The sequence below is a fragment of the Protopterus annectens genome, chromosome 7.part1 (assembly GCF_019279795.1).
Source record: "Protopterus annectens isolate FY-2018-M chromosome 7.part1, PAN1.0, whole genome shotgun sequence".
Lineage (NCBI taxonomy): Eukaryota > Metazoa > Chordata > Ceratodontiformes > Protopteridae > Protopterus > Protopterus annectens.
This window is the reverse complement of record NC_056740.1, coordinates 523,019,217-523,091,305: the sequence shown is the minus strand read 5'-3', so window position 1 is coordinate 523,091,305 and position 72,089 is coordinate 523,019,217.

Here is a 72,089-nt window from a genome sequence, read left to right as displayed (position 1 = left end):
GGTTGTTCGTTTTGGTCACGTTCAAGTTGAGGGATAACAGCCTGGTTTCCTTTACAAGTTTTGGTTTCGGATGTTTGTCAGTTTATTGGCGTGGATTAAAAAGGACTTTGTTGTGGCAGCTAAGTATATGTGGGTGGAGACTAAACAGAAAATCATACAAAATATGAAAAAGTGGAAGTTTTGTTGTATGGATATGGATAATAAAATACAGGCAGTTAGAATGTTTTTAGTCTCTTTAGTTTTATACACAGGCCAGGCATATTTTTATCAACCAGGGGAGAAGTTGTGGATAGAAATTAAAAATCAGCTGAAGGATTTTATCTGGAGGGGGATGGAAAGGGTCAAGTGGGATAAGCTGATTCTTCCAATAGAACAATGTGGACTAGGATTATCTGCTTTGAGGGGGTATTTTAGAGCAACACACTTAAGGCTCTTATACATGGCACAAGTAGAAAAAATATAATTCAAAGTGGAAAGGGATGATGATGATACAGGGGAAAAGCTCAAGAAACAAGGAGAAACTGGGATTTTGGATTCAAAACCTTAAAGAAAAATGACAGTGATTATACAGAATATTATATTCATAAACAGGCAGAACGTATTTTAAGTATTTTAAGAACTAAGCCAGTATGGGAATGGAAAAAAGAGATTCTATCAATGGGGATGTCTGCAATTAGGGATACAGACAATAGGCAAGAGGGGACTGGAATTTATTGGAGAAAACTTGCAAAGGATCCAAGGTATTGGAAGCAAATAACTAGAAATGGAAAGGTAATAGAATGGGAAGATGCCAAGAATTTATGTGGACTGCAGGTTAGAGATTGCCTTCACTATTAAGGATTGATATCTGAGTATAGGCAAAGAGAAAGAAATGGGGGGCCCTAAACAAAAGACCAGCACTGGTAGAGTTTTTAATAGAATCTGTAACAGAAGCTGCTGTTAAAAAGGAATTAGTATAGCAAATAAAATATTGCATGACAACTATAAGAATCAATCAGAAGAATAGAAAGGATTGGGAAGAGAGATTGGATAAGCAATTCTCAAAGAGACAATGGATATATATATATATATATATATATATATATATATATATATATATATATATACATACATACATACATATATATGTGTGTGTGTGTGTGTGTGTGTGTGTGTGTGTGTGTGTGTGTATATATATATATATATATATATATATGGTTCTAGGTTATAACACCGACAGCACACAACATCGACAACGACATCACCGACACCACATCATCGACAGCTCACAAACACGACACCACACACACTCAACACATCATCACAACAACCAATAAACAAAACAAATTCCCTGACCAAAAACCACACACACAACACAAGCACACCTAAATCCTAACAAACAAACACTAAACCTTACATAAACAACTATCCACTACCCTAACCGAAACCCTAACCCTAAGGTCCGTCACTATCGCACACTAACCTAACCCGCTCCCTGACCCTAACTCACTTAACACGCCCCTAACCCAAACAAAGTCACTACTGCACCATTACTTAACTTGCGCCCTAACCCTAACTCACTTAACCCGCCCCTAACCCAAAACATTCACTACTGCACCCTTACCTAACTCGCGCCCTAACCCTAACTCACTTAACCTGCCCCTAACCCAAAACATTCACTACTGCACCCTTACCTAACTCGCGCCCTACCCTAACTCACTTAACCCACCCCTACCCCTACAGACCGCCAACATCGCACACTTACCTTACTCGCACCCTAACGTCTGTCACTACCGCATACTTACACATCCTTTCCCCATCTCGGTGTTCTCCGCGTCGGTGTTTTCATCCGTCGATCTTCTCGCGTCATGATTTTGCTGTCGGTCTTCCCATCTGTCGACGTTATAACCTAGACCCATATATATATATATATATATATATATATATATATATATATATATCTACACACACACACACACACACACACACACACACACACACACACACACACACACACACACACACACACACATCCCAAATATGCAACAAAGTCTAGAAGATTTAGGATATTTGCTTGGAAATGTTTACATAGGTATTTTTATACCCCAAGTAGATGTCAAAGAATTTTTCCTCAGGTAACTAGCAAATGTTGGAGATGTGATGGGGAAGAAATAGATAACTGGGAACATATTTTCTGGGAGTGCAATGAGTTGGCAGACTTTAAGGATTCCCTGCAGACTGCTCTGTCAGGAATACTGGGTGACTGGATTGGTGTAAGTAAAGAAATGATATTTTTGAGCTATGATGCAGAATCAGAATTGGCTAGACGTGGTAAGGCCTTGCTAAGTCTAATTATGATGGCTGCCAAAAAGCAATTACTAGAAAATGGAAATCAAAGTCTAAACTAACTTTACTAGAAGTAGTGAATATAGTAACAGAGATAAAACAACCGGAAGTAGGATCTTTAGAAAAGGGAAGGAGCAAACTACATAGGAAAAAAATGGGAATTGTAAGAATAATACATGTAGAAGACGAACGAGGTTTAAAAGAAAGCAGACAATGACTAGATATTATAAATGATAATGTTTCCAATTACAGTTGTTTTAACGGGGTCTGTGATGGATAATGTTTGCAACTGAAGTTGTATTAATATGGTTTGATTTTCATTTATACAAATGTAAGATTGCCTATATGTCATATGTGATCATTTAACAAAGATGTTTTTTGCTTATAAAAAAGGACTACTCTGAACTATAGTTGTTGTGTCTTTCGGCTTTTCCTGGTTAGGGGTCGCCACAGTGGAACTCCGGTCTACTAATGATTGGTAGTTGATTTTTACATGCCGAGTTACCAGCCCTGATGCACAACCTTCAACGAAGGTATGCCCATTCATGCATGTCTCCACTCAGAAGACGCTCTAGCTGAGAATCGAACCGGACAGCGTCTTACTGTGAGGTGACAACGCTACCGCAGCACCACCACCGCGGATTGGCTCTACACAATAAACAGCTGCTAGAAGAAAAAAAAATCACTTCTACTACTTCACCAGCAGCTAAATAGCCTGGGGATACTGAGCTGAGCTACGTCGCCAGGAGAAAGAGAGGTTACCTCGATTAACTTGTGCATGTAACCATGCAAATGGGGGTAGATCACTAACAGATATTCAGGGCTGCAAGAAAGCTCCTTAAAACCTCAGGGACTAACAATATTCAGGATAAGTAATTTTAAAGAAGAAAGTATCAGTGAGTACAAAAAGTAGATTTCTGAGTATTCAGAGATAACAAAAGGAAGATTGCTTCATTATATTAATTTCTAGTAAAAGTCAGACTGATATCCCTTTATAATTTACTTCAGCATAATCTCAGATTCTAAGATAGTTATAATTATGTACCCTGCCAGCAAAGCAATTAATTTAATTTGGGTTATTGCTAGCTGGCAAGTTAAAAGTTTATACCTTACCACACTGAGCTGTTGCTCTGATACAGAAATCTCTCCAAGGAGTTCAGCATTTTACTCTTTGCCATCCTCTTACAAAAGCCTCCTAATTACTAAAACATTCCTCATCAGGGATCCAAGACATAAGCCTTCATCTTTTACATCTCAGGGGTATTGCTGATTTCCATAGACTGTGTGGTACTAACGAGACATAATGATCTCAACAGCAAATGAATATGCCAAAATACACTGTTTGAAAACCGTGGCCCCAATGGTTACTGTAGCTTGAAGGTAATTGAAAATTCAAGCATGGTTTTATATATTTTTTATGCCAAACAGTGGTGTAATGCTACAGTTGAATACAGCTAAATTTCAGGGAATCATTCATCATTTACAGGCAAAGGCTGCCAGAGTAACTACTCTGCTGGGAAGAACAGCAAAATAGCTACATGCAGGATTTTAAGAGCTCAGCAAAATGTCTGCAGATGTGCCTAAAGCTTTTTGGTCAGTTTCCCCTACTATGACAAGTCTAGTAACAATGACTGTGCTTAGTGTGATAGAAGGCATTTCCGTGCCCAGTACTGGACCTCACGGCACAGTTACTCACAGAATGGAATGCTTGATGTCGATCAGCTCACCATACAGGAGAATCAAGAAAAAAGTTTCATTGTAATGTCAATTTTCTTAGGAAACCCTACAGTACACTTGATGTATGCATTTCCTTGTGCTAGACAAAACAGCCCTGAGGGCAGAATACACAAAAATAAAACATTATACTCTGTGATCAAGAGCAAAATTATATTTCTTGAAGAAGTATTGGTGGGTGTAATTTATGCAGTAAAAAGGTAATAACAAGTGACCTGATGAAAGCCCAACTGCATAAAACAATCTCTTTGGACATATACTAAACATAACCTGGAAAAGAAAAACAAAACATGCAAAGTGGGATGAACAAACACCATGGAGCATTTTCCTGCTTGTTAATGAGAGGAAGTGGTTGAAAGGGTCACAGGCATGATGTGAAATCCCCTAGAAATAGCATCATTACTGTCCTAAGCAGGTTCTTCCTTTTTACTCCTCAGAAATCTCCTCAATTTGTTTGACATGTGCTGAGCTACAAGACCATTCTTGTAAAAATGAGAAGAGAAAGTGTTTTCTAATATTATGTGCATAAAAGGACTTTTGTAGTTCATTTAGTGACTTCATTGTGCATCTGATATTATTAACAAATGCATCTCAATTTAATTTAAGATTAGAAAACAGTAACTTGTAGAGCAGTTATGAATAAAAGTGCTACTGCATTAATTTTAAAGTATAACATTACAATAAGACTTAAAAATTAAAAAAAAAAAACAATCTTCTTCTTTTGGCTTTTCCCGGTTAGGGGTCGCCACAGCAGATCACCTGTCCGCTTATGATTGGCAGTGGAGTTTTACAGTGTTGAGTTACCAGCCCGGCACCCAAGCTTCGACAGGAGGCACACACATCCACGCAATCATGCCTAGGGCCAATTTAGAGTGTCCAGTCCACCTACAGCATATCTTTGGGATGTGGGCGGAAACCAAAGCACCCGGAGGAAACCCACGTGACCTCAGAGAGGACATGCATACTCAGCACAGAAGGCACCCCAGCCAAGGATTGAATCAGAGAACCCCTTGCTGTGAGGCGGCAACACTAACCGCTGCATCACCGCGGCATAAACTGAATTTTAATATGCTTTAACATTCTACACTGTGAGCGACCCGTATAATGACAGAAAACATTAGCACCTGCATTACATTTAAACGGTATTGTGAATTTCTTTCTTGCAGATGAATAGCTCGTCCCTCCCATAGTACACAACCATCATCATCTTTCTTATAACTTATCTGCCCCTGTTACAAAAATCTTAACTTTCCTTTATGCAAGTATTATTATTTAGAGTTTAATTTCTCTTTTTAAGGGGACTTGTAGCTAATGTGTTTGAAACATGTTGCCCATAGCTCTCAATTATCGAGATTTTTGCAGAATGTCCAGATTATTGACTCATATTTTTAGTCCATTTCTCACAAGCTGTAGTTTTCTGGCACATCACTGACAAATCATTGAGGACTGAAGTCAGAAAATAATGACAAGACATTTGATATTCAGACTTCATATCCTTTAGAAAATTCATGCTAATGCAAAACCTTTTATTCTTTCAACCTTCTAATTTTGCAAGAGCAATATTTAAAAAGTGTCCAGATTTCTTGATCTAAGAGGTTGAGGGGTTACCTCATTTTGCTTTGGTGTGTTTATGAAGGACAGAAGGATGGAAGAGAAGGCATAATGGTTAAAGTCTTCAACTCAAAGATACAACATAGGCTTTGATTCTGAATTCAGACTAAAGGTTAGGCTTGTAATAGCCTGCAGACTGATTGTCTAGTATTCACCTATGACAATGCCATGCTGATCCTGTTCTCCCAATTGCTCCAATTTTATATGCTTTAATTGACTGCTACAGTTTAAAAAATCTATGGGTTGCATTTTTCAAGCAAAAAGTCATAGACAATTCAGAACACATTACAGACATGAGCTGTTAATAAGCATCACCCTGAAGACCTGAATTTGATTTCCCCCGCCTTCCACTTGCATATTGTATGACTGCTCTGTGTTGGTTACTTAACCAGACAATGCTCCCAGATTGTCCTTGTGAAAATGTACTTATGCCTGCTAAATATATTTGGTTAAATTATTAATAAAAGTAAAAAAAAGAAATAAAGTATTATTACTATAAATTAACTGTTGTTTTTGAATAACTGCAGTCATTGTCCGGTACAGCAAAAAAAAAAAAAAAACACTACATTTGGGGGACAGGCTGGTTTTCAAAACACAGCAATTGACAACTTATTTATGTGATCACTAGTGTGTGACCCTCTAGCTTTTCCTTGGAAATTTGAATTGTTGACATACCATGGAGTTTCCCTGTCTCCAAGACGGTGTGATCACAAAGTTGGTGTATGCGTCACAGGGCTGTAGGAGAACAGAGGGACTTGCCCCCTTGCGAAAACACTTTTCTTCTGTGAATTTTGCTTTTTGCTCATTTGTGATCGCACATGTGTAAGGCAATCACAAATCAGCTGAACACTTGTCAGGATGTGTAGGCATTCTAGACTTGAACTGTTTTTCTGTCTGATGGCTGTCTGTCTTTTTTGCCTGTTTGAATTTGGGGGAGTCTTTGCTCCTGTGCTACCTGGTCATTTTTTTCCAACAAGGAGTGAGATGATGTAAAGCTACTCCCTTTCTGTAGCTCCTAGCCTGAATACAGCCAGTTGATTGGGTAATGTATTATGTACATTATTTAAACACATCCTTACATGAGCAAATGCATCTATCCCAGTTGCATGACTGCATATTTGCTTGCAAGATATACACATTAAACACAACTGAGAATTTTCAGGGATGACCAGGAAGTACTGAACGGTTAAGTAACTTCCTTAGAGTCATACAGCAGACACAGGCCAACAGTGACTGAAGGAATGACACCCTGGACCACCAGATGAAGCTAGTCATCATAAGTTAGTCTTTTGTGCCTTTAATGCTAGTTGCTAATACTCCCAGTTACTAGTACTGTATCTTGGACAGTGCAAGGAGTTCAGGTTTACCAATGCTGCTTTGCAATGCTTGGTTCCCCGGTTCAGTTCTCATCCACAGTGCTTTCAGTGCTGTTTAAGTATGCTATCTCTTTGTCTGCACTGATTTTTGCTGCATCCTTTGGTTTCTTCCCACAACCTGAAGACATTACATAGGTGACTTCAAAATGTCCACAGATGTCATGTGTGTGTGCGTGTGTGCGTATGTGTGCGTGTGTGTGCGTGTGTGTGCGTGTGTGTGTGTGTGTGTGTGTGTGTGTGTGTGTGTGTGTGTGTGTGTGTGTGTGTGTGTGTGCGTGCGTGTGTGCGTGTGTGAGTGTGTGTGTGTGTGTGTGTGTGTGTGTGTGTGTGTGTGTGTGTGTGTGTGTGTGTGTGTGTGTATGTCAGTGTAGGCATCCTGTGATGGACTGCATCTCTGTCCTAGATTACGTTTTTGCTTTTTACCCACTGAGTGATGGGTTACTTTCTGGTTTCCCAATAACCCTAGATTGGCTTACATAGACAACAGGTGAAAGAATGAATTAATACATCAATGAATGAGTAAAGTAAAATGCTTCCTATACTCAATCCACTTTATTCAATTACTTATTTTTGTTTTGTTTATTTAATTTGATTTTTAGCCTGGCAGTTAATGCAGAGGATTAAGGTTATGAGCTACCAAGAAGCTCCTACCCATAGTCCAGTGTTCGATTCCCTCAGCCTCCATTTGTCTAACTATCCGTCTGTGACCAAGTCACTAACCAGGCAGTGCTCTCTGGTGCTTTACTCTGGTTAACAAACTTAGATAATACAATCTGAGCCAAACTGACACAAATTCATCATGTATCCCACAATTCCTCACTATGCAGGGTCATGTTAGTATACAGTCGTAGCTTTCATTGTTTTAGATTGTGCTTATGATCTTCTAATAGTTACATTAGGTAACTTAATTGCAAATTAAGAAGTCATCAAGTAATACCTTCATGGATGATAATAATTACTGCTTGCCAAGGCTCCATGAATAAAATGAAACAGCAGTGACTGAAACAAAAAGTATGTGATTGCCCAGTTAAACACTGAACCTCAGAACTGAATATAACACTCCACAGTCACTTTTACTTGGTGCTTCTGCTTCATATGTGGGAACTGTACCCATATAACCCTGCTACTTAAATATGTTAATGATGAGATTGTAGCATCTTGGAGAAAGAGAAATTCTCTGAGGTGCTACAATCTCACTATAATAATGTAAATCATGACGATCACTCTTTTGTGGTTGTATTTTAGAGTGTTGCTGACTTGTGCTTTGCATTGAATTTCTACCTGGCACCGTTGTGAAACTGCTGTTTTTTGGAAAAACTTGTAAATCTCATTGAATGTGGTCCTCTCTCAAATTAGTAGCCTTTTTTATTTTTTATTTATTTTATTTTACATTTTTAAACTGGGAAAGTCCGACTGGACACATATCCATTTTAAGAGGAGGCCCGGGGAGAAAAGCTTCAGTAGCATGTCATAAAGACATTTCACAAGAATATCATACAGAGATATAGGTTACACAGAAACATAAGTTATGTATAGATTAACAATTTCTGTTCATTTAAAGTGTTTTTTTGATTGTATCTGCTTTATTTTCTGAAAAAAACAAAAAAACAAAAAAATATAGTTTTTTTCCCGCCTTTCTAACCTAGTTTAGCCCAGTTTTCAGGTTAGTGCTGAATTCAGGGCTGTGTTACAAGTTTCTGTGTTTGCCCATACCTTACTTAGATAGAAGGAAGTTTCTCTGTTCACTGGGAGAGAGGGAGCTTTGAGCAGCCTATCTGTTCCTGGAGGAGTGGTTTCAGCCCAGAAAGTAGTAGTTTATTGGCCATTTTGGGCTAATTTCTATCTCTTTCATTTCCCTGCTATAAAACCCGCATTTGCAAGGTTTTGGAGCTAGGGTATAACTGTTCCCGGCTCCACAAAGTCTACTCTTCAATTTTTCCATTGGAACTAGACAAGCTTTCAACTTAAGCACTCAAATCATTCATTTCTCATCCCGGCACTTGCTCAAAACTCATAGCAAGCAGTAATAAACCTTAGCACTAGACACCCCTATACTGTAGAGTAGGACAAAGCTCTCTATTCGACCTTACCAGCCAGTCAGTAAAACAGTTCACTGTACCTATCCAGGCATGTCCAAAAGGCAGTTTCAGGTGTACTCTCCAGTCCAACTGGTGAATCTGGGCATTTTGAGGCAATGTTACAATTGTCTCATGTACACAGACAACCCTCTCCTCCTTCCACCAAACACTAATACATGCAAGAGATGCAATTTTACAGCCAAACTGGAGGCTAAGCTCTCTCAACCCAAGACTGGACCAGGCAGTCAAGAAGAGAAGGGAATTACTTGCATCACACCACCAGTCTCACATAAACCTATGAAACCAGCACTGGCAAGAAACACACATAAATACACAAAAACACACTCGGAGGCTCTAAATAAAAATCTGCAAAAGCAACAGAGACCTTCAAAGCAGACATCCAAGCAACCTCCACCCCCCCCAACACAAACCATGAAACACATACTTCACAAAACCAGTGTGCCACACAATCACAGCCCTTAAGGCAAAATAACATACCCAACACACTAGTAATAGGTGACTCTATAGTCAGGCACACCGACGTCCCACTCACTAGGCTGAACAAGGAGAAGGTTACTGTTAGGTGCTTGTCGGGTACCAGGATCCATCACATAACACAAGCACTCAGGTCACTCCAGAACAAGTACAAATATGACTCTGTCATTGTCCATGTTGGTGTGAATGACCTGAGCCGTACCTCCCTGGACTACATGAAGAGAGACATGGAGGAGCTCTCTGATCACGTAGCCCAGGCCAGTATGACCCTGACCCTGAGTAGCATCCTGCCCTTACCAAGAATAATACCATGGTATAGAGAAAAAATTATCAATTTCAACAATTGGCTAAGCTTCTTGTGTCATTCAAAGGGGATCCAGTGTCTGTCAGCCTGGGATGACATGCTCGACAAGCCATGCTGCTTCGCTAGAGACGGCTCGCACCTGTCACCCTTAGGCTTTCGAATACTAAGGCTTTTGCCACCCCCATAGTGCCTTTTTTAGGCAAGGCTCAAAAGACAAACCCACCGCCGTAAATAGCAGAAGTAACAAAAAACTGAGGGAATGCTGCTCAATGCCAGAAGTCTAAACCTCAAAATGCATGCACTCATGGCACTCCTCAGTATGGAGAAAATCGATATATGTGCAGTAACAGAAACCTGGTTTATGGCTCCAGGGAGCACCCCAGCACTACCAGGCTACAACTCATACCATACATTTTGGCCACAAAACCCAGACTGAAATACAAAAGGTGGGGGAGTATCCATATTCATCAAGGATACACACACCTCCAGGTTAGTGGCACAGCACAATGCTTCAGAGATCATCCATGTGCAACTAACAATGGGCAAAACTGCTAATCAAATTACAGCTTGCTACAGATCACCCACCATGTCCCAGGACCCCCACTCCACATTCTTGGAAACACTGGGAAACATAAAGGTCCTACCAAACACCCTGATATTGGGTGATTTCAATTACTCAAACATTAACTGGGAGAACTACTCAAGTACGAACTCCCTTGCCCAACATTTCCTAGAATTTATAAACTCAAATGCCCTGGATCTACTGGTCAACACCCCCACCAGAGGTGACAACGTATTGGACCTGGTCATCACCAACATGGGCAACCAGTCTTCTACACTGGAGGTCAAACCCTCGCTGGTTAGATCTGACCATAAACTAATCACTCTGGATATCCACATTCCACCACCACCCCCGGTCAAAGAATCCACCGTGAAAAACTTTTCAAAAGAAAACTTCACGTTACTTAAGACCGAGGTGGTAAGTTTCAAAGCCCCCATGATAAAGGATAACACTGTCCAAGCTGCAAAATACTTTACTAATATGCTCTACGGGCACCTACAAGAATGCATGGATCATGCTATCCCAAACAAAACCAAGACTCACTCCTCCAAGAAAAGGAAACTAGTCTGGTGGACCCCTGCCATAAACAAGCTATACAATAGAAGGAGGAAACTAGTACAGAAAAGAGTAAAATCCCAAGAAGGGAAGACATCTCTGATCAGTATCAGCAAAAAACTACATTCCCTCATAAAATCATCCAAGGCTAGCTTTGAAAGAAAAATTGCCATGGACACCAAAGATAACCGCAAGGCATTCTTTAGCTATGTCAAGAATCTAAGTGGCAATTCTCAGATCTGCTCAGAGTTAGTGCAGAATGGCACAAAATACACTGAACAGACCAATATAGCCAACATCCTGGCAGCCAGGTTCAGTGCAAACGTCACCCCCCCTCACCCCCAAAAGGGCCCATAACTATACCAGAAGAATGTAGTGCCCCTGAAATCACAGACACTCAGGTTAAAACAGCCCTCTCCAAAGCCAAAAGCACAGCATCAATGGGACCAGACAGTGTCCCAGGCTGCATTCTACATGAGCTCAAAGATGAGCTAACCCCTCAACTAAACACACTGTTTAAACTCAGCCTCTCCACAGGCTACGTGCCCACAGAGTGGTGCACAACAACGGTTATTCCGCTTCACAAAGGTGGAGCCACAACTGACCCCAGGAACTATCGCCCTATAAGCCTGACTAGCTTGGTCTGCAAAGCTATGGAGCACATCATCATGGATCTCATTAACAGAGACATTGGAAACCTCCAAACACTGGACCTTACCCAGTTCGGCTTTGCTAAGGGCAGATCATGCCTCCTAAACCTGGTGGACTTCTTTGAGACAGTTACCAAGGCTATAGACAAGGGAAAGGTGGTCCACACAGCCTACTTCGACCTCGCAAAGGCCTTTGACACCATTCCCCACTCAGGTATTATAGAAAAGCTCACCAGCCTGAACATAAACCCCAACGTCACGAGATGGGTTGCCAACTGGCTCATGGACAGAACCCACATGGTAAGAGTTGCGGGAGCTAGGTCCGACTCTAAACCGGTTACAAGTGGCATTTCCAGGTCTCAGTCCTAGGACCCCTCCTGTTCGGCATATACTTCTCAAAGGTACAGGCAAGCACAGTAGGACTATGGCTGACCAAGTTCGCAGACGACTGCAAACTAGGGGCTATAATTGACTCTCTGGCTGACACAGACATCCTCCAAAAGGGTCTCACTGAGACAGATACCTGGTGTCAAAACCATGGCCTCAAGCTAAATGCCAAAAAGTGCATAGTCATCCCCTTTGGAAAAAACAAAGTACCCACAAACTACCACATAGATGGTAGCCCTCTAAATATGGAAGACGTAATAAGGAATCTAGGGACCCAAGTAGATAGTAACCTCTCCTTTGATAATCACATTGCCAAAGTGGTTAGAAAATCCTTCTATGTGGCCCACCTAATCACAAAAGGGTTTGCATCCAGATTGAAAGAGGTCATTGGGCCCCTCTACGCATCACTCATCAGACCCATCATAGAGTACAATGCCCCATTTGGGATGTACTTTACAAGACCCCTGCAACAACTGGAAAGACCACAAAAGGTCCTCACCAAGAGGATCACTGGCTTCAAGCAGATGCCCTATGCAGCTCGACTGAAGAAACTCCAGCTGTACTCGGTTGCATACCACCTACTCAGAGGTGATCTCTGCCTGACATACAAGGCCATGCCTGCCATGTCTAACCCAGAATTGATGGACATGCTCCACCTAAAGAAAACCATATCCCCTCAAGCCACACGCTCCAGGGATCTAAACCTCACCACAACAATAAATAGGATGTGCTAGAGGGATAGATTCCTGTCCCAGAGACTTCCCATGCTCTGGAACAAGATTCCAATCTACATTAGGCAGAGCTCCTCGCTAAACCTCTTCAAGAGAAACCTTGACGAGTGGATGGGAAACAGAAAGTTTACCCCAGGGATCACTTCAATGGCTCTGCTGGACAGAGGCACAGGGAACTAATCTAAGGGGGTGGTGAAAGCCAACACATTCCGGCTAGGCTTATAAATGCCTTCGGGCAGATAGCCTAGTACCTACCTATGAACCTATGAACCTATGAACCTATTTAGTAAAGTCAGCATACAGCATTCTAGTAGTAAGGTTTATATAGAATATAAAATATAAATACAAGAAAAACATTTTTTTGTCTTTCTAAATTATGAGTACTCTCAATATTTTGTTACAGAAATAACCAGTGATTATTAAGCTTTACAGTGAAAGGAATTAGGGGACCTTTAGTAGAATCCTTGAACATGGTATTGGTGCAAATTAACCTGGGGAGTAGCATGAATGAAGCCAATTGTTTGAAAAGTGGGTTCTCAGGAGTTTCTTAAATTGAATAGTGGAGGTAGTGGAGGTTATTTGGCTAAGTAGTGAGTTCCAGAGTTTGGAAATAGTGCAGGCAAAGAGAGATTTGCCAGCATCATTTTTTGTGTCTGCTAACACTTATTAGGTTCTGAGAACCAGATCGTAAGGCTCTGGTAGGGATGTAGGGGTTAATTATATTTTGAAGTGCAGGGTTTTTTTCTGGAAGGTAGAAGAGATTATGCGCTATTGTGAATTGATTAAACAGAAGTAGTTGATGTAGCTTGAGTGGGCGGCCACAGTAGTGCAGGGTTAGTGTTGCTGCCACACAGCAAGAGGTTCTCCGGTTTGATTCTCGGCTGGAGTGCCTTCTGTGCAGAGTCTGCATGTCCTCCCTGTGGTCATATGGGTTTCCTCCCACATCCCAAAGACATGCAGTAGGTGGATTGGACACTCTAAATTGGCCCTAGGTGTGGGTGTGTGCCTTCTGTGGAAGGCTGGGCACTGGGCTGACAACTTGACACTGTAAAACTAAACTGCCAATCATGAGCAGACAGATCATCCACTGTGGCGACCCCTAACCGGGAAAAGCCAGAAGAAGAAGTTGAGGTATCTTGAGCCAGTTGAGTTGGTTAAGGGCGAGACAGTGGTGGGACTTGTATAAGGTTTCAGTAGCAAACTTGGCTATTTTGTTATAACAAGATTCCATTTTGTTCAGATCACGCTGGCGGAGATTAGTAAGGAGGCATAGAGAAGGATGGATAAGATATGAGTTCTTGCAATAGTAGCTTTGGTTTGTTTAGTTATAAAGTGTTTGTTCCTATAGAGAAGTCCTAGTTTTTTATTAACTTTCTTAATGGTTTGTGCTATATGGATGTCAAATTTGAGGTTATTGTCTATTTCTACACCTAAGAGTTTAGTGTGTGCAGTTGGAGTGATTTGAATGTTATCTTTGGAGTGAATAGTGAAAGTGTTGTTGAGAGGGGGAGCATGACCTGGGCCGAAAAGAATTAATTTTGTTTTTTTGGCGTTAAGAATAAGTTTGATGTTTGTGAAACATGTTTCGGCTAGAGTAAAAGTGTTTTGGGTGAGGATTTGCAGTTCCTTTAATGTGGGGGCGGTGCTTATAAGGGTGGTGTCATCTGCGTATTGTACTACTGATGCTGTGAGTGAGGAGGAATTGATTTGGTTGGTGAATAGTGAGAACAATAGTGAGAACAATAGTGGGCCAAGGATGGATCCTTGAGGGACACCTATGGATAGTGGTAGCAGGGGGGGGACAGCTGGTCATGCCATAGGACTGCCTGCTGTCAACCAGATAAGTAGCTAGTAAACCATGATATAGTGGAGGGGCTGAGGCTTAAGGTAGATAAAGTTTGGAGAAGAATGTTATGGTCTACCATGTCAAAGGCTTTAGATAAGTCTAAGAAAATGGAAGATACAAAAAGTCCATTGTTTCTATTGTGGTTAACTATATCTATAAATGATAGTAATGCTTTGGTGGTGCTGTGGGATGGTCTAAAGCCATGCTGAGTTTTGGAGATTAAGTTGTTTTGTAAGAGGTACCGAAGTAGTTGGGAATGTACAACTCTCTCTAATATCTTGGATAGAGATGAGAGTATTGCGATTGGGTGGTAGTTGGTGAGTTCTAAGGAGTTGCCCCCTTTGTGCAGTGGAATAATGTGTGATGTTTTCCACAGGGTGGGGACTTTGAATTCTGCAAGTGACCCGTTTATGAGGATGGACACGGGATAGGCTATGGTGTCTTCTGCTATCTGAAGGAATTCGGCAGGTAGAGTGTCAGCAGCTAGTGTGGTTGGTTTGAGTTTTTTAAGGAGCTTTGAAATAATTTTAGTGGGTACAGGGTGTAGGGAAAAGTTGGTGGTATTGTTTTGAGTAGTAGGGTGGGTTATGCTAGCACCTGGTATAGGGCTGCTAGTGGTATTGAGGGCATTGGTAAGGGTGTGGACTGTTTTGGTAAAGAACTTGTTAAATTGTGTGGGAATGTTGCTGTGGTTGTTTGGTAGTACTGGGGTTGGGGTGGTGGCTTTACCTGGGTGGATTATGCCATTTATTGTAGCCCAAAATTTCTTAGGGTTGTTGGCATATTTTTCCTGCATGTTTTTGTAGTAGTTACTTTTGTCTAGTTTGATTTGTTTTTTGGCTTTGTTTAGAAGTTCTTGGTAGGTTTGTCTCAGATTACTGGTTTTGTTCTTTTGATATTGACTCCAGGCCAGATCCCTCTCTTTCATTGTAGTGTTAGTATCTTTAGTTAGCCATGGAGCATAGTTAGCTTTTAGTCTTATAGTTCTGGAAGGGGCATGACAGTTTAGGATTTGCAGGAATGTGGAGTTAAAGTACTGTACGGCATCATCTAGAGATAGTAGTTTTAGGGGGTGTCCAATTACAGCTTTGTAGTGAATTGATGAAGTCAGTTGTTTTAAAGGTGTTTTTGTTGCGTATTACTCTGAGGTTGGGTTGGCTTGTGTAATGGGGTCTGTTCCGAATTAGGTGGGTTGGTTGATGGTCACTTAGACTGTCAGGTAGCCAGAGTGCCATGCTAGAGAGGGGTCAGATAACAGAATCCAGTCTAAGATGGAGCCACGTTTTGAGGTTTGGTCTCTTCTGGTTGGGGTGGATATAATTTGGGTAAATCTATGGAGGTTAATGTGGGTAGTTGGAGTGTGGCTAGAGCAGTTCAGCCAGTCAATATTAAAGTCACCTAATAGTACAGTTTCTTATGGCATGGAGTTTGAGATCCAGTTTAGCAGGTTTTCCATTATAGTAGTGTTATTGCCTGGTGGAATGCAGCCACCTACAATAATGATGTTTGTTTGAGTTTAGTTTTAATTTGGCAAGGATTAGTTCAACATCTTTGATTTCTTGGGTGTTATAATCAATTTGTTTAATGGTGAGATGATTTTGGGACAATATCGCTACGCCACCTCCCTTTTTCTCTACTCTATCTCTGCATATTATGTTATAGCCAGGGGCTATAATCTCATTATTATGGTGTTCTGGTTTAAGCCATGTTTCAGTTAGCACTGCTATTTCTGGTTTATATACAGCTAGAAGGGCGTGAAGGTCCTGGACTTTGTTAATTATACTTCTTGCATTTATGTTAATGAAGAGGAGAGAGGAGGTAGGTCTATAGTATAGGGGATTTGGCTGATTAGAGTCTGTGTAGGGTATTGTGGTGGGCCCTGGATTAGGGTGAATGTCACCACAGCGAACGAGTTTGTGGAGTAGGTGAAGATACAGCTTAGTTAGTTTGTGTAGTAATTTAGTATGTCTTAATGAGGAGTGAGAGTTAGTTCTGACTGACAGTTTGTAGTGGGAGTAAGAGACTGATCTAGAGGAGGTGAGGTCTAGTGGTGTGATAGGGAAGTTACAAAGTTTCAGGGGAGTGGATAGAGGTTCAGTTTGCCATTATGGGGGGGGGTACTGATATGTAGTTGAGTCTGGTAAGAGGAGAGGTAGGAGAAAAGGAGAAAGGTGATTATAGTACATAGGTAGAGTAGTGCTTTTATTAAGTGGGACTGTTGTTTATAGTTCATCATGTCTGGTGAAGAGTGTTTAAGGCCGGTAACTTAAAGTAAGTGGGTTTGATATACTACTAATGAGTGATAGTAAGGGTGTGGTGAAGGGTGTTTAAGGGTAGTAACTTAAAGTAAGTGGGTTTGATATACTACTAATGAGTGATAGTAAGGCTGTGGTGAAGGGTGTTGGTTTGTAAGTGATATGTGTGGTGTGAAACTCTAATTGCGTGGGAGGGAACTGATAGAGGGTGTGGTGTATAACTATAAATGTAATCCATTTGGGGTGTGTGGGAATGGGGGTAGGGTAAGGGAGCGGAGTGAGTGTAGCGAATGGAGCGGGGCAGAACCAGTAGTCCAAGACACTGGAGAGTTTGGGGACTATCAGTGTTATGTAAAAGAGAGCCTGTTACTGCAATATGTATCCTATATGGGTGGAAGTTAAGTATGTGGCAGTTAAGTAACCTTAGACTAAATTCAAACAAAATAGTCAGTATATCAGAGATGTGTTGTGTAATTCAGGGAGCTGGAGTGTGGGCAGGATGGGTAGGAAGAGGCAAAGGTTGTATCTTTGAATTGCTTTTTATGTGCTTTGTTAAGGAGACTTGCTTTTTGGTGTCATTGGTAAGAATTGTACCCTATATTACACTTACATAATCACTCTGACACCTGCTTTCTCTATTATTTTCTTAACCTCCTCTTTTCTACTGGTTTCCAAAATACTGTAATCCCATTTACACTATATATATCTATGTCTATATCTATCTATCTATATATCTATATATATATCTATATATCTATATATATATATATATATATATATATATATATATATATATGTATGTATGTGGTTCTACCTGACTTAGTCGACAGCGTAGAACACCGACAATGGAATCCCAAGCTCCAGAAGATCGACAATGAAGAAGACCGATGCGAATCGCGAGTGCCAGAACATCGACAATGCAGAAGACCGACACGACGGATGACAACACCGACGCCGAGGATGCCGACATGGGAAAAGGCTGTGTGAGTATGCGGTAGTGACGGACGTTAGGGTGCGAGTCAGGTAAGTGTGGATATTGACGGTCTGTGGGGATAGGGGTGGGTTAAGTGAGTTAGGGTTAGGGAGTGGGTTAGGTAAGTGTGCGGTAGGGATAGACTTTGGGATAGGCGGTTAAGTGAGTTAGGGTTAGGGAGCGGGTTAGGTAAGTGTGCGGTAGGGATAGACTTTGGGTTAGGGCGGGTTAAGTGAGTTAGGGTTAGGAGCGGGTTAGGTAATGTGCGATAGTGACGGACCTTAGGGTTAGGGTTGTCGATAGTTGTGTATGTAAGGTTTAGTGTGGGTTTGTAAGGATTTTGGTGTGCTTGTGTTGTGTGTGTGGTTTGTGGAATGGGGATGTGTTTTGTTTTTTATTGTTGTTATTGTGGTGTGTGCAGTGTATGGGGTTTCGTGTTTGTGTACCGTCGGTTATTTCGTTGTCGGGTATGTGAGGTTTCGTGTTAATGCACTGTCGATTATGTGGTGTCGGTGATGTCGTTGTCGGTGTTGTGTGGTTTCGACTATGTCAGGTAGAACTATGTATGTATATATATATATATATATATATATATATATATATATATATATATATATATATAGGTCCCCTTCAGATGGTTGAACTTTTAAAAGCTTGACTTTCATATGGCCGAGACCATATGATCGAACTTTTAAAAGTTCAAACGGTCTGAATGGAGATCGCCATAGAGCGCAGTACGGGAAGATTTCCCTTTACCGCAATGTAGTGCGATCTTGGACTGGGTATATTTAAATAGCAGGGGGACATTGGGGGTGCTTGCCCCCTGCTAGCACTGTTTAGTTTTTATTTTTGTTTATTTATTTTATTTTCACATTTTCAAACATTTAAATGTTCAGTCATATGGTCTCAGCCATATGAAAGTCAAACATTTGGATGTTCAATTATTTGAAGTAGACCCCATCTACACACACACATATATATATATATATATATATATATATATATATATATATATATATATATATATATAGAACACCAAAATATTCCAGCACTCAGAACATAAAAACAGCCAGGTTAACAAATGGAGAATTTATTCCAAGCACAGTCTGCAGCACAGACCGGTTTCGCACAAAAGTGTCATCAGTATGTGTCTTAATCAGCAGTAAGCCACAGTTTATGTAGCAGCATTTAAAAAAAACATTTAAAGAGACCTTTACATCATTCCCTTAAAAACAATATAGCAGGTATGTTAAATACATATCCTGCCTACATTTAAACAGAGTAAAAATGTACAAATGTCCCTCTCCACATTATGCCTTATTATGATTCTAACAAAATATGAAAATTACTGAATTACCAAAAATACAAACATACAAAATACCCAAAAGCACCCCCCCCACAATAGTGAAATCTTATCTACTATACATCATATGATAGTACTAACCATGACTTGAATGTGCACACTTATACATACATCAACCTCATACTTAAAAATAAATAGTAAATAGTAAATAAAACTAATAATGACAATACTTCTAATGGTAAGGGTAGCCAAAACATGATAAATTATCATTGGTCATTAAGCCCTGGTTTAAAAAGGGCCCCCAAATGTGTAATCCATCTACATTCTTTATTTGATAATATATTGTGCCTAACCGTATCATTCATATTTCTTGTCTTAACCATATTGATACCTACAAACACAAAATGTGCCATACTGTGCACTAATATATGCTTGTAAAGAGCACGTCGAGCTCGTTTACATTTGATGTCACTAATGTGTAAGGCTATCCTTTGCTTCAACGTACAAGAAGTCTGTCCAATATAGAAAGCTCCACATTGGCATATTGCCATGTATATCACCCTTGTCCTAGTACATTTGATTAAATACTTAATGTCATAAACTTTTCTAGTATTTACTGACGTAAAGGACTGTGTTTTAGACATTAACTTACAATATTTACAATAACCACAGTATGCACTTCCTACTTGAGGTCTGTGGTGCTCCCCCTGATAAATGTTGACCCTTCTTGAATGAAGAAAAATATTGTCCCAAAGATTTACCTTTATGATAACCAAAATAAAATTTTTCATTAATTATAGTTGGAAAAAATGGATCTGAATATAGCACATGCCAAAATTTTAAAATTGTTTCTTTAATCTTGAAAGTATTGTTAACATACGTGGTTATAAATCTCAATCCTTCTAACTTGGGCTGTTTCAACTTTTGGGCATCTCGTAACAAACTGGTCCTACTATTAGTCTGGGACTGTTTGTATGCCCTATCTACCACCGACTTTGTATAACCCCTGGCCAAAAACTGCGCTTTTAAACCCAAAGCCTGTTCTTCATAATCCTTGTCAACTGAACATATTCACCTAACCCTCTGGAATTGGGCTGCAGGTATATTGTTGATGATGTGGCCAGGGTGACAGCTGTGGGCATGCAAAAAGGAATTCTTGGAAAAAGGCTTTCTATATAGATCGGTAATAATAGTACCATCCATAGCCTTAGTAACATTCACATCCAAGAAATCGATAGTAAACAAATCCAATTTCCCAGTAAACTTAATGCCATATTTGTTGTTATTTAAATATTGCATAAACCCATGCCACTCAGCTGCGTCTCCCTGCCGCACCACTATCTGCGCCACATAATAAGCTGAGATGTAAAATTATGAGTTGAAGTATAAATATACTGAGCTTCAAAATACCCCATGAAAAGGTTGGTGTAAATGGGGGCAAATGTTGCCCCCATCACTGTACCTTTCATCTGCAGATACTATTGATTTTTGAACATAAATGCATTATGTTCCAGCACCAATTGTAATAAGGACAACAAAAAATCTGTCTCTTGTTCCATGAAAATATCCGACTGCTGCACCCAGTAATGAACAGCCCTCATACCACCCTGATGTGGGATACTTGTGTATAAAGACTGCACATCCAGTGTCCCTAGATGTGCTGTGATTGGAACCTGTAAGTTGTCCATTAGTTGCAAAAATTGCTTGGTGTCTCTTATCCTAGCCCTCACCAAGGGAAGAAGAGATTTCAACTTAAATTCAAGGTACTCAGACAGGGGTTCAATCAGTGATCCCCTGCCTGCCACTATAGGCCTGCCTGGGGGATCTAATAATGTTTTGTGAATCTTTGGAACCAGGTAAAAATATTGAAAAATCGGAGAATCCACTGTTAGTTGTGATACCAGGGAAGCAGATATAACACCTTGTTCTTTAGCCCTGGTCAAAAATTAATCTATCTCACCTTTAAACTCCATGGTGGGATCCAGTGGTAAGGAGCAATACGAAATAGGATCCGACACCTGCCTATATGCTTCTGACTCATACTTAGTTTTATCCCAAATACCTACAGCCCCTCCCTTATCTGCCCGTTATAATTATATTCTATTTTTTCCTTAAAGAATTCAAAGCTCTTCTTTCCTCAAAAGTGAGGTTATCAGAAAAAGGACGAAAGATTTGGGCCTGGTTCACCTGTAATTATGCATTATCAGCTGTTCAAATGTTTTAACCGTACTATAGTATGGAGGTTGGAACCCTGACTTCCTAAAATGAAATGAATCACTTTCAGTATTATGTACTCCATCTTCTCTATGAGCAAAAAAATATTTAAGATTTAAAGTTCTACAGAAACTTTTCACATCCTTTATGACATCAAAATGCGACACATAGAATGATGGTACATAGCCCAACCCTTTATTCAACACACTGAGTTCACTATCAGTAAGATCATACTGAGTAAGGTTAATAACTAGCTGATTTATGTCATTAACATCATCAATAACATCTCCTGGTGCAACCAAGTCTGCTAAACCTGCAGACTGGCCCGAAACAACTGCTCTATTTGTTTGTCTTCGATGTTTCTGTCCTCCCCTTCTAAAGGGGCTCTTTGCCTTTTAGAAACAGGTGATACAAGCCCACCCAAGTCCCCAATCTCTGTTTCTGTATCAGTATTAGAAAGACTTGAGGAAATCACTGAAGCACTGGAAGTATTATTAGATTTCCAGAGTATAGACCTAACTCTTTTCCTTTTAGGTCTATTAAATTCTTTTGTATCTGAAAAGCGTACCTCCCGTTTTTGTTTCTTCCACGAAAAAACAGTATAATTTTTGAAATCATTCACATCCCTCTGATATTTTTTCATCTTGTGCTCTTATAATTCTTTATCATATTTTTCTGTCTCAACCAAAAATTGGGCATATAATTCCTCATATTGGGCTGTACCAACAAAAATAATGGTACGTTCGTGACATGCTTCTATCTTAGAAAAAAGATCAGGCAACTGCTTTTCATAGTGTTCAACCAACAATTGTATAAACATACTAGATGCTGTTAATTGAACTGCTCGCCATTTTTTCATGAATCCAACATCTTCAGTGCCCAAGCCAGGTTCAACATAAACCCTTAATCCACGTGGTGCAAGTTTTGCCTGTAAATAAGCTTTTACTAGCTTAACATGCCAAACCAACGAACGTACCTTCTTAGAAATGTCCGTTAACTGTTTAAATTGTTCCTGCATATCCAGATGTCCAGCACTTGCCGAATTAGTCCCAGTGGTAATTTTTTGGTAAAACATGAACAATCATCCTTATCCGCTGCCAAGTTATCCATAAACATCCTGGAATCAGGGCCGACCACCATATTGTAGCCGAAACTGTTGATACCAACTCCAAAAAGAACCTGCTGTTCGGATTTCACCTCCTCACCGTTCACTGTAGTAACGCCAAGCTGTTGAAGCCCTAAATAGGCTCCTTCTATCATATCAGTACTCGCAAACAACAAATGTATAAATCCAAACCACTCCAGTGCACGATACAATGTCATCTGGTGCACGGAATGGAGAATTTATTCCAAGCACAGTCTGCAACACAGACCGGTTTCGCACAAAGGCGTCATCGGTGTGTGTCTTAATCAGCAGTAAGCCACAGTTTATATAGCAGCGTTTAAAAAAACATTTAAAGAGACCTGTACATCATTCCCTTAAAAACAATATAGCAGGTATGTTAAATACATATCCTGCCTACATTTAAACAGAGTAAAAATGTACAAATGTCCCTCCCCACATTATGCCTTATTATGGTTCTAACAAAATATAAAAATTACTGAATTACCAAAAATACAAACATACAAAATACCCAAAAGCACCCCCCACAATAGTGAAATCGTATCTACTATACATCATATGATAGCACTAATAATCTATAACCATATACATGCTTTACTTGTCCATATGAGTGAAATGATACATCTAAGCTGCATTTTCAAAAAATGTGTGAAAAAGATACTATGTAAAATGACAATGTGTTTCTAAGAATATAACTAATTTTAATAAGAATTATATCTAAGCCCATGGATAAACACCATCATGATAGTCTGGGCTGATGTTGTGAGTCATGGTTTAATTTACCAGAAAGCATAGTTAATCTGGGTCCTCTAAAACACAACTCCTGGCATATATATGCACAAATGTGAGCTTCAAGGGCTGTCAATTCAGTTTTGATTGGGTATTGTTTCTTCTGCACAAACACAAATGCTTATATTATACCATGTTTAAAAACTGTGTTCTTTTCAAATTTGTTGAAGAAAGAGGAAGGTACATAATTTTATTGTTTAAACAAATACAAGTATTTACCTTTTCTCTAATTAGTGACAATATTAAGAGGTTATCATATTAAATAACATGGGGCTTGAAAGCTGCAAGAGGCTACCTGTGAATAAAATACTAATGTTAGACAAAGTGTTACTTTTGTTATCTGACCACATCACAGTTTTTTGCATTTGAGATGGTATCTTTGATAGTTTTGGAGGATCCCTTTGGTACACTATAATTCCCCAATTTGCTATTTTGAAACCAGATCACCCAACCTTAGTGAAATCATTTTAGGTTACCTCCATGTGCTGGGGTCATCAGGATTTTGGCTGAAATTCATGTATGACTAATCAAGCAATGAATCGGAAAACAGATGTTAAACTAATCCAATAGCTGTATAGTCTGCTATATTCTTCTGACGTTTTCCACAGATATTAGTATTGAGTCATTTGTAGGTTCATGAGATTGATTGTGAAGATTACAACCTACTGGGCTTCATAAAGATATTGTACTTCACATCTATGTGTCAAGACTATTTCTGAAAAGAAGGTAATCAACTTAATTGCTCAGACTGTACAGAGAATTGTATACTGTAATTATGGAATATATTGTGCAGTGTATGTCGATTTAGTTTATTACAGTATTAACTTTTAGCATTAAGTTCCCCATTCTGGTGTTAGCTCTCCCCACTTGTATATTCCCATCTTAGAGAAATAGAACAGGAAAAGACATTGCCTTATAGACTACTTAAAGGTCATTATGTAATACTCAAAGGCCATGTCTGAATAATCTTTGAGAGACAGATTACAAAGTCTTTTTCATAGTTCAGGTTTTCCAACCATATTATTTATTTATTTTTGTTTAGTATTGAATCATTGTATATTTAAAGCTGATTTTTGTGGCTTGTCTGAAGGCTATAATACGTAACATTTTATTCAGTAGATTTGTAGAGTAATGAGATATAAAGTGGTATGCCGTGGTGGTACGGCGGTAGCATTGCTACCTCACAGCAAGAGGTTCTCCCGTTCGATGCTTGGCTTGGGAGTGCCTTCTGTGTGGAGTCTGCATGTCCTCCCCGCGGTTGGGTAGCATTTGAAAGACATGCGTGCGTAAATGGCCGTGCCTTCGCTGAAGGATGGGCGTCGAGCTGGCACCTTGGCGTTTCGTAAAAATCTACTGCCAATCATTAGCATACCGGATTCCCGCTGTGGCGACCCCTTACCGGGATAAGACCGAAAGACAAACAACAACAACATCATATCTCTGGAATTAATATACCTGCCCTTTAAAATTCGGAATATATTTTTCTGTCTTTTATATATACATTTGTCAAAGTTTAATTTTTTATCTTCCATTACCATTAGAACTTTAAATGACAGTTTCATATGTTAAAGATCTGACCTGTTTTTGAAACTCATGATGTGTTTAGTGCCATTAAATGTAAGGTTGTTACAACTGGACGACTAACTATATTTTGTTGACTATCTTGGTGACCTTTGGCATATTTTACTGATGTAGTTATGGTATCTAGTTTACAGTTATAAAAATCCACAGGAGCCAAGGGAGAAGTAGAAGTCCACAGTGGTAAAATATGCCATAAATGATGAAATGAAAACCCACTGGAGCCACCATGACAGGTTAAAGCTGTATTTAAAACTTTAAATAAAGCTTTAACCCATAGTTTACAGTTATCAGCATTTCTGGTTATCCAGCCCATTTCATACTTTTACATATGGGAAGAACAGTCCAAAAAGAAGGGGTCCAGGCAGAGCCCTGTGGGACACCACTGGCAACTCCATTCATATGGACATATAACTCACACCCTCATTTACAGCCCTGCTGTTTAACCAGTATTTTGCTCAGTAGACTATGTAAGGATTTACATTTCTTGAATCTGACAATTATTCATCAAGAAGAATAGTGTCAGATTCTTCAGGAAGGTCAAGATAAGCAACGTACACTGATAGTCATTCAACAAATGCTGCTGCTGTTACCTCTTCAAAGAATAACACAATATACAGATGGTAGGATATCCCTTTGACAAACCCAGTTCCACAGAGCTCAGCAAAGCTTGGCTTTCTCCCCCAAGATTATAAAGTGTTTCTGCTGTACGCAGAGCAGTTCAGGCTATGATAAGATACATTTTGGATTTTATGCACTTGCACTTGTTAATTTGAAGGATTGTTACTATTTGACTGCATTTTTAAAGCATTTAACTGTATTTTTGCCAGAAAAATCACTCTTTTTGTCTGTTTATTGATTCTGTTTGATTTTAAATACCATTGTTGTATCTTTCAGCTTTTCCCGGTTAGGTGTCGCCACAGCGGAACTCCAGTCCACTAATGATTGGCAGTAGATTTTTACATACCAAGTTGCCAGCCCTGACGCACAACCTTCAACGAAGGTATGCCCATTCAAGCATGTCTCCACACAGAAGACGCTTTAGCTGAGAATCGAACAGGGCAACGTCTTACTGTGAGGCGACAATGCTACCGCAGTACCACCACCACATTTTAAATATACCATTGTGGAAGGGCAAAATAGATAGGGACTTAGTTGTTTGGTATTGAATTGCATTTGAAAGTTACTTTTGCTGTGCATTTACATTAAGAAGTCCAGTATCATCCATCTTGTGGCAGAAAGCGTTTGCCTGGTTTATCTTACTGGGGAAGCATTCCTGGGATGTCAAAGTGTGGTTGTTTATTGGCTAGAGGGCACAGGATTCAGTTTTCATCTTTTTCTGTTTGCTATAAATTAGGTGCGTTTCTGTGGAGCTGCTCTGTGTGCAGCAGCAGTTAGTAGTGCCCTGTACATATTCAGATGCTTAGACAGGAAAATTTACATAAAAAGCTAGCATTTTGAACTTTAACCTGTAACTCACTGAGGCATTGTACAGAGTTAAGCTAAGAACAGCTAGTTAGTGTGTCAAGCAGCACTGATACCAAATCCTAGCACTATCTAACACCATACCCTTCACCCTAGACACCATTCCAGGAAAGCTCTGTAAAACCCAGTCCCTAAACCATAATAACCCACCCTAATATAGGTCTGGACAACATGGATATGTAATTTACTAAGGTCTTTGTGGCCTGCTTGGTAGATATGGGCATCCTGCGATGATGTAGCAGTTGTCTCATGTTCTTAGACAATCGTTTAATCCTTAAAGAAACTAACACAGTATGCAAGAGATGTATATACACAACTACCTTGGAAGCAAAAATCTCACTTACTAACAAGAACACACACACACACACACACACACACACACACACACACACACACACACACACACACACACACACACACACACACTACATCCTCCACATGTACAACTCACCCCCACACACACATATTACATCTTCCACACGTACCACTCACCATACACACACACACACACACACACACACACACACACACACACACACACACACACACACACACACACACACACACACACACACACACACACACACACACACACACATAAACCTTCTTATGCTGGGGCAGTTAAAAGAAACCTTCCCAAACCTCAAAGACCTCTTAAGCCTACAAAAAGCAATGCCTATCTTCAGCAATCTCTAAAGCACACACCAGAAGCAACACCAAACATCACACATACACCTACATCCAATGGTCTCCCAAGATTGAAGCCCATAAGGCAAGCAAACACCTTACCTAATACTCTTGTTATAGAGGATTCCATAGTAAGGGACACTCATTAGGTTGGACAAGGAGAGTAAGGAACACTCACTAGGCTGGACAAGGAGAGTAAGGAACACTCACTAGGCTGGACAAGGAGAGTAAGGGACACTCACTAGGCTGGACAAGGAGAGTAAGGGACACTCACTAGGCTGGACAAGAAGAGTAAGGAACATTCACTAGGCTGGACAAGGAGAGTAAGGGACACTCACTAGGCTGGACAAGGAGAGTAAGGAACATTCACTAGGCTGGACAAGGAGAGTAAGGGACACAAACTAGGCTGGACAATGAGAGTAAGGGACACTCACTAGGCTGGACAAGGAGAAGATAATGGTTAGTTGCTTATCTGGATCCACAATCTGAAATATCATGCAAGCACTCAAGTCACCGCACCACAGGTACCATTATAATTCTATCGTAGTCCATGAGGATGTAAATAACCTGAGACATACCTTACTGAACTATATGAAATGAGACATTATGGATCTCTCTGAATATGTGTCACAGACAGGTACATGCATTGCAATGAGCAGCATTCTACCTTCTCTAAGGATGATGCCAGAGTATGAGCAAAAAATGATTGATTTTAGCAATTGGAATAGTTTCTGGTGTCATTACAGGGGATCCAATATCTGTCAGCATGGGAGGATATAGTTAACAAACCATGTTGCTTTGCCAGCTATGGTCTGCACCTTTCCACTCTGGGCTTTTGAATATTGGCTAAAACTTTATACACCCCCCTTAGAGCCTTTTTTAGGCAATGCCTAAATGACAAACCAACCAATATAACAACAAAAACTCAAAGTAACCTTAAGGTCCTACTACTCAATGGTAAGAGCCTCAAGATGAAACTCCATACCCTACAAGCTCTCCTCGCTCTGCAGAACATAGAAATCTGTGCTGTTACTGAGACTTGGTTTAAAGCCACAAAGAGTAGTCTGGCAGTGCAAGGTTACAGTCTCTTCCACACATTTAAACCAACAGCAGCACAGACAGGTACTAAAGGTAGAGGTGCATCAATCTACATAAGCAACAAATATACCTCCAGGCTGGTTAAATAGGATGTTACCCTGGAGTTGATCCACATATAAGTCACCATGGAGACGGTCAATTACCATATCCTAGCTAGCTATAGGTCACCATCTATGCCCCAAGAATCTCACATTTCTAACCTAGACCTACTAGAAGCTCTTAACATTCCACTAAATATCCTATTCATGGGGAACTTTAACTACCCAGTCTCTAGACTGGGAAACATACACTGCCTCAAGTTCACAGGCACAATGTTTCTTGGGCCTTTTTAACACAAACACCCTGGACCACATATTGCACTCACCAACCAGAAGTTCACACATACTAGATCTAGTACTTACTAATATGGGAGAATGCCGCACCAACCCTTCAGTCCTTCAAGATAAAAATCAACCTGGAGAGCACACCTAAACGTGTAAGTATTAGGAGCTATTCTTAAGCAAGCTACATCCTATTAAGTGATAGTTTGTAAAAATGCAGTGCCTGCCCTGAAACCTTAGATCACAGCAACCTATGCAAAATTATTGGTTCCCTACTGAAATGTCAGTACTCGAAATGCTGAGTGCCAAAAAAACAAAACAAAAAAGACTGAAAACCCACAGAAATGCGAATCTCAAAAATTGTTCTTCTCTTTAAAACTTCTTTTTGCAGGGGCACGTTCACACACCCCTAAACTCATATATACCAACTCCAATATTTCCATACATTGGAGAAAAGGGAATGTTCTGAGAAATGGCATCTCAGACTTAGTATGTGTAAGTCCGTTCTATCAACCATTCAGTCTCCTTATTTCAGGACTTCATCTAGTACATCCTGACATTTCAAATGGTTACGAAATTATTCACAAAAACCCTGAACAAACATGTAAATGGCTGCATAGAGGCTGCAGTACCTACCAGAAGTAAGCATGTAACAAATACCTAAAACAAGGCTCACTGCTGGAATCCTAACCTAAACACAGTACATTATAGAAAGAACAAAGTCATGGTCAAAATCAAAAAGAACAACTCTCATGAAGACAAGAGCTCACCGATTAAACTAAACAAGAAACTAAGAAGAGTAATTAAGTCCAACAAAACCAATTAGGGGGTGAGGATAGCCTCTCAAGCTAGGGATAATCACAAAGCCTTCTTCAGTTATATATCTGAAAACTTAAAGGTAACACACAGCAGTGTGCTGCACTTTTGGCAAATGGCACCACCTTCACTGACCAGTGTGACATAGTGAATTTGCTGGCTGACAAATTCAGTGCTATTTTCACCACCAACTATACCCCCTTCATTACCCCCTGTAAAATCCCTTCTAGCAAATCCTCCAACTATCAGCAGGAGTAGGTCCTGGCAGCTCTCGCTAAGTCCAAAAACACTGCCTCTGTTTGTCCTAACAATATCCCAGGTTGCTGCCTAAATAGATTAAAAAAATCTATTAGGACCACTTGAGGCACTCTTCAACTACAGCCTCAAAACAGGATACTTACCAAGTGAATGGAGGACTGCAACAGTCATTCCTCTTCATAAGGGTGATCTATTAACTGATTCTGGAAATTACAAACCCATCAGTCTGATGAGTCTAATATGTATGGCCATGGAATGAATTATTATGGAAATGATCAACAAGGACATTAGCAAGGACTTCCAACATGACTGCACACTTATTAACAGCTTAACTTCAGCTCTCCCGGTGTGAAAAATGAAACAACAGCCAGTGATATTGTCAGCTTCAATAAAATTTAGTTACTGGCTAGTAAGTACACTGTCAAGATGCCAGAAAGAAGAAACTAAGAGAGCCTGAAAGAATATCAAGTATTAAAGGTGAAGAGAAAACAATGACTGGGAAGAATCCTGCAGCTGTTCAGCAAAAAGCAGCACAGGCTCCAGCTTTGGTGCAAAGAATGGCTTCCATAAGAAGTTTATAAGAAAAAAATAAGTCAAATGTATTCAGAGCTGATTAAAATAAATGAAACATTGAAGGGATAAATTCACTCAAATAACAAAAAGCTGGAGAAAATGGAAGACGCTTTAAATAGATATTCAGATGAGCTGATAAAACTACAAAAATCAGAGGTTGAAATAAAGAAAAGGTTGGCTGAGTATGAGACTGCTCAAAAAGACTTGTTTCAAAAAAATGGCAGAATTGGAGGACAGAGCATGTATGGAAAATGTGAGATTTTCTGCTATATCAGAGAAACTAGAAAGAACAGACTATCAATTTTATGAATGCACAAATAACCAACTGGACTGGTATTCCACAGCAGGAACTGTTAATTGAAAAGGCACACCATGTGCATGTTCCAAATCTGGACATGAGGAAACAGCTAAAACTTTTATTAGAAACATGCAAACCTACCAGCAGAAAAAGTTTGTTCTGACAAAACTGTGGCAGAAGGGCAAAGTATTACAAAATGAAGAGAGTACAGTGTTCGGGGAAAATAATTATTCACTATGCACAAGGCAGAAGAGAAACACGTTTATTCAGGTAATCAGGGAATGTCAAGAGGCAGGTCTCTGATTCAAGGTGCTGCATCTGATCTAGGTGTCTTCAGAATATTTTTTTTCCTGGAGGATCAGTCATTTTTTATGCTGAACAGGTAAAGGAGGAAATGCAAGTTTGTCCAACAAAAAGTGAGCCATCAAGCAGAAGGGAACTCTGCTTCTCATTCTTCTGATAATAAAGCACACAGAGAGACTTTACCAGTGAAACCTTTTCCACTGTTCAAAAGGAAAATCCTTGGGAGACAGGGAAAAGCGCAAGAGTTGACTAGAAGAATTAGGAGTACATTGGAATTGAACCTGAATCTGGAGATGTGAGATGGAGATGAACAAGAAGAAGATCAGCAACACAGAAATTAATGAAAAAGTGTGAGACTGCAAAGCATGGATGACTTAAATATGCCAATGTTAGAGGTATATGAAGCTCAATAATTAGCAGTTAAGCAAGGGAGCCCACAGGATTTTTTGCAGGGGACCCACCCACCCCCCCCACCACACAGCTCCCGCTCCGCCCACAGCCCCCACAGCCCCCCCCCACCCAAGCCCCACCCCCACACAGCCATTCCAGTGTCCCATTACTTGGCCATTTCTCCCCATTTGTTTCTCCCACTGTGTTAATCTCTGTGTCTACAATGTTTTCAGGCAGTTCTTTTTGGCTTCTACTTTATTTTCAAACATTATTTTTTTATTTCTTTATTTCCAAACATGATAGCCAAAACACTGATAGACATTTACTAAAACCTAAACAAAAATAGTCTTACAATGAAAAAACCTTTCAATGCAATTACTTCTCTACATTGAAAACTCAATTTCTGACCATGAAACAGCATTGAAAACCTTGAAACAAAGAAATGCATCTGGCAGGTTTTGCTTTTGGCATTATTGAACTGTTTTCATTTAATAGGACACTGTTAGGCATAAATAGGCGTATTTGATTTTACGTGATTGTATTAATTATAATATATAATATATAATTGAATTATATCCTTTTTGAATTATACAGCAACAAGCATTGAGCAAACTTTTACAAATTTAGTTTTGAACATTTTAAATTATGCAATGAAACAAAACAAACCAATAATGACAAACAAAACAATTCAGAACAGAACAACAAAAAAGTCCAAGGCCACCATTCCACCAACCAGTATCAGTCAATACACAATCTTCATTTTTTTGTTAACCAGGAAAGTCTGACTTGGTAAAAAAGCTAATTTTAGCAGAGACAGGGGAGAAACACAGAGAGAAACAAAAACAAACAGATCTAGCTTTTCAGCACAACAAGGACACAAATACAAAACAAAATTTTTTGAGAGGGAACAGAAAAGATGAAGGAAAAACCTGCAACACACAAATTGTCCCATCTTCCGTCCGTTTCCTCCGCCGCTGCGAATCCGTCCATCCGCCCATTTCAGGTCCCATCTTTCCTCCTCCGCCCATCCCATCGTTTCCATTTGCGGCTCATTTCCTCCTTGCCCGAACAATCCCTGTGAGTTCAACTTCGCAAACTTGTAACGCACTAAAAAACAACTTTTTTTTAATTATAGCATTAACTAGTCAGATTCCAGGGGGGGGTGCACTCCACTGCGCCCCCTGGCCCTGCTTGCAGTTAAGATAGGAGATAAGATATAACCAATCTGCAGGAAAGGTTCAAGGGACAGATGGTATTCCAGTGGAAGTTTGGAAGCTAGGAGAGAAGAAAATGATAATGATCGGGAAGGTTTTGTTAAAAGGAGGAGAGGTAACCAACATCCTGGAAAAAAGCTGTGGTGGCTGTAATACCTAAAGACAGGAAAGACCCATCTGATCCAGCTTCATATAGGCCAATTTCAGTTTTAACCCATGATTGTTCATAGGTTCATAGGTTGGTACAAGGCTTTCAGCCCTAGGGCCTATACAAGCCTAGCCATAACAATTCCCTGGATATTTCTTCCCACAATATTTACTTCCCTGGACCCCTGTCTAGCAGGGCGACTGACGTGATCATGGGGTGAATTTCCTATCTCCCATCCAATCGTCAAGGTTCCTTTTGAAGAGGGCCAAGGAAGTGTTCTGCTTGACATGTATGGACAGTCTATTCCAGAGTCTGGGGAGTCTCTGGGTCAGGAACCTATCACTCCAGCATGTTTTGTTCATTGTGATGACAAGGTTTAGATCCCTGGAGCGTGTGGCTCTGAGGGATTGGGATTTCTTTAAGTGTAGCATGTCCAACAGCTCAGGGTTTGACATGGCCTTGTATGATAAGCAGGGATCACCTCTGAGTAGACAATATGCCACAGAGTATTGCTGGAGTTTGTTTAGACGGTGAGCATAGGGCATCTGCTTTAAGCCTATGATTCTTTTAGTGAGGTATTTCTGCAGCCTTTCCAGCTGTTGCAAATGTCTTGTGAGGTACATACCAAACGGGGCATTGTATTCTATAATGGGTCTAATCAGGGATGAGTACAGTGGGACAATGACCTCCTTTTTTCTGGATGAAAAGCCCTTAGTGATGAGGTGTGCCACACAGAAGGATTTTCTGACTGTCTTGGTGATGTGGTTATCAAAGGTGAGACCACTGTCCACCTGTGTCCCTAAGTCTCTCATCACACTTTTGGTGTTTAGTGTACTGCCACCTATGTGGTAATTTATGGGTACATGTTTTTTCCCAAAGGGGATAACTATACATTTTTTGGCATTAAGCTTGAGCCTATGGCTCTGGCACCAAGCATCTGTTAAAGTGAAGTGTAAGTAAAGTGTTTACGTCTAAAATGGCTGAAAGAATGGTAAATGTGATGCCAAAATTGATAAATATGGACCAATGTGATTTTTGTGGAGGGAAGGCAAACATTTGACAATATTAATAGAGCAATGATAATCCAGAGGGAAGCAGAATGTAAGAAAATATTACTGTTATTGGTGGGTCTTGATATAGAGAAAGCATTAGGTAGACTAAGCTGGGATTTTATTAGTAGGGCAAGAGAAGCATTTGCATTTCCTGATATAATAATAAGGTTAATTAGAAGAGTATATGAGGGAACAGAGGCAAAAATCAAAGTGAGAGGGTTACTCTCTGATGATTTGTGTCTGAACAGAGAAACCAGGCAGGGGTGTCCCCTTTCCCCTCTGTTATGTGTGTTATATTTAGAACAATTGGCAAAGAAAATAAGGGAATCAGAAATTCAAGGATATAATTAGTATGGTGCTCAAGAAAAGTTGGCTTTATTTGCAAACAATATTGTTTTGTATTTGATGGAACCAGAAAAAGATATCTCAGTGTTCAGGAACATTCTAAGACAGTTCCAGGTTTTTTTGGAATATAAAATTAATAAAGATAAAACAAAGGCTATAGCTATAAATGGGTTTATATCACATCATCGAAAACTCAAAATTATGAACTGCACAACATTGAACACAATATCTCGAACCACCAAAACATTGGAACGTTGTGAATTGCTGTACTCAACTGGGACATGGAACATTAAGGGTGTAGGCAGGGGGAAAACTCCCCTGTACCCCCCCACTGCTTAAATATACCAACTCCGAGATCGCGCTACAGTGTAGGAAATGGAAATTTTCTGTTTCCGCACTGTAGTGCACTGAAGTATGATCTCCAAAGTGGTATATTTAACTGGCAAGGGGTGTGGAGGGTGTAGGGGGTGCAGGGTGTTATTAACGTGCACTCCACATTTTGTTGTTTTTCTCCCCCTTTCGATGTTATGAGGTTTGATGTATTGTGTTCGATGTTGTGCGCTTCGTAATTATGAGCTTTCGATGATGTGACATACACTCGCTATAAACTATGTACATACACATGAACTGGTTCAGCAATACCCATATTTATGGGGACATGATAAAATTAAGTATTTAGGAGTATAGATTAAAAGTATTCTCTTGTGGCAGCTAAGGATATGTGGGAAGAGAGTAAACAAACATAATACAACAACTGAGAAACTGGAAGCTCTTGCCTAAGTATATGGGTAGCAAGATTCAAGCAGTAAAAATGTTTTAGTCCTGTTAATTTTATACACAGGTCGGGCATATTTTTATCAGCGAGAGGAGAGGTGGTGGGCAACAATTAACAAAGTCCAGTGGTATAAGCTGATCCTCCCAATAAAACAAGGAAATTTGGTATTACCCGATTTTAAAGGCTATTTTAGAGCTACACGGTTAAGACTCCTATACATAACAAAAGTAGAAAGCTATAATTCAAAGTAGAAAGGGATGATGATGAAGCAGAGTGGTAATTCAAGTAATAAAGAACAAAATACATTTTGTATGCAGATCCTTAAGGAGAATAACAACAGTCATATAGAATATTATAGTCATAAATTAGCTGAACATATAATACGAAGAAAGACAAGTGAATAGAGAAAGGAGATTCTGCCAGCAGGAGGGACTACAATTAAAGATACATATAATAAGCAGGAGGATTCTGGAATTTACTGGAGGAAGCTGACAAATTAACCAAGGTATTGGGAACAAATAATCAGAGAGGAATGGTAACATTATGGGAATATTCCAAGAAGACAGTTGAATTGTATTCCCTATAGACAAAGAGAAAGGGACAGGGGAATCCTGAATGAAAGGGTTGCACTGTTTCTGTTTTTAATTGCATCTAGAACAGAAGCTGCTGTTAAAAAAGGGAAAATTAGTAGGGCATATAAAATATGTTGAAATAAGTAGAGAAAGCAATCAGAGAAGGTCAGACAAGACTGGGAAGAGAGATTAGATAAACAATTCACAAAGAAACAATGGGAGGACAAAAGTATGACTCCCAAATATGCAATAAAGTCTAGAAGACGTAGGATTTTTGCCTGAAAGTGTTTGCATAGATAGCTTTATGCCCCAAGCAGATTCCAAAGAGTTTTTCCTCAGGTAGATGGCAAATGTTGGAGGTGTAAAGGGGAAGAAACATGTACCTGGAAGAATATGTTCTCAAAGTGTAATGAGTTGGCAGACCTTAAAAATTTCCTACAGTGTACTCTGCCAGGAATCCTAGGCAACAAATGAGTGTAACTAAGAAAATAATTTTTTTGAGCTGGAATACAGGATCTGAATTGCCTAGACATGCTAAGGCCTTAAGTTTAATTCTGGTGGCTGCCAAAAAGCAATTACTAGAAAATGGAAATAAAAATCAAAAACTACTATACTTGAAGTGGTGAATATAGTAACAGAAATAAAAGAACAGGAAGTGGGATCTTTAGAAAACATTAGGGGTAAATTACATAGAAAAAATGGAAATTGTGAGAACAGTACATGTAGAAAAATGTTTTGGTAGAGAACTGAGGTTTAAGAAAAGGTAGGAGTTGAAAAATGTATGTAATGCTGCTCTGAGTATATGATATATGCGATGCATAATGTTTGTAAATGTGAACTTGTTATTATGGTTTGATTACTTTTATATACATGTAAGTTTGCCTATGTCAAAAGTGATAATTCAATTAAGGGTATTTAAAAACAAACAAGGATATTGGCAACTAGAGACTCATTTCATTTTGGCGTTTTCAAGGGGAAATCTTGCCTACTCAGCCTGGTGGACTTCTTGGAGACGGTCACCAAGGCAATGGATGAGGGAAAATGGTGCATGCTGCCTACCTTGACCTGGCTAAGATTGTCGATGCAATACCTCACTCAGGAGCTGTTAACACACTTATGGAATTAGGCATAAACCCCTATATAATGCACTGGATAAAAAGCTGGCTCATGGATAGGACCCAGGAGGTTTGGATCGGTGAGACCACCTCCACAAAGAGGATAGTCACCACTGGAGTCCTTCAAGGCTTTGCGCTGGTCCCTCTCCTCTTTGATATCTACTTCTCAAAGGTCAAAGCTCACATCAAAGGCCTCTGGCTGATCAAGATCACAGATAATTGCAAACTTGGAGCCGTCATAGAATACCCCCAATATGTAAACACCCTACAGGAAGGTCTAACACAGAAAAATGACTGGTGCCATGGCCACAGCTTAAAACTCAATGCCAAGAAATGTAATATAATACATTTTGGGAAGACGATCATCCTGGGAAACTGTGTCATCAATAAAACACTCACAAGAGTTGACTCATTAGCCACAGATCTTGGAACCCATGTAGATAGTAACCTCACCTTCGACCAACATGTGTCCAAGATAGTAAGAAAATCCTTCTATGTTGCTCAACTTATAATTAAGGGCATGGCATCTAGGTCCAGAGACGTCATCATACAACTGCACTTAGCCCTCATCAGACCCATCATAGAGTACAATTTCCTCTTTGGTATGTACCTGACCAGACACATGCAGCAACTGAAGTGAAGTACATTCGAAAGGGGATGTTGTATTTAATAACTGGTCTAATGAATGCTGAATGCTAGTGAGTAATGACATCCTTAGATTCTGATGATATTCCGTCAGCAAGTAGCTGTGCTAAGTAGAAGGACATTCTGACTACTGTTGTTACATGATAATCAAAGGAGATCGAATTATTAATGGAAAGTCCAAGGTCTCTAACAACATTCTTATCATACTGTCTATGCTGTACACTGAGGGGAGGATGATTGTATACCAAATGTGATGATACTACACGTTTTAGCATTTAATTTGATCCCATTTTTAGTATGATAGCTGTTTATGAGCAGTGGCGGCTGGTGACTTCAAATCAATGAAGGAGACAGCTGAATGGGTGGGGTCAATGGGAATGGATGTGACCAACTAGAAAGGGGAGGAGCTATGCTCAAAACCACAAAAACTTTAATTAAATAGGCTGCCCTGGGTGCCAAACCATCATTATGGGAGTCCAATCAAGACAAAATGAAGTGTAGAAGAAAAAAAATATTTCATTCCATTGGCAGCATGACAGCTTACTTAATATCTAGATGGAAACAAAAAGGATGTGAGGCATGAAAAAATAAATTACTTTTTAAATACATTACTGGAATGCCAGTCAAAATCAAGTATAAGAAAAACAAGCAGCACTTAACCCAAATCACTTCTCCTTGCACTCCAGTTCTAATTATAATTTATATTCAGCTTTATTAAAGTACCAAGTAACATGCTGAAAGTAGCAATCTCTGTGATACCCTCATTTGTAAAAATGTTTCTTATCCAAAAAAGACCTGCTGCCTGACAACTATCTACTTGTTTCATGGGGAAAACATGATCAAAGTAAAAAATGAAATGCAAACAAGAAACAAGCTCAACATATATTGCTTAAAGGATTACTGCACAGGATATGGACCACGCATGATAGATTGGCATTCTGTTTAGTTTGCAGGTAAAGCCTGTAATGAGTTTAACATAATCTAATCCTGGTCTTTATTACAAATACTGTCATATGCATTTAAATACCCAAGGCTTATACATCATCTAGTTATGTAAGTATTCCCTGCATGGCAACAACAGAAAGGCTTTCAATGTTGGCAATACTGCTTATTAAAACTTACTTGCATCTTACAATATCAGACAAGCTTACCTGATGGTCATTAAAGCACTGCTACTTAAACATAGAGCAAAAGGCACTTTCTGAATAATAATAAGCATATATCAACAGTATAAAAATGACAGAAACCAGAACATTCTGCAAAATCAATGACAGATGAAAAGTCACTGTAGTACTTGTGTCTACCTTGGATGTGGGGGAATAGTCTGCACATTTACACTGCATAACTGCTCCTTGCCTTGCTTGGACACATCCAGAGTCACTTCATGGGGGAGTGGGGTGCAACAAGTTTGTCACTACTTGAAATGTCTCTGGCTGACTGCAATGGCCCTGACACATTTGTCATACCTCTCAACCTCAGAGCAAGAAATCTGGACAAAGCCATACATAGAAGTGGGACAAAGGCCCAAAAATAAGGACAATTTTTAAACATTGCTCATATAAACTTAGAAAGATAATAGAATAGTAGGTCTTTTATTAGTATGAATTTTCTGAAAGGTACGAAATCTGAAACTCAAATGTCTTTCATTATTTTCTAACTTCAGTCTTTAATGATTTGCCACTAATTTGCCAAAAAAAACACAATTTTATGAAAAATGGACCAAAAATGTTATGCAAAAATATAAAATAGCCACACAATACAGCTGGGAACCTGTCAAAGAAGGGACACTTTTAATATTAGTACTGCTAACTTGAGCATCTGACAAAATAAAAGAATCTACATGCATTTCTGAAATAAAAGTAATCTATAACTGATTATTACAGTTATTTATTAATTGTAAACCCTCCATGTTTTCTTCTGAAATTGCCATTTTGCAGAGGGATTATTAGGGGAAAAGCGACATTTTGAGCCAAAATCGGGGACAGTTGAGAGGTTTGGATATGCCTAATTCTATAAAGCAATTTTATTTGCACGTACCTCTCAACCTGTTAATGCAGGAAATCTGGACAAGGCCAAATATATTGGGGGAACATACAAAGACTACTAAAAATTGCTCTTGTATAAACTTAAGACAGTTGATAGAATAACAGGTCTTTCTTTAGCATGCATTTTTCTGAAGGTTATGACGTAAAACTCAATGTCTGTCATTTGGTGACTTAATTCCTAAATGATTTGCCAGAAAACCACACATTTTATGAGGAACAAACCAAAAATAAGAAGCAAATATCTATTCATTCTGCAAAAATATGGACAGCTGAGAGGTATAGTTCAACCAGGGCTGTCTGAGTTTGCTGCCCTTCCCCTCTCAAAATCATGGTCGATTGGAGCCTCCCCCCTGCAACCATTCCAGTGTCCCATTTCTTGGTTATTTTGCCCCATTTACCATAAACACTGTAATGTGCATACTGCTTTACTTCTGCGATGATTTGGATTTCATTTGAAAGTTTTATTTTGCATTTTTACAGCACAAACCCCAATAGATATCTGCTAAACAAAGCAATGCAGTCTCACAATGAAAACAGACTTAGCATTAAAACTTCTCTGCCCTTGAAACTCCCATGCATTAAACAGCATTGAAACCCACATTCAAAGAAAATACATTTTGCCAGTGGCAGATAAAGATTAATTTTGGGCTGTTTTCAAATAATAGGCCCCTTGAACACGAAACATACACATGCTCTTTGATACACCTTCCTGATTGTATTAAATTGTATTCCTTGTACAATACAGTACAGTTGTTAGAGGACATTTTAAATTTATTGTTTTGAACATTAGTAAACAATGAAACAAAATGCATGCACTAATGACAAAACTACCCAATTTAGAACATTTCCATCATAAAAGTCTACTCAACCTTCTACACTCCACCAGTATCAGTAAATATGCACAATCTCTGAAGTGTAAAAGTCATCTAAATAATTCCACATTAAAGAAATCTGTAACAATGAAGAGGTTGCTGCTAGCAAACAACTTTATATGTCATTATTTATTCATCTACAAATAAAGTGCCTGTTGCCCTTGAGGAATAAATTGCCTATGTTGCATGCATTAAAAAAAAAACGATAAGCTAGTAATATCGCAATAGGGACTGTATGGCAAACTGATAACAGGTTCATAGTTACTACTCTAGGTATCTTTGCCAAAAAGGACTGCAGCATCCACCCACTTTACTACACAGTACAGTGTCAGCAATGCATCTATCTACTGTGGGAGTAGAACCCACAACCTTCTGCATCAAAAGCAATTACACTACCTGTTGTGCTATTAACAATGCAAGCAGACTCAGAATAAGCAGCACTAAAGTTTTGTTCCCCTGCAGCTTTCAGCTCCTTATAAAATCTACTCAACACACAGTTATATCTCTGAACTTTGCAGCACAAGAAATCTTGAAAAAGCCGAAATTTATTGGGGGCGGAACAAAAGCCCAAAAACCAGGGACACATTTTAAACATTGCTTGTACAATGTTGGAAAGTTGCTAGAATAAAATGCTGTGTTACCACCATACATTTCACTGCCACGTACCCTGTGTAAAACAGTCAGAGAAACATACCACTATGCCAAATCAGCTGTTTTGTGAAAGAGAGGAAGACAAACTTAAATGGCTACCATTTAGTGAATTCAGTTCTCACCATAGCTGTCAAACTCTTGGCACAAAACACCTGAACAAAGCCAATAATGGGGGAATACAGCCCCCAAACATATTCAGTGAATTCAGTTCTCACCATAGCTCTCAACCTCTTAGCAAAAAACATGTGGACAAAGCCAGTAATGGGGGGGGGGGATACAGCCCCCAAACATTCAATGAATTCAGTTCTCACCATAGATAGCTCTCAACCTTAGCACAAAATACGTGGACAAAGCCAATAATGGGGGAATACAGTCCCAAAAATAGGGACAAATTTCAAATATCCATGTTATAAACTTAGACATCTGCTAGAATAAACAGTTTTGTGTTACCATGTACTTTCTGAAGAATATGAAGTCTGAAATTCAAATGCCTGTTATTTTTAAACATTTAACTAGGAAACTAGTCTAACTTGGAACAAAAGACAATTTTCAGCAGAGCAGGGAGAAACTCCAGACACATTTTTGTAAGATGGGAGGACATGCAGACTCCACACAGAAGGCAGCCCAGCCAAGAATCAAACCAGATAACCCGTAGCTGTCAGGCAGCAATGCTGCCAGTGCACCACTGCACTACAGACTTTGCAAGCCAAGTAAAAATGTAGATACAGAAACCACAGATTTTATGAGGAAAAGAACAAATATGAGGCAAAAATCTGCAATTTTTTTTTTTTTTAGAAATGGTGGTGGATAGGGAACTTAGGTCCTTGCCATCTGCATCCAAGGTACAGGGTTCAAGCCTGAGTATCTCTACCCACCACCATTTGTTCTCTCTAGCCACCAGTATCAGTGGCGGAGCCAGGAATTTGCTAAAAGGGGGGGGTGCAGTCTGGTTAGTTGACTACCAGGGTGTAAGCGGTCAAGTGGGACACTAGGTTTGTTGGTTGTGAAAAGACCATCTTAAGAAGCTCTGACATGTGGAAAGACATCAATGTACATTCAGTTGCATATGATTTTGCTGTAGATATGGCAGAAGAAACAGGTAATTCTTGTGCAGCACACAGCTCTTGAACAGACTGGGTAATCTCTGGGATACATGCCTGTCTCTCCAGCAGATCCAATTTATATCACAGGTAAGGTTTAAGTCTTTAGAACAGGTAATTCTGGTACTGTTTGTTTTGTGGATATGCAGGAGGTCCAGCACAGTGGGGACTGACAATGCCCTGCATATCAGGAATAGCTTTCACCTCAAAAGCATGTAAGAGACAGAATACAGGGATAGAACCTTAAGGCAGTCTGCATAGGACATTTTACTTAACCCTGTATTCTTTTAGTGAGGAACCTCTGTGGACGTTCCAGTAGTTAGATATGCCTGGCATATCTCTCAACTGCACAATTTTTCCAGAATGTCCAGATTTTTGCCACATATTTTTTGTCTGTTTTTCATAAAATTGTGGTTTTCTGGCAAATTAGTGGCAAATCACTAAAGACTGAAGTTAGAAAATAATGACATTTGAGTTTCTGACTTCATACCCTTCAGTAAAGTCATGCTAATAAAAAACCTGTTCTACTAACTTTCTATGTTTGTAAGAGCAATATTTAAAAATTTTCCCTACTTTTGGGCCTTTGTCCCACTTTTATAAATGCCTTTGTCCAGATTTCTTGCTCTAAGAGGTTGAGAGGTTGGACCTAGTTAAGTACATACCAAAGGGGTATTACCAAAGGGGTATTCTAGTTGACAGGTCTTCTGAATGCCAAACACAGTGGAACAATGACTTCCTTGAACTTAGATGCCATACCTTTGTTTATAAGTTGCTCAGCATAGGATTTCCTCACTACTGTAGACACATGATAGTCAAAGGCTAGATTACTATCCATGCATGTCCCCAAGCCCCTGACTGCTGGGTCAACTCTAAGGGGTATGTTGTCAATATGATAGTTACCAGGGGTGGATGACCTCCTGAAGGATACTATTATGCATTTCTTGGCATTTAGTTTTAGTCCGTGGCTCTGATACCAGTCTGTCAGCCCCTCCTGGAGATTCAATGACAGCTCCTAATTTGCAATCATCTGCAAATTTTTATCAGCCAGAGACCACTGACATTGGCCTTGACTTCAGAGAAGTAAATGCCAAAAAGGAGTGGTCCAAGGACTGATCCCTGAGGGACCCCACTTGTAACTGGCCTATTTGTAGAGGTGGCTGCTCAGTTCTAACTTCCTGGGTCCTGTCTGAACCAGTTGGCTATCCACTGGGTAACATATGAGTTTGTACCCAACCTTTTGAGTTTGTCAGCAATGCCCGAGTGGGGTATTGTGTCAAATGCCCTAGCCAGGTCAAGGTAGGCAGTTTGAACCATTTTTCCCTCATCCATTGCTTTGGTGACCTTCTCAAAGAAGTCTACCAGGTTGAGTAGGCATAATATGCCCTTGATGAAACCAAACTGGGTTGGATCCAGTGTTTGGAGGTTTACTATATCACTGTTGATCATTTCCATGATAATTCTTCTCATGGATTTACATACAAGACTAGTGAGACTTATGGGTCTGTAGTTTCCAGGGTCTGTAGACGGCCTACCTTTGTGCAGAGGTATGAATTTGCTGTTCTCCATTCATGCGGCAAAAAGCCTGTTTAGAAGTTATAGTTAAATAGCAATTCCAGAGGCTCTGACAGGTCACTTTCATGCTATTTAGAAGGCATACTGAGATACTGTCTGGACCCATTGATGCAGTGTTCTTGGCCTCAAGGACCTGTTCCCTAGTGATAGCAGGGGGGGTATATTAGATGGTATTTCTGAGGGAAGGTTAAGGGGGAGAGAGGGGTAAAGTTGGAGCTGAATTTAATCAGCCAGTAGGTTTGCTATATCTTCTGGCTTAGTAGCCTAATGAAACAGTTTACACCGTTAGCAACAACAGTTCAGCCTCTGGATAGATGCATCATTGATATTTACCACCCACATAAATCAGCAGATGAAAGCAGGTTATGCCATAAAACACATTTTTAGCCAAGAAAGCAAAATAAAATTATTGCCCAATGTGTCAAACCTTTCCCTGGCTCATTCTCTCTGCTACACATTCCAATTGGTGCCCTCAAACAATTCAAAACCGAATCTCTTACTCTGTATGTTAAATGTACTCCCAAATGCCTAACAACCATAAAATGAATACCAACCACTGATTAAGCTCCTATCAGTCCTGATATGCAAACCTCCTGTTCCCTGGCTATTGCTCAGCTAGCTCCTATGCACTATTAAAAAGGTCAGAATCTCGCCTAAAGCCACAGCATGTTCACCTCAGACATACAATTCATCACATGAGCTCTATACTACCATCAAAGCATTCTACATTTCTTACTTCAAATGGTAAATGTACTCCCAAATGCTTAGGTACCATAAATGATTAGCAGTCACTGATTAAGCTCCTATCAACTCACATATACAACCACCTTTTCCATAACTCACCTCTGCATTATCAAAAAACACATTCAAGCACTCAGAGGCACAAAACATTCACCTCATATGTAGCATCCATCACAGAAGCTCCTTACCAATCCAGAAACATTCTGTATAACTGGAACTACTACACAGGATAAAATCCATGCCAGTGAGGATATCAACCACCTCATTTTCCAAAGCAATAAAACGTTTACCTTATTTCCCCATCCTCCATCTATTCTTGCAACTCTGCCTTTGTTACCATCCCCAAGACATCTACAAATCTTAATTATACCATGACCCCCCATTAATGTTCCAAAACGTGCACGCTGATTGGCCAGCGTGCATTGTTGTAATTGATTAATACTAATGGAAAAGGTCCGTCGCCGGACTTTTCCCATTAGTATAAGTCTTTTAAAACACTGTCTCACTATGTTAAAAGAGTTTAACATAGCGACAGGTTTAAAAAAGCAACGGAGATCTCCGCTGTTTTTTTTTGCTGTCTCGCCATGTTAAACTCCTTTAACATAGCGACAGTGTGTAAAAAGCAACGGAGATCTTGCTTTCTCGTTTTTGTTTTAAATTTGTCTCGCTATGTTAAATGGGTTTAACATGGAGAGAGTTTTAAAATAAGCAACGGAGATCTCCGCTGCTTATTTTAAAGCGTCTCGCCATGTTAAACCCATTTAACATAGCAGACAGGTTTAAAAGTGGAGAAAGCAAGATCTCCATTACTGTGACAGCTATGACATGTGTTTAATATAGCGAGACAGTTTAAAACAGACATCTCTGTTGCTTATTTTAGCTGTCTCGCTTTGTTAAACCCATTTAACATTGCGAATGAAAAAGCAACGGAGATCTTGTTTCTCCGTTGCTTTTGGCCCCAGCTCTGATGTACTGCGTAGGCATGCGCAGTACATCAGAACTGCCGCTGATGCCAGACAGCTGCGGAAGGGCAGCAAAGAGGTATTATATTAATGCCATTATTTAAGAAAAGTAATTTCTTTTCTTAAATAATGTCATATATATAGCAATAACTCACTTCTGGTGGTAATGCGGGATTTACCCATGGTTGTCTTGTTTGGTCCTCGCCTTCCTCGGGACCAAACCTCGCCAAATCTGGTATTACCCACACCCACCCAGGTGTGGGTTATTGCTATATCAGCTACGCAACTTCAGTTTTCTCGTTTTGTGTAATGAAAGCGTCAATTTCTTTACAGTTCCAACCCAACATAAACCTCTCAAATGTACTTTATTTAAACTGCATGTTCCACATTAAAAGGGTCTGTCACACATTTAATGATGACATTTTTAACAAATATCTGTTGTAAATACAGAATCATGTCAATTCATCAATATACTCTTAATTACAGCATTATTAACCATGACATGAGCTTTCTAGATGCAGCTGTTAGTAAAACTTTCACATTAAGGAGAGCTACATGAATGTACACAAACATTATTAAGTTACCTAGAAACTTTAAAACAACTTTGACCGATTAAAAAACATGTTCAATCACTTGTTACTGGCTGCTGTGCATACCGCTCTTAAAATGTAAATAAGTTAATTTTTTATTATTTTTCACATGTTCTCTTTTCCTTGCATGTGTTTCAATTATATATTTTTTTCTTTTATATTTCAATTATATTTTTAATCATCATTTCAGTTTGCTAAGGACACTAGGGTTGTTGCTGAAGTGACAACCCAATGCCTTGTGCACAAATGGGGAAAAAAAAAAAAGAGGGCTGTGAATGGATGGATCAGGGCTGTTGGTTGAAAGGTCGGCCAGTATGAGTGTCTCATAACCTATTTAGGGTCAAATAAAACTGAATTTAATTGACACTGTGGCCAGTTTTTGACTGCAGTTACATAGTCTATCAATAGGCAGTTCAGCCCAAACAAAACCGTCAAACTATATATTTTCTTATTCAGTTACAAATTTAAAATTCTCAGTTCAGAGGAAAAGAACCATTAGGTCTGCAAATCCCCCACTGAGAGAAAAATAGGGAGACATATTTACATTCATAAACATATAAAGTGCTGTCATTTTTGGGCTTCATTTCAAATATCTGACACAATATTCTACAATAGCGCCTTAACTTAACCAAAAGCAGTGGCACAGCTAGAGTCTGTGCTGCCTAGGAATGTCTGAGTTTGCAGCCCCCCCCCCTCACAAAAATCATGGTCAAATGGAACTCCCAATACACAGACCCCCCCACAGTCATTCCAGTGTCCCATTATTTGGCTATTTCTCCCCATTTACCATAAACACTAATGTGCATACCGCTCTATACTTTACTTCTACATTTACTATTATGGATTTCATTTAAAAATTTATTTTAAAATTTTATGGCACAAACACTGATAATAGAAATCTGCTAAACAAAGGAAAACAGTCTCACAATGAAAATAGACTTAGCATTAAAACTTCTCTGCCCTTTAAACTCACATTCATTGAAACAGCATTGAAACTCACATTCAAAGAAAATGCATCTGGCCAGTGACGGATAAAAAGTTTAACTTTGGGCTGTTTTCAAATCATAGGTCATTGCACACATATTTAGGAGCATGCAGACATACATGTGTTCTTTGATTCACCTTCTTGATTGTATTAAATTATATTCCTTATATAATACAGCACATTTGTTAGAGCATGTTTTAAATTTATTATTTTGAACATTTAATACATAAAGCAACAATGACAAAACTGCCCAATTCAGAACATTTCCATCAAAGTCTACTGAAACTTCTATCATTATAACCCACCAATATCAGTAAATATGCGCAATCTCTGCAAGTCATCTAAATCCATATTAAAGAGATCTGTAACTAATGAAGTTGCTGCTAGCAAAAAACTTTATATTTCATTGTTTCATCTACAAATAAAGTGCCTGTTGCCCTTGAAGAATAAAGTGCCCATGTTACATTAAAAAAATGATAAGCTAGTAATATTGCAATAGGGAATAGATGGCAAACTGATTACCTAGTAATGATGAAACTTATCTCCTCCAAAGGAGAATCTACACAGGACTGCAGCATCCACCCCCTTTAAAGTACAACATAGTACTATATCAGCAATCCATCTACATACTGTGGGATTAGAACCAACAGCCTTCTGTATCAAAAGCAAGTATACTATCTGCTGTGTTACTAGCAATGCAAACTGGGCATAAGCAGAACTTCTCTTTCCCAAAAGCTCTCAGCTCCTTGTAAAATTCACTCGACAATCAACTAAATCCTTTGCAGCACAAGAAATCTAGTAAAAGCCAAAATTTATTGGTGGATCAAAAGCCCAAAACCAGGAACAAATATTAAATATTGCTTGCATAATCTTCGAAAGTTACTAGAATAAAACATGATTTGTGTTTCCATGTGTTTCCTGAAGGTACGAAGACTGAAATTTAAATGGCTATCATTATTTAGTGAATTCAATTCTCACTGATTTGCCAGAAAACCACAAATTGTAAGAGGAACAGACCAAATGTTTGAGCCAGACATTCAACCCGGCAACACACAGAGCAACCCAGCAGCACACAGAGCAATAAGAACCAGCAGCAAGACAAATTAAACACTCTGGCAGCAATAAGAATCAGCAATACATTCACTAGTGCACTCACAGGCAGCAATAAGATGATCAAAACAAATGCTGTACTGCATTTCAAATTGTGCATCATGCACAGACGTGGCTGGAAGAACAGATGCTATGGGCTGAAGATGAAGAACACCCTTAAAAATCACTTTTTTATTCAATTAAGACTCTTAATGTAAATGTGTGCCTGGGCAGACCACCCCTCTAGCACCCCCCTCCAGCTACACAATTGACTAAAAGCATTTTAAGTTATCTGACCATCGTGACATTTGTTTTTAACTTACCTCTCATATATCGAACTTTGTTTAAAAAAAGCAATAAAGATCAGCTATCCATTTAAACATTATTTGTTTGTATTATAATTTCTTCACAGCATCACACCCTGTCACCCTCGCTGGTATCAATGAACTGTCAGACCAAACTGTTACAGAGACCAAAAAGTAACATGCTCAACACATGACACATCAAGTTTGCTATTTCCTAACCCCAGCATTCACCCTGCCTCACAACAAGCATGTTAGTTAACTACTGGCTTAAGCAATACCTAGGAGTGCACAGTAGGCCACTCTCAACACTAGAATATTTTAATATATTAAGTGATTTGTGCCTCAGTGCTTGGATAGCCAAGTACCTGATTGAATTCAAAATGTATATAAGTTATAAGTACAATAACAGTTTTATTTATTAACACATACCTATTTATTGACCACATACATGGACTGGCCCAATGCCCTTTTCAGTCATGATGCAGGTTCAGGAAGGAGCTAAAGGAATATACAGTTGTATTACAGTATGATAAATTCTGAGTTCATTCAACTCATAATAAAGTCTTTGCATGACTTAGTAAATTTCAGATAATGATAAAATGTACTTCTCCCTAGAAAAAAATAGTCTTACTAGTATAAATATCTGTGGACCTCAGAAGAGCATTTGAAAGTGATGCTCACCAAATTATTATATAAAATGTACACGCTTACTGGATTTGGAATAATACAATTAAATGGATAGCTGTCATTTTAATAAAACTTTTTGTTTTCATTGACATAATCAGGCATTGCCTCATTCCACAAGGATTATATTTTTTTCATTTTTTCAGGTACTTTTACTCAAAAAATTCCTTCTTCAGTAATTTTTATTATATGCAGGTTTGGACAAATTATTCACGTCATAGAAAGGCAGCTTACATGTTCCTTCTAACACCCTAATTAAATGTGTTGATGAAAATAAGCCTTTATTAAATAAAAATGTGTATATTCTTTTGGAACTAATACAAAATTAAAACATTCTAATTCCACGAAGATCTTTGATCTACAAGTCATCAGTTTCCAATTTTCAAGGCGCCAAAATGGTACAGTTTTCTCCCGGAGTATTATGTGCGTTAAAGATTTCTTTATAGTCTTTAAGAGACCGCGTAGTAATTTTCTTAGATCTCCCCTTAAACATTGATATTTAAGGGGATAACTAAGAAAATTACTACACGGTCTCTTAAAGACTACAAAGAAATCTTTAACGCACATAATACTCTTCTGGAGAAAACTGTACCATTTTGGCGCCTTGAAAATTGGTAAGTCAATAAAATAAAAATGAGCATTACCTCAGTGCACATCACTTTGTCACTGTAGAAGAGTAGTTTCAAAGTCAACTGTATTTTTATTTTAAAATTAAACTAAATTATTTTCTAACAAAAGATTAACTTACTCAGCCATATGACAGCTCCCACCAACACACATAAATTACAACGGAGATGCAGTTGGAGGAGGATCGTTATAAAAAAAAAAATCATCTGACTGCAACCTCCAATCACATCTCTGATGCATTAGGCGCATTTGGAGACAGGATCCTTTGGGAAGATGCACCTGATTTAAAAAAAAAAAGTTTAAAAAGGGGCTGGTGCGCACCCCTGCACCCATGCCTAAATCCACCACTGAGTATATAGCAACAAAAAAAATGAAGAGATATTCCCTTTTGCTGCGGTGAACTGTCCAGTAAATAATCCACAAAACAAAAGACAGCTGGTTCACCCAGGCAAACTGACTTAGATCTATTTAACTTCCTAGATGTCACCAATCCTACAGTTCCCAGTATTAATGGCTTACCGAAGATACATAAAAAGCTTCAAGATCCACCATTACGTCCTATTGTTTCCGGCCAAGGTTGGATTACAGAAAATATGTCTTTATTTGTAGAAAGAGAACTGAAAGAAATTTTAAAGAATCATGGTACAGTGTTAAGAGACACAGATGACTTCCTTCATAAATTGCATCCAGTGATGGAAGCAATAATGGATAAATCTAGCCTTCTTCTTACCACATTGGATATCAATAGTCTTTTTACTACCATACCGAATGAAGCCGGTATAAACTCAATAAGAAGACTAATATCTGCAAGGAAGAGTGCATTAAAGACTCAAACTATTTGTGATCTACTTGAGTTGATTCTGGAGAATAATTTTTTCTTATTTGGTGAACAAAACTATTTACAGAAATGGGGGGTTGCCATGGACACCCCCTGTGCCAATAGTTATTCAAACCTAGTTCTAGTTCAATGGGAGTTGGAATTTGTTTTAAATACTGACAACCCATGGTTTGATAACATTCTGTACTATGGGCGTTTTGTAGATGACTTGTTCATCTTATGGAAAGGAAGTACAGAGCAATTTCAACTCTTCCATAATTATTTGAATACAACCACCTCGTTCTTGACTTTTAGCTCTAACTATTCTAAACACACAGTAAGTTTTTTGGATGTTAATGTTATGCTCAATGAAATAGAAAAACTAGAAATCGAACTACACAGGAAAAGTACCTGGTGTAACCATTATCTGCTGAAAAGCAGTATGCATCCTATACATATTTCCAGAAACATCATGAGAAATTAAACTAATAGGATTTATAAACGTTGTAACCGAGAGGACACACGTAATAGAGAGGTGAGTCTTTTACAGGAAAATTTGAAAGAAAGAGGCTATAAGGGGAAAGACTTGACGTTACCAATGCAGGAAAGGGAAGATAGGAAGAAGGATAAAGATACAGTGAACAGATTTGCTCTAACTTATAGCACGGATAACTATCAAATTCAGCAAATAATTCAACAGTTTTGGCCCATTTTAACACAAGATTCCCAGTTGAAAGATATAGTGGGAGAAAGACCACGTTTCTGCTACAAAAACAAGAGGAATCTGAAAAGATTATTGTGCACAAACACACAAAAGACGAAGCGGATTCAAGGACAGAAGGGGACTTTCATGTATGGCAATTGCAATATTTGTACTCTGATAGATAGTAGCAACAAGTTTGAGCATCCAAGAACGAAGAGACTTTATACATTTGATGTCAAAGCAACCTGTACCACAAGCAATGTTGTTTATCTGGCTACATGTAGATCATGCCAGTCATTTTATGTAGGCAAAACTAACCAAATACTTAAGAAACGCATACAGAGGCATCAAAGGGACATTGTGAACCAAGATGTTCATAATGCCCTAGCTAATCATGTCAGTCAGCATAAAGATCACTTGTTTTCATATAAAGCTATAGAGACCATACATATTGGCCCCAAAAATGGGGATATTGAGAACATAACTGAACTTAGGGAAACCAAATGGATAATAAACCTTAGAGCTGATCAACATCTGGGGTTGAATAGTGTTATACCGTTGAAACCTGTCTTGAAGAGACGCAGATCAACCATGAGCTAACGAGATCACAAGTGATGAATGATAAATATCTGAAGAGACATGGTGGAATCTTAGTAAAATTTCCTATTGATCTTGAATGGATGGGATGAAGTCAGAAATTTATACATATTGATCTTGGATGCATGGAATGAAGTCTGAAATTTGCATACATTGCTATAAACCACTATTGGCTGTTTAGTTCACCTGTTTTGCATATTCTGACTCCAATACATTAGTGTGAGGCATGCTTCTAAGTATGCATGAAAGCTAGCTGCTTCATCTGTTACTTCTTTTGGAAGTACTATTGGTTAATAACATCATCTACTTTGCATATTTCATTAGTACTGAACATTAGCAAGCTGTGTGAGGCATCCATTTAGAAAATGGGATTGTTAACCCGGTTTATGCAAATCAGATGGAGAATTCCAAACATGGATTGGCTGGAATCTTGTTGTTGATATTCTCATTGGATGAATAATTTTGACTGGCTTATATATACAGATGAATGTCCCATTTGATTATATGATCTGAAGAAGAACTATTTGAAAGTGCTTATCGTTGGACAAGGGACTTAATTTTTATTATTTTTGTTCTTATTTTGTTTTATTTCATTCTTTTCATTAAATTCTGGATTTTAACAGAACTTTTATTATTGGATTGCACAGACAGTGCTTTTCAGCATAGTGTTAGCCTGGGTGAACCAGCTGCCTTTTGGTTTGTAGTATATAGCAACTGGGGCATCACACACACACACACACACACACACACACACACACACACTGCCCATGCAGTGAAATCCCCATGAGAGCTCTCAGCTCACTCCTTATTGGCCCTGTCTGCAAGGGAAGCAGTCTGGAGCTCCTCACACACGCCTTCACTTACCTGTTTCATGCACAGAACATATCGCCAGCGACCAACAGAATCCATCTGCACAACGCCTGTGCAGCAAAATCCCCACAAGAGCTGAGAGAGAGCTCTCAGCTCACTCCTCATTGGCCCTCAGCTCTCAGCTCACTCCTCATTGGCCCTGTCTGTAAGGGAAGCAGTCCAGGGCTCCTCTGTTCTGTGCGGTCATCGACCGTACAGATTTCTGGGTATTTTACAGCACAGGTTGCTGGGTACTTCTTTCTCTGCATCCGGACTGCTGATAAAGGCAGTCTGAGTGGATTTTTTGTTTCACAGATTTTTTTTTCTTTTTTTCTGCGTGGGAGGTCTGCAGACCAGCAGTCCGATAGCATGAGCAGCCCCTGTTTATGAGTGTCAATTCTTGTTGCAGGGCTTGGGCATCCTTGTGGGACTTCACAATGATTCCTAGGTTGCAGTCATCTGCAAACTTAATAAGCCAGAGGTCTTAGTTTGTGGAAGACCTAAGACCTCTGGAAATCAGAAAAGTAAATGCTGAATAAAAAGGGATCCCGGCACTGAGTCCTGTGGGACATCACTGGTCACCTTCATACTTTTTGTTGAGGCACGTTCCATCTGCACTGTGTGGGTTCTGTCTTTAACCCAGTTTTCTAGTCATAGCCATTTTATCACTTAGGAATCTGTCTGTAATGCATTAAGCTTACTAACAATACTAGCATGAGGGATGGTGTCCAATGCCTTGGCAAAGGTCAAAGTACACCCTGTGGACAGCATGACTGTTGTCAGCAATCTGTAATACCCCTTTGAAGAACTTAAACCAGATTTGTTAGATAGGACCTACCCTTGACAAAGCTCACCTGCTACGTGTTATAACTGAACTGACCTGATAAACTATGATATCAAAAATATTATCAGAGGGCCTCAAAGTTGGACTATTTGCTGTTGAGACATCTGGCACTGGGCAGAGACACTTTAATGTGATCCTGTTTAGGATTTGATATATGAATTATGTTGGAATGTCCATTCGATGGACTTGGCTGAAGCCAGTATGCAGAAGTGTTGGAGAGAGAGAGGTACTGGCCATTCTTTGCAAACCCTCAAGCCTCTTGCCCCACTCTGATGTATACTGGTTACCCCTGGAATGACAGCAGGGATTTATGCAATTGTTGAGAAGAAAGGATTCCAATGCAATACTTACATTTGTGGCACGCAGGGAAAGTTCTGAGATGTATCTCTCCATATTACTCAGGATTTTGTATCCCATTTTGTTCGTCCCCATGTGGACCATCACCATGTTGTAGTCATATTTGTTAGATGAATAAGTCATAAGAGCCCTTGAGATCCTGGAACCTGAAAAACAACTCACAGTTATCCTGTCTTTATCCAGTCTTATAAGAGGAGATTTAGTGTAATTAACTATAGAGTCACAGATACTAAAACATTTTATTTGTAGAATTGCCTGGTGTACTGTATGTAAGATGATTTAACCCAAGGTGATGCTATGTTGAACTGTGCCTGAAGGTGATATGGTGCTGGATTTTGTGAGGCTCAGTTTTCATAGGCCTGGGAGGCTTTGGTAAGGAATTTTTACTGCCCCAAGTGCGGGTCAGTGTACATTGTGGTGGAATTATGTGCATTTTGTGAGACTGAAGTGTCTGTGGTTGTCAAATATCTGCAGATCTCACAAATTGTATTTCTTGTGTTGAGTAAGAGTTCTTTATCTGAAAGCATAAGGCACATGCCCATGGATATCAAGTACTACACCGCTGGCAACAGTAGACTCTCATTCCATTTATGTCAATAGATTTGTAGAATTAATCTGAATTATACAAAGTACTAATTTAGATGTGGCTTATTGAGATGGTTATTGGGCTATAAATGAGGTTTTTCTTATGGAACTAAATGATGTAAATTACATTTAGTTGGTGGGGTGCCTGACGAACTGGAATAAATTAAGTAATTTAAGTTAAGTTGCAGCTATGACAACAGACAGTGTAGAGTCCTTAAGCAATTGTATACCATGAGCTATGTAAAGCAACTAAGGCTGCTTTGGGCAATATAGAGCAGCTGTGAGCTACTCCAGGACATTTAGAGGACCTGAATGCTACTTAGGGTGATGTAAAAGAGCTGCAGGATGCTTGGGACAATGTGTAGATGCTATTGACTGGTAGAGGCTGCTTGGGGGATATGTGGTACACAGTGAGGCTCATCGTCTGACTTCAAGCATGTGGTGGCAGTCTTAGTATAACTAGGCATATGAACTAATAGGATTTGGGAGAAGTAAGTGATATCGAGACAGGTATTGATCAAGATCTCTGCATCTATACAGTGCATGTTGCAATCCTACTGCATTAGGTGCAACACCACACAAAACTGGGCAATTTAAGGCAACACTGACAAAAGCTGTAAACATTCAAATACGCATGCTGGTCAATGGCAAATGATACTCTTCAAGGTTCTACACAATCAAAAACCTAGAAATGGCTTGGTGTTCTCTCTACTCTCACTTGAGAATAACCACAAGCAATTCTTAGCTAGATTATTAACAAAAGCATAAAAAACGTACAGCTATCAGAATAAGTGCAGCAAAAAAAAAGGCAAGTAGTTTTTCTCAGATCTTGTAGGTTTTGTTTCTTGGTCAGTCTGGTAGTAAGTGGTCACAGTCAGAAGCTTAACAGCTCTGCATGTAGCAATTTGTATCAAATGGTACAGTTTGTATCTAGGATCCTCAAATGTGGGCAGTTATGGCAACACAAAATTCAGACAATTACATTGGCCAATAGCAAAGGACACTCTCCAGTGTTCTATAGCAATCAGGTACCTATAAATGGATCAGTTTTCTCTCCTTTTCTCTTACCCTCTCTTCTCTCAGAGTAAACCACAAGCAAATCTTACCTAGATTACTGAAAAAAAGCACAAAAACTGTATAACTATCACAGTAAAGTCAGGTTAGTGGAATATTCGGTATTCTCATTGTCTAGCACTTATGTCACACCTGGATCTTCACAAGCTGACCTGAAACAGGTTTTATGAGATATTTTTGCTTTCTTCAGAAGTAGCATGGTATCAGTGGACAACTGGAATTTAGTCACTGATGCAGATGAGGTACACTTTTGGGGCTTTTTTTTCGTGCGTATGCTATGTTAATGGCTCTGGTTAAGACTGATGCACAAGGGGTTCACATGCTGTTTCCTTGGGTATGGTGTCCTCTCCCAGCTGGACATGGCCATGTTATCACGGACACACCTCCTCATGTCTGAGAGGCTGGGGATGTCTTCTATACTGATATCGGATCTTGAAACTCATCTGGTGTCATCTGAAGGCAAGGTTGGTAACCTTGATAATCAATGGCATTTTGACAAACTGCTGTCTAGTTCCTGACTTTGGTAACTGACTCCTAGAGTATTTTCAAGATTGTGGTGGCCAGTCATGTGACTCTAAGGGTGATGAATGAGGTGTGGGATATCCTTAAACATAACCTGTGACTAAGCTTAGGTAGTATATGAGGCATGAATGTTGAAAGGAGGAGGAAGGGTATTGTATGCCTGGCAGGACTGATTAGCAAAGTTTCATTCTCATCTCCTTGTAGGCCCACCTGAGATTGCTGAGGCTGTGGAAAATAGAAATGTAGCAATTTAAAAAAACGTACAGAAAAGCTGATTTCATTAGGAGAGCTCTATAATACAATTATTTTTAAAAATGTACATGCAGTGCAGAGATGCACTGTAATGCTTTTTAGCACTTTGATTAGGAAAATTAAAGACAAATCGAGGTTTGTGACTACAGTAAGAGTCTTAGAGATTCAGAATCTGTTAACGATACTGTCTGATATCTTTAAGTTATTTTCCTAATAGCATTAACAACTTTATATTTCCTCCTTGGAGATTCCCAACAAAAGGCAATGCATTGTCAAGTTTTTGGCAGATTTTCTGCCTTTTTGACATTTGTTTGAGCAGGATTCTTGCCTGATGAGACTGATTTCGGAAGAGCTTAAGACAATCGTCTGGAAGCTGTCTGGGGTAGATTTCGGAACCTGATGAGATCTGTTTCAAACTTTACTTGGTCCAACAAGATACAGTCTTTAGTGGACTGCTCAGGATTATGAGCAGAGCACTGATAGATGGATAGATTGCTGTTAATTGAAACCAGGCAGCAATTGCCATGATACTGAAGGTGTATAAAGATCCCAAGTTCATAGGATCATGGGATCATAGGATCATAAGAAGTTACTAGGCTGTTTTGCCCTGAGGCCCTTACAAGACAAGCCAAGAATTTAGCCCATTTTCCAACAAGTCAGCACCCTATGCTACAATCCAGCAGGGACACAGGTAGAATCTCAGGGGTGTATTTTCTGTTCCCCATCCAGTTATCCAGGTTGAGCTTAAAAAGTGTTAATGAGATACTCTGCTTGATGTGGAAAGGGAGTCTATTCCACTGAAGCGGGAGTCTCTGGGACACAAATCTGTTCTGCCAACAAATCCTATTGATCTCACAGACCAGGTTGAGGTTGTTCATGTGGATTACATGTGTGGAGCTTGACTTGCGGATATGTAGTAGTCCCAGCAGGGCAGAGTCTGATATTGCTTTGTATCTCAGACAGAGGTCACCTCTGAGGAGTCTGTAGGTGACTGAGTAGGAGGACAGGGCCTTTAGCCTATCTGTGTAGGGTAGATGTTTGAGGTCCTGGATTCTCCTGGTGAGGAACCTCTGTGGTATCTCCAGCTGCTGCACGTGCTTTGTGACATACTTGCTGAAAGGGGCATTGTACTTGATAATGGGCCTTATAAGGGAAGAATACAGGGATGTTATGACCACCTTGTGCCTGGATGAGATAGCCTTACTAATACAACAGAGGTAATATGGTGGTCAAAAGTCAGGTTTGCTATCAACCTGGGTGCCCATGTCCCTCACAACTGATTACGTGCTTAGGACTTTATTATTAATGTGATAATTTGTGGGGATGTCACTCTCCCCAAAGTGGATGATTATACATTTTTTGGCATTCAGTTTGAGGACATGTTTCTAGCACCAGTCATTTATTTGGGTGAGACCCTCTTGGAGGATGCTCACCTCACTAGGGGAGTTGATGACAGCACCCAGCTTGCAGTAATCTGCAGACTTGATGAGCCATAGCCCACTGGTTTTGGCCTGCACCTCAGAAAAGTATATTCCAAACAGCAGAGGCCCCAAGACCAATCCCTGGGGTGCACCACTTGTTACGGGTCTACTGCTTGAGGTGGCTTCCTCTATTTTGACTAGGTGGGTTCTATCAGTGAGCCAGTTTGCTACCCATCTGGTAATATATGGATTGATGCCTAGTTGAGAGAGTTTATCTGTTATACCTGAGTGGGGAATAGAATTTAAGGCTTTAACCAGGTCAAGGTAGGTGGTGTGCACCATCTTCCCTTCGTCCATGGCCTTGATGACTGCCTCAAAGAAGTTGACCAAATTTAAGAGGCATGACCTCCCCTTGATGAAACCAAACTGTGTGGGATCGATTGTCTGGAGGTCGCCAATGACCTTGTCAATGAGGTCCATGATAATCCGCTCCATGGCCTTGCTGATCAGGCTAGTTAGGTTGATGGTTTGAAGACTGGTAGAGAAGGGGTGTAGGCTGCCAGCCTAGTCAAATAGAATTTGATACATAATTCTATAATTTGTAAATATAAATGTAAAATACAGGCTTGTTTCTTAAATGAAAGAAAACACTGTAAAATGTGAACTTCAAGATTGTAGCAACATAGTCATAGGAAAACTAAGCCAAGCATTTCACATCTGTTCTTTTGAAGTTAAAATTATGTCTTGTATACCCTTTGATCTAGATAGTGGTGCAGAAGAGGCTAGCTGAATACAATCTTTCTATTGTTTTAACTTAAGGAATAATTACTAGAGTGTACATGTGAAATGTCTTTTATTGTTGTAGTTTCCTGAGCAGGTGTTAGATTGTTAAATAATGTAGCCTGTTGGCCTGGGAACTCCAGACTAAGTGTCAAAATGATGTAATGTGTATACTGGGAAAACCTAAGTGTCAAAATGATGTAATCTGGGAGGGCCCATCAAAGATGTTTGTTAGAGAGTTTAAAAACTATTGCTCAGAGAGAGACTGTAAGCATTTTGATCTTGATATCCAACCTTCAGCACTGCCTTATGCTCTCTTTATGCAAGTAGTATTTTAGAAGTATTTTTTTTGTAGAAATAGCTAGGACTGTAAAGATTAGACTTAAGTGTTTTTCTGTTATGTCAGAACTATACTACGGAATTATTTTAAGTTTCTATGTGATATCTGAACTCTTGGATAGCACTGTGGTGTAGTAGTACTGTCTTGTGTCTTTATTATTTATTATTAAATATTTTAAAAAGTTTACCTGTGGCTGGTTTGTGTAGAGTTAAGTTAAGCTGTAGAGTAAATTGCATATTTATAGAGTTTATTGCACAAGGCCACTCTAATAAGCCTTAGACTGAAATGTCACACTTACAAACTGGATAATAATATTGCACAGTAATAACTGGACACCCTTTTAAGGGCCTTTGGGTAGCTGGTAAGTATTAGCTGGTGGTGGCAGTAATTACTATCGTATAGTCTGGGTAAAGGGGCACAGCTGGAGAATCTGTGCCAGCCTTTCCCAGGAGTGTCTGTGAAGTTATATAAATACTTATCTCAAAGTGCGTGTGGTGTGTCAGCTACCTAGACAGGGACATGAAGCACTGGTGGGACAGAGAGGGTACTGGAGGTTAGCTTACCAGCTAGGCTGAGATCTGGACCGTATAGCTGTGCCAGTGGGGAGTCTTATTGGGGACCTGGGGAGCAAGGGAGCAACCAGCCCCAGACTGACTGTGATGTTTGTGTGCACTTAAGGGAAATTGTACTTTACTGTGTGTATTTGTTATCCTTTTCTCTTATATGAGACGCCCTCCCTGGTATTAGTGGTAAGGATTGAGTCTCCTTGATTGCTGGGCCACGGCACAGCCATCACAGATGGGTCTATAATTTCCTGGATTGGTGGATGCTCCACTTTGTGCAAAGGGATGACAGTAGCTGTCCTCCACTCGGCTGGGATGAAGCTGGTACTCAGGCTTTGGTTGAATAGCGTGCCTAATGGTGCTGCAAGTTCCTGCCTGAATTCATGTAGAGTGCAGCCTGGGATGTTATCTGGTCCCATGGAGACTGTATTTTTTGCCTTTGAGAGGGCAGTGATGACTTGCTCCCTAGAGATAAGGGGAGGAGGGCAGGTACTGGGGATGTTCTGTTTTACTGATGGGGGGACAGAGGGGTGAAGTTTTCACTGAACCTGTCTGCCAGCAGGTTGGCTATATCTGCAGTGTTTGTGTATGTGGTATCCTTGACCACCAGTTCTGAGCAGATCTGAGTTCTTCCTTTGAGATTGTGGACATATGTGAAGAAGGCTTTATGATTGTCTTTAGTAGATGTGGCCAGTTTGGACTTGAAGTTTGCTTTGGAGGGTTTCACTAGTGCTCTTATTTGCTTGTTCAGGAAAAAAGAACATTCTGAAGATCAACATCTATTCCTGACTGTGATTACATGACTGAATAGGCACTTATGTTTGCCCCTTTGATACCTGCTTTGGGTGCTGTATATGACTGTGAAATTATCTTTGGGAGACATACTGTCACTTCCGTGCTGGTACACGAATAAACGAATCTTTGTGGGTTCTGTTTAAGCAGCTATATTCTATACAAGCACATCATTAAAGAGACTTACTGACTATGACTTAAGTAACTTATATACAAACTAACAATTTTGATCATACATGCTAACTCTCTGGCTGCTTCTACAAAATGGCACTAGGGATTGCACGTGTCTGGAATTTATATGTGCACCCACAGCCTTGCATGTTTCTTAAAGGTATAACACACACACACATTACACTCTGATCTACATCCTCCCTCTGAGAAATAGATCATGCAATTTGTCATGAGATTATTTGGCATGCAGAAATCACAGGAAATCTATAGACATGCATTGTACAATACTAAGTATAGACACACATACACACCTATATATGTATATTTATATATATATATATATATATATATATATATATATATATATATATATATATGTGTGTGTGTGTGTGTGTGAGTGTGTGTGTATATATATATATATATATATATATATATATATATATATATATATATATATATATATATATATATATATATATATATACACATACAATCAAGTCCATGTTGCTGCATATTTCACACTAGGCTTAGAAACTCATCCATATCTTGTGACATAAAACTGGGAATTAGATTTAGCAACTGGGACAGTCTCTGCAAAATGGTTGACCTGTGGAAAGTTCAAATCACTTTCTGGAACAGAATCAGACTTTTGAACACATTCTGATTTAGAAACAATGCCTAACTCAGTCTCTGATTTAGAGTTTGCATCACAGATACAATGTTGTGATTGCAATGATGATGATTCTGGTACCAGAAGAATATGTCTGTGATTTCTCCTATACTCCACACCCTCGGAGCTTACCAAATATGATCTTGGCTTGGCACAGATGCCTGTAATCTATCCTATTCGAACAAAACCTTTTGTTGTCTGAATTCATACCATCTCTCCTTCCTTCAGTGAATGAAGTAATCTGCTTGATCTGTTGTAACTAAATTTCTGGATATTACCCTTCTTAAACAATTGAGCCTTAATGGTTTTATTGGTCTTAGGTTTAGGCTGCAACAGACTTGATGAAATAAGTAGCATAGTTTTAGTTTGTCTGGAAAGTAGTCTTTGAGCAAGTGAGCCAAGAATATCGTTACAAGGTATGTTTCTGAGATTAAGCAAATTCACACTTTGACTTTTCAAGTAATTGCTTTGCACTCTTTACTGCCCATTCAGCTAGACCATTGGATAGAGGATATTCAGGACTACTAGTGACATGTACAAAGTCCCATTCTTTTAAAAATTTTTGAAACAACTGGCTAGAGAATTGAGTACCATTGTCAGAAAAAAGTTTGTGTGGACTACCATGAACTGAGAAATGACAATTCAACTTTGTGGTAACAGCTGTCAAGGTTAAGTTTGGTAGCAGATCAATCTCAAACAAATTTGAATAAGACTCTACCAAACCAAATAGTGGTGATTATTCTACTCAGAAATATTGGTTGGTACTGTAGACCAAGGTAGTTCAGGAATTGGACTTAGCTGAATCGGCTCTCTTTGCAAATGCGCTCTGGTACTATTACATACTGAACAAGAAGAAAGAACATTATCAATGTCTTCTGATAATGAAGGCCAAAATACTAATTCTCTTGCACTTCTCTTAGTGGATGATAAACCTGGGTGACCACGATGCAAAATCTGAATATATTCTTGCTGTAAGGAAGAAGGAACAACAATTTTAGGACCTTTGAAAATAATGCCATCTTCCATCAACAATTTATCTCTGTAAGGAAAATACACTTGCACCTCAGGTGATACACTAGATTGCTTTGATGGCCATCCGACACTGATGTAGTGATTAAGCTTTTGTGAAATTGGATCAGTCATAGTATGATTTCGCAACTCATCAAGTCGAGTGGTGGAAGAATTACGCACTGACATTACATCAAAGTCAAAAGTTTCAGCATCAAGCTATTCTGTTGACTTCTAGGTGGTCTGGATAAGGTATCAGCCAGATATAGCAATTTATGTTTAGTGCAGACTATTTTGAAATTGTACTTTTGCAACTTGAGCATCATTCTTTGTAATCTCACTGGAGCGGAATGGATAAGCTTCTTTAGAATAGTAACTAGAGGTTGATGATCTGTTTCAGTCTGGATAGCGTGACCATAGATATAATCGTGAAACTTGGAACATGCGAATACTATCGCCAAAAGCTCTTTCTCAATTTGAGCATAATGTATCTCAGTTTGAGTTAGTGTCCTAGATGCATAGGCTACTGGTCTGCCCTCTTGAAGAATAACTACTCCAAATTTTGAAGCATCACAAGAAAGAACAACTGGTTTATTCACATCATACCATCTTAACGTAGGTGGGGTGGCAATTTTCAGCTTAAGGTCATCTAATGCCTTCTGATGATGATCCAACCATGACCATACAAAGTTTTTGCATGTTAGCTCTTTCAAAAGCACTGTAAACTCACTGACGTCTGGTACAAATTTGCCTAAATGGTTGACCATGCCCTGAAAATGTTGTAAATTTGCACATTGTCTGGTGCTGACATCTCTAGGATAGTTGTTTGTTTGGTAGGGTCAGGTCTCAAGCCTGTATTTGTAAACAAATGACCTACATACATAACTTCTGGAAGTTTAAATTTGCACTTCAGAGGACTGAGCTTTAAGTTTACTTCATGTGCTTTGTCTAGAACTTTCTTGAGGTTTCTGTCATGCTCTGCGTCACCGTTGTCGCCAACTAATAGATCGTCTACTATTATGGCACAAGGATAACCTGAAAAAATTTGTTCTACTGCATGCTGAAAGCCTTCACTTGCAGAGTTTGTTCCAAATAGCATCCTATGAATCTGTATCTGCCAAACAGAGTACCAAGTGTAGTTAGAAATGAGGATTTGCGGTCAAGCATCACTTGCCAAAATGAACTCTTTGCATCCAAAACAGAAAATACAGTGGCATTCAGTATTAGAGCTGCAACTTCTTCAGCTGTGCGCATTGGATTGTATGGTATTTTTAATGCTTTGCTCAAATCTCTAGGATAAATGCAAATTCTGATTTTGTCTGAGCCTTTTCTGTGAGTGGCAACTATGGATGACACCCATTCAGTTGGTTCTGTGATTGGACAAATCACACCTTGCTGCACCATCTTATCCAACTGAGCTTTAACTTTACTTTGCATTGCTATTGGGACTCTACTTGCTGGTCTGACTACTCGAGTGATGTCAGGGTTTAACTTCATGGAATACACAACTGGAAGTTTGCCCAGTTTGTCATAGAAAACATCAGCATACGTGGAGAAAATGGTTGCGGAAAATTTGGAACATGGAACTGTACTCACATGATGAACTTCTTTAGTAAAAGTAAGCGGATTAATTCTCAGACTATCTTTGAGACATAGTAAAGACTGCAGTGGTCATTGGACTATGTAGAATAACAAGTTGTAACAGTTCTTGGCCAAATAACATGAAAGTATTACTGAACCTTCGGTTTGAATTTCTTCACCTCCCTAACCAACAAGTCTTGCACTGCTAGTTACATTGAGTTGTTTATTGATTCTCACTTTTGCAAATGTGTCTGCTGATATAACATCACGTTTTGACCCACTGCCTACTTTGAGCTCTGTGGATCCTCCATTAATCCAAACCGTACAAAGCACTTCACTCCTTGTTAATAAGTTTACTGCATCAGCTCTTTCTCCAAGCACTGATACACCATCTACATAGAAAGCTGACTGTTTTGGCTCTACTTGATCAACTTGATTTTTTGTGTGACCTTTCTTTACAACTGTGTGAGGCTTACTTGATTTGCAAAACTTTTGGAAATGGTTCCATTTTTTGCACTTGTGACATTACTGACCATATGCTAAACACCTTTCTCTTTTAGACTCATGATTTGTACCATGATTGCAACAGTTAACAATAAAGCTAGATTTGGGTTTTGCTGAATTATGTTTGTGTTGCACTGAGCTGGCGGTGGAGCTTGCACTTTTTCTAGAACTTTTTGGAAAGCTTCGTACCTTTTTTGGAAACCCTGTGGCTGCCCTGCACGTAGGCCTGTTTCTATTTACCACGTGTTGCATACTATCTACGTTCACTCTGGAGCTCACTGAAACCATGCCTTTGTCACTTGCAAGCATATTCATATGTCTTTCTGTTACCTCATGGATCTGACAAATCTCTGTTGTTTTGCTTAATGTCAAATCACTGTCACAGAGCAAAATCTTCCTCCCTGCAGCACTATTAATACCATACACAAGTCTGTCCTTTATCAGCTCAGCTTTTAAATCACCAAACCAACATGTTTTAGCTCTGTTTCTTAAGTCAGTTATATAAGCTGCAAATGTTTCCCCTGGTTTCTGATCTCTTGTGTAAAACAAATGCTCCTCTAACGTAACATTCATCTGGGGGTTCCACATTTCTCTGAACATATGCTTCAAACACTCTGAGTTTTCCCTTGATTCAGCTTGCACAACAATATGGCAGTCTGCACTTTCAACTTCATACACTGCTGGTGCATATACAAATGAACACTCTCTTTTTATGGCCTCAGATCCTGCTAGATTTAACAAAACGAATGCCCTGGCATCATCATCTCTATCTGCATAAGCTGCTTGCATGAAAATATTGTACTCTTGTTCAAATATTCTCCAGTTCTCTGCAATACTCTGATCAAACACAAGTGGTTGGGGTTTTCGAAATCCATCTGCCATATTAACATATACCAGCGAAGGGTCTTGCAAATAAGCACACACACACACAGACACGCATATGCACACACACACACACACACACACACACACACACACACACACACACACACACACACACACACACACACACACACACACACACACACACACGTAACTGTCATAAACACAACTTGCTCAATGATTTGTGCTCTAAACATACTTTCTCTCGTTGAGCTTATCGGAATTATGTGAATGAACAAACTTGTAGTACTGGCAAATAACTGGACTTTGCAAAATAATCTTCTCAGGCTTCTCAATGCTTTATTGCACTTTGCGAAATAACTTTTCAGACTTCTCAGTGCTTTACTGTGTTTTACAAAATAACTTTCTCGGGCTTTCATAGGTTCATAGGTTCACAGGTATATACTAGGCTAATGGCCCTGGAGCCATTACAAACCTAGCCCATAGGATTACCCTGGCATTGTGCCACCTGACCTTAGTTCCCAGTGCCTCTATCAAGTAGAGCCACTGGAGTGATCCCCTGGGTGAACTTTCTATTTCCCATCCACTCATCAAGATTTCTGTTGAAGAGGGCCAGTGAGGTGCTCTGCTTGACATGTATGGGAAGTCTATTACATTTCAGTGCTTTACGGAACTTTGCGGAATAGCTTTTTCGAATTTCTCGATGCTTTACGGAGGTTTGCGGAATAATTTTTTGGACATTTTTTGATGTTTAATGGAATCTTTGATTGGTAAAGGCAGAAATGCTAAAGTCATCTATCACAACTCACTATACTATTAGAATTGGTAAATGCCGAAATGCCAAGGTAATTGCTTGAAATTTCATATCGATAAAGGCAGGAATGCTAAAGTCATGTGCCATCACTTGTTAAAGTCATCACTTAAAACAAATATGAGAACTTTACAATGCAACTGAGTAATTCACGAGGACTGTAATACTCTGGTAATCTTTTGTAAGAAACACTTTTTATCAATGCAGGAAATGTATAAAGCAACCCTACGATGGGAGTAAATCGTACTTTTTTTGCCCAAAATTCAATAGCTTTTGACGTATTTGCACTTTACAAATGACTGCATAAAGCACACTGAAATGTCCCCAAAATGGCAGTACCTTGCTAGGCAACTCTTTACAGTACAGGAAGCACTCTGTAATGGCGGCACTTTGCAAATAGACACACCCAGCAGAGGAACTTTTTGAAATAGCTATGCTTTGACTGGATTGCACGAATAGTTGCACTTTGCACACAATAAACTCTTTGAAATACATGCATAGTAATAAGTACACACTGTAAGCACTTTTACACACTCTGAGATACTTTGGATAACTTTAGTTATGCCCTTGATACAATATGAAGTCGTAGTTATGCCCAAACACAGCATCTTGCCCAAGCACAAGCAGTCACCTTGCTTTATTTTTGCTTACTGTGCCCTTGTCTCTTTTCTTACTATATTCATTCTGCTAGTTTAAGCCCTTTTTATGCCCAATGTACTTTTCTTGCACTCATTTTACTCTAAACATGCCCGATTCTGCATTAAACACACTCATTCTGCCTTAAACATACTCGTTTTGTGCTTTACTGTCAATCATCTTGTCAAATACTTTTATCTTAAACATTTTCTTTAGTTAACATACTTTTTTGTACTTTTCACTTGCCTGATAATGTGGTTTGTGCCCTTGTAATGCCCCTTTTGCCTTCTCTCACATCGAGTAAACAAATTGCATTATTTCTCATTACCTTTGATTCTTTCTTTTCTCTCGTTTTTACCTTTGCTGTAGTCTTTACATCTCATGGCTTTGAATGTTCTTTTCTCTTCCATCCCTGTTCTGACACCATGTCACTTTCGTGTTGGTACACAAATAAATGAGTCTTCATGGGGTCTGTTTAATCAGCTTTATTCTATGCAAACACATCAATATAGAGGCCTCACAGCAAGACGTTTGGCCTGTTCAATTCTCAGCTAGAGCGTCTTCTGTGTGGAGGCATGCATGAATGGGCATGCCTTCGTTGAAGGTTGTGTGTCAGGGCTGGTAACTCGGCATGTAAAAATCCACTACCAAACATTAGCGGACCGGAGTTCCGCTGTGGCGACCCTTAACCGGGATAAGCCGAAAGACACAACAACTGACTATGACTTAAGTAACTTATATACAAACTAACAACTGCAATCATACGTGCTAACTCTCTGGCTGCTTCTATAAAATGGCACTAGGGATTGCATGTGTCTGGAATTTATATGTGCACGCACAGCCTCGCATGCTTCTTAAAGATATAACACACACACGTTACACTCTGATCTACACATGCTTTCAACAACATACTCAAGACATTATTACTGATTTAGGATGCCCAAAATGTTGTGTGTGTGTGTGTGTGTGTGTGTGTGTGTGTGTGTGTGTGTGTGTGTGTTTGTGTGTGTGTGTGTAGGGGGGACAATTTATGGTGCTTAGCTTTGACATGGAGAAAATCTTCAAATTAGTAGATTGGGACTTTCTGTTTGCAGAATTGCTTATCTATGGCTTTCCTCTCAAGTTAATGGAAATGTCTGACCAGTGTTTTTGCATAGGCTATGACAAGAAATAAAATTGTCTCAAGGTTTTTTCACAAGTTTTATTGATCAAAGGCATTTGGCAAGGACATCCTCTTTCCTGGTTCTTCACATTTTACTTGGAAGCTCTTATATAGACCCTTAGGTCTTCACAGTTGATTGGATATAGTTTGGCTGATACTGAGATTAAACTCTTGCTGTTTATAGATCCATAGGCTAATGGCCCTAGGAGGCCTTTTTAAGCCTCGCTTTGTTTTTCCATTTGCAAATGACAGGATAAATTACCCTGGGGCATATAGCTGGGTTTAAGTGGCAGGGCATTTACAAGCTGCCTCTCTCCAATAGGGGTATAGTTGTCAGTCCAGGGATACATTTGTGATTCCCCGTCCATTGCTCCAGGTTGCGTTTGAATAGGATCAGAGATGAGCTTTGTTTCACATGGATGGGAAGCCTTTTCTAGAGTAGAGGTGGTCTCTGAAACACACACCTATCCTTCCAACTTGTTCTGTTTATGGAACAAATGAGATTTAGGTCCTTAGATCAGGAATTTCTGATACTGTCTGACTTGTGGATGTTCAGCAAGTCCATCAGTACTGGATCAGAAGATGTCTCGTAAGCCAGGCATAGATCACCTCTCAATAGTCTGTTAGAGGATGAAGGTATGGCTTTGAGGTGGGCTGTGTATTCCATATGGTTTACTCATTGAATTCCTTTTGTGAGAAGACCTCTGTGGATGTTCCAGTTGTTGCATATGCCTGGTCAAGTACATACAGAAAGGAACATTTTGTTCAGTGATTGGCCTAATGAGGGGTGAGTACAGTGAGACAATGACATCTTTGGACCTGTATGTCATACCCTTGCTTATAAGTTGAGCAATATAGAATGATTTCCTTACGACAGTGGACACATGATGATCAAAGGCCAGGTCACTGTCCACATAAATTCCCAAGTCCCTAACCACTGGGTCTACTCTGGGCTATATTGTCTATATGGTAATTCTCTGTGGTGGCCGACTTTTCAAAGGATACTATTATGCATTTTTTGGTATTCAGGTTTAGACAATAGCTCTGGCACCAGTTATTAGTTTGCAGCAAACCCTCTTAGAGAATATTTGTGTCCTTGGTGAATTTTATGATTGCAATAAGTTTACAGTTATCTGCAAACTTGTTTAACCAGAGGCCTTTTTTTAATTTTTTTTAAATCAAGAACCTTTTTTATTGAATGTTAGTTTGTAATTTCTATACAATCCACTAGCAGTCCTCATGCACAGTGCCTTTATTTTTTTCCAGCAGAGGATAGCCATTTTCTCATGTTATATAATCCCTTACTGTTCCCTCTTACAGATGGATTACTCCAGTATTAGCGGTCATAAAAGCAACTCTGGATCAAACCATCCTGTCTTCTCTCGTTCCTTTTTATTACATTTATGTAGATTTTTATTTGCTTTTCTAAGGTTACTAATATTCTTCCTCTGCTTATATATGATGAGAATAATATAAGATCTTTCTAGATTTAAACAAGAAACAAAAACTAACACTTTTTTTTTTTTACATATTCCTCTTTTTAACAATTTACATTTCCTGAAACGCCCTTCCCCTCAGGTAGTGTCTGTTTTGTTTATTCCTGACTTCATCTCTTGTTTTCTATTTATCCCTCCATTTTCATGCTTACCTTTACATCTCTCTTACGCGTACTTTCCACTGGCTACGCCTGTGCCTGTTGTTTATTTCTTTTACCATTTATATTCTTTCTGCTTAATTGTTTCATTCTTTCCCTTCATCTCTTTCCTACATTTCCATTCTTTTATCCATTAATTTTTCTATGGCTCCATCTATGGTTTAATACTTTGTGTTATTCTTTCTGTACATTGTTGTCATTTCTTATATGTCCTTTCTCTTGCCTGTCTCTTTTCTGCGCTCTCTAATGGTTGCATAATCTGAATCCCATCTTCTATTTTTGGTGAATTTCTTTGCTTCCAAGCACTTTTTATTGTTTTCTTATACACAGTTAGGAGACTGGCTATTTCTCTGTCTTCTTTCTTTATTTAACTATTTGACTACAGTACCCTAGGATAATTAACATTTCTCTTTTGCTATGTGCCCCACCCCCGTAATTACTGCTTTAAGAATTACTGAATCTTCCCTCTATATTCTGCCAATCTTTCACGTCAAAAAAAAAAATGTGCCCAAGTTCGTCTTTCCTCCCTGCATCTGCAGTGAATCCCTTCTACATTTGGGAACATCGACATCATTGCCAGCCTTGAAGGTGTGTAAAAATGTTTGTGCAACCATTTCCACACTAATATTTTAAATCTGAGTACCTTAGCTACTCTCTTTGTAATAACAGTGTATCCCATCCAGACTGACATTTTCTCTGGGATTTTATTTTTCTATTTTGTCTTCTTTTCTTCTTCTTCCTTTAGTTTCCACCCAGCTCATGCATCATCTAACTATTCCTTCAGTCCTTTCCTGTTTCACCTTTCTCTGCTTCTTGCCTCAATCAACTTAATTAGTTCAGAAATGTCTGCTTTGTCCCCCCACTTTCCTTTGTATCTTATGTCATGCATTTCTAACTTCTTGATATTCCCATTTAAGACTGCCATCTAATTGGAATTCATACTTGATTTTTCCAAGATTTGATCCTGTTAACCTGCAGTATTTATGTCTAGTATCTCACCTTTGTTTTCTCTTCCATCCCCATTTTATTCTTTACATTATCCTTCTTGTGCATTCCTTCTTATAACAATAACCTTTTTCTTCCATTTTGCTCCTTCTTCATTTCTCCAACGCAAACTGAAATGCTACAAACATATAAACTGCAATCCACTCTGCTACAGGCCCCATGAGGAGCTCAGTGTCTCTCCAACCTAGCACCACTCTTAAGTATTCAACTGCGTTACCACCTTTATCATTCTTATAAGAAAAGCGCAGTCCAGGTCTGAACTGTCTGCAAACAGCTACAGTTAACTTTGACTATGTGTCTACCTGTTTAAGCCAATATTCATTTTCCCCTGGAGAGCACTCTGCTTTGGCTTGTAAGCAGTCCCCCACCACACACACACACACACACACACACACACACACACACACACACACACACACACACACACACACACACACACACACACACACATCTTCCACTTTCTCTTATTCCCTTCTGTTAGCAAATAGTATCCATAACTGATCAATACTGTGTGTTTGTTACTTTAAACTGTGACCAAAGTAGCCTACTGATACAAGGTTATCCTGTTTTTCCACCTGAGAAATTAAGAAATGACTTACAGTTTCAGAGCAGTCCTTGGTCAGTTGTGATTGTTTCTTAACACATACTTGTCTTTGCTTTGGCTCATTAGCAGCAGTACAAAGAACTGCCTGCTCACATCCTTGTTCTCCCCCCCTCCCCTGTTTATTACCTTAAGACAATCCCAAAGTTAATAAATATTACCTGTGGCAGGCACCATTTTTAAAACTACAATCCACTCTGCTACAGCCCCCATGAGGAGCTCAGTGTCTCTCCAGTAAGTGTTTTACAACTGTAAATGCCTATTTATGTTGAATTGTATTAGACATTTTACAACTGTATATGTTTATGTTGAACTGTGTTAGACATCTAATATGATTTATGCTTTATTATTGGAAGTTACTATGGCATGCTAGCATTTCTCTGCACCAAGATGTTTTTAGTATAATAGTATGTATGGTCTATTTGCATAGCTGCACCTTGTTCACTAATGTTATTCATGTAATTGCGTTGTGTGTAGACAGCTCATACTGGTGTCTAATTATTTCTATATATAGAATCACATTAGAGAACCATGACAGATTGCTGCTTGCTATATTTTTATCTGTGACTGCATAACTGTCTGAGGTTTTTTTTTTTTCTAATGTTCTTCCAATTGGCTCAGTACCATGCCCCCATAAGATTTTTCAGAACCAAAGCACAACCCTCCCCATGGCTACAGAAAACCACTAAGTCAGAAATGAAAAACAGGGATAAAGCCTGGGAGCACTGGCACAAAACCAAAACCCCCTCAACTAGACAGAAATTCCTAGAACTACGCAATAGAGTCAAAAAGCTAATAAAACAAGACAAAGTCCAATACTACCACTCTGCCCTAGACTCCTCCAAACACAGCCCCAAACAATTCTGGTCCTCCATAAACTCCATCCTCCACCCAGGTAAAGTCAGTACCCCTCCTCCTAACATCCCTCACGCCTCAGAAAATATTGCTACCTCATTCAACACACACTTCACCCAAACCATACTATCACTAGTTAAACAACACAACCCCCCCTCCCCTCCAACCCACACCTTCAACTAGTAATCTCCCCACTTCCTTCTCTTTTTCTCCTGTACCTACCTCCAACATAAAAAAACTCTTAACTAAACTTAAACCCACCAAATTAGCAGCAGACAACCTCCCAAGTGAGTACCTACAAATCGCAGCTGATGCTCTGGCCTACCCAGTATCCATCTTGATTAACCAATCTCTGTCAGAAAGTTACGTTCCCACACTGTGTAAAGTATCACATATAATTCCCCTCCACAAAGGCAGACCCTCCCCAGAACTAACCACTTACCGCCCCATAGCTATTCTCTCTCCACTCTCCAAAATACTAGCAAGATGCATACACTCTCAGGTCTCAGACTACCTCCTTACTAACAACCTCCTTTCCAGTACTCAGCATGGTTTCTGACCAAACCATAACACCACCACTGCCTTACTCTCCTTTACTAACACTATCCTTCAGCATAAAAACAATGGCTATCTCTCCTCTGCTACTTTCCTAGACCTATCTAAAGCATTTGACATGGTCCCACACAAACAACTTATCTCTGTCCTCAATAACCTATCCTTCTCACAATCAGTCACCAACTGGTTTCAGAGTTACCTGTCTGACCGCCAACAATCCGTTGTATGGCATAATGACATATCTCCCCAACTACCTGTCTCCATTGGGGTTCCCCAAGGATCCATCCTTGGACCCCTACTCTTCTCTGTTTACACCAATAATCTAGCCTCT